Raw genomic sequence first — 72,089 nt, forward strand, 5'->3', positions numbered from 1 at the left:
AAGAACAATAGTTTAATATCATTCAACTTGCCATTCCTAGGATGTGGTGGCTAAATTAGTTTTCTTTTTTCCCCTTTATTTTCACCTTGTGATCCTGCTAGTAACACACTTCCTTTTCGAGGGTGACAATGCTTACTCCTTGTACTGTGTTAAGACTACATAACAGGTACTATGTTAGGCCAGTTAGGGGGAGACATTCTGTAGTCCACAGAAAGAAACCTATGCAGAGTTCTCATAGCTTTTAATTTTTCTTTTCAATAGTTTTTATTAAATTTTCAAAACATCAAACATAAGATACAGTACAGTTTAAACGTAATGGCTGTATAACAATGAACAGATACAGTAAATACACTAGAGTATACCATACAAAACCGTTACGGATACAGATTTAGAGCCCCCAGTACACAACATCTGGGCCCCCCCGGAGACCAGGCCCCAGTCCAATCCCCCCCCGCGCTGAGCCGAAGGGTCGGGCCGCCCGGACCACCCCCAAGGGGATCAATACTGTGGTCCCGCGCCCTCCCCCCCACCCCCGCAGGAGCTGAGACCCAGCCCCCGGCGTACACCCAGAGCTTCCTGAAGCTAACAAGAGGTGCATCTGCAAAGAACCATAATTCTAGCATGCTGTAGTACATTACATTTGCAATAACCACGCAATTAGACACAGGGACCATCAACCGGACGGTCTAAACATCAGCCTCAAATAGAAATATATGTCATTATTAATAATATGATCAAGTAAAGATCAAGCCCGAGCGAGAGGAAAACCCCTGAGCTCGGGTACTTTAGCAACCAAGGATTCCATTCGCGGTCAAACAGCAGGCTTCTATCGTTGGAGTTGGCAAAGAACTGTTCATAGGAGTAGTGGGTTTTAACCCTATTTATGACATCTGTCACCGTAGGTGCATCAGCAGATCTCCACGCCGTGGTGACAGACATCCTAGCAGCTGTAAGTATGTGTGAGGTTACACAACGGAACGGTCGTGGAACCTTGTCAATACCCAGGTTCAATAGAGCTAGGGCTGGGGACATGGACAGCGAAATTCCAGTTATGGAGATAATTAGTGCAAACACCGCTGCCCAATATCCTCTCAGCTTCCTACGCTGCCACAGTAGGTGGAATAGTGTGCCCCTACCCCCACACCCCCTCCAGCATGAGATGGACGCATCTTTGAACATTTTAGCCATCTTCACAGGTGTCAGATAACTACGGTGGAGAAATTTGAGAGCCACCTCCCAGTGGTTAGTACAATGCGTAAATGTGTAAAAGGAGCGAATAGCCAGCCGCCACTCCAGCTCCAAAAATGCCACTGAAAGGTCGCTCTCCCAGGCCACCATACTAGCCGACTTGACCCATCCACGCTGGAGGCGCAGACGATGGTAGAACCACGACAACTCCTTTGTTTTACGGTACTCTTTGTGCAAGTAGTCCCAGATCTCAAAGGGCACCTCAATAATCGGGTTGGGAAACTTAATGTGGTAATGGTGTAGCTGTGCATGAAAAAAGGAGGACGGAGTTCCAACCTGCCCACGGACATCGTGGTATGTGAAGGTATCCGGGAACAATGTCCGCAGAATTTTCAGGGAGGGGAGCAGGAACTGATAGGCTGCCAGTGTTAATTCTCTCTTAGCTATCGGGGTTCCCTCCATCCTCTGCACCTCCCCCCAAGCGCCCAGTGTGGCCCGCAGCGAGGACAGGCTGGGAATGTGCACCTCCCTTTTCGTCAAATCGGCCTGAAGCACAGATGGTAGATCTCGATGCGCCACCATTGCCCTTTCTAGAAGCACCCACAGCTTGTCCGAAGTTGGATCGAACCAAGCTTTCGCCTGGTCCAAAAGAGCAGCAGAGTGGTATGACCTAAGATGAGGGAAGCCCACCCCCTAAGATGAGGGAAGCCCACCCCCCCAGCCGACCTAGATTTAAGTAACGTGGAGTATGACAATTTAGGTACCTTACCCCCCCATAGAAATTTCCGGAAGAGCTTATCCATACCTCTAAAGAAGGATTCCGGCAACGATATAGGGAGCGTCCTAAAATAGTACAATATTTTGGGGAGCGCTATCATATTAAGGGCAGCTATGCGGCCCATCCAAGAAAGATCGTAGGACGCAATGTGCTGCAAGTCCCCCACAACAATTGACTGTAGTTTAGCAAAGTTGGTCTGATATGTTAAGGATGTCGGCGCCACTAAGGAGATACCCAGATACGTAAGGGACTTGTTAGTCCATTGAAAAGGATATTTCGATTTCAGGAACTTCAAGATCGGAGGGTTCAGGGAGAGTGGTAAGCACACGGACTTAGTGACATTAAGTTTGTAGTAAGAGACTGTCCCAACCCTGTCTAGCTGTTGCTGTACGTAGTGCAATGACTTTACAGGGGAAGTTAGGGTCAGGATCACATCATCCGCAAAAAGCCCGATTTTGTGATCCTTACCTCCCACGGAAATCCCAGAGATATTAGGGTCGCTCCTAATCGCCTCAGCCAGAGGTTCCATAACCAGAGAGAAAATCAAGGGGGAAAGGGGACACCCCTGACGGGTCCCATTTGTAATATTGAAATTAGATAATAGAGCACTTGATGTAAATACCCTAGCTGAGGGCTTGGTGTACAGTGCCGAGATAGCCGAGAAGATGTTCCCCCTCAACCCGAATTTAGTGAGTGTCGCTCTAAGGTACCCCCAGTGAACCCTATTGAACGCTTTTTCAGCATCCAATGTCAGGAACACCGAGGGCACCTTCCGAGTTTCAGCTATCTGCACCAGGTCCAACATCCTCCTAGTACCATCCGGCGCCTGCCTCCCTTTCACAAAACCAACTTGGTCAGCCTTGACCAGGTGAGGAGCTACCTCAGCTAGTCTGACCGCTAGTATTTTGGCATACAGCTTGAGGTCGGTGTTTAAAAGGGAAATGGGGCGAAAATTCTGAGGAGCATCTGGCGCCTTCCCAGGTTTTGGAAGTGCCACGATAACCGCCTGGAGCATCTCCTCGGGGAAGGAGGAGCGCTGAGCAGCAGCGTTGAACACCCTACTTAGATATGGAGACAGAACCTGACTGAAGGCCTTATAGTATTCTGAAGAAAAGCCGTCCGCTCCAGGTGATTTATTGGAGGGCAGAGAAGCTATGGCCAGTTGGATCTCCTCCTCGGTTATGGGGGCATTAAGGGATTGCAGCATATGGTCCGTAACCCCTGGGAGATGAAGGGAATCTAGGAAGTCAGCAATAAGGGAATCTGTAGGCTGTGGGGTGATCACATCATCCTGGAGATTATACAATGAGGTGTAGTAACTCGAGAAAGCATTAGCGATCTCATTAGGGCGTCGCACCCGATTACCAGAAACGGGATCGGTGATATAGGCCAGCTTAGTTTTTTGTTGTCTTTTCCTTAAGTAGTTAGCTAACATTTTCCCCGACTTGTTCCCTTGAGAGTAATGCCGCGCTTTAGTGCGGAAGAGGAGGTGTTGATGTTCCTCCATAAGTTTAGCTCTAACCTGCAGTCTACAGTTCGTGAGGTCTCGCAACAAGAGCTGAGATGGATTCAGTTTATGAGCTGATTCTAGTGCTTTAAGTTTCTCCATTAGGGCCCTAAACGCCCCTGTTCTTGCCCTTTTAGCCCTAGAAGCCTGCTGAATGAGCAACCCTCTCGAGAACGCCTTATGAGCGCACCACAATTGAAAAACATCAATCTCAGGAGTGTCGTTGTACCCAAAGTAGTCCCTTATCTGACCACCCAGTCGGTCCCTATGGGCGGGGTCCCGGAGCAAAGAGACATTATTGCGCCACAAATGCACCGGCGTTGTCACGTGAGACTCCGAGACCGCCACCGAAACCGGCGCATGGTCAGACCACGATATAGAATGAATCACAGAGTTTTCCACTGCCCTCAAAAATTGCAAATCGGCCACAAACAAATCCAGCCGTGAATAAGATTTGTGAGGGGCCGAGAAGTAGGTAAAATCCCTTTCCGTGGAGTTAAGGCAACGCCACACATCGTACAGGTCAGAGGCATGCAAGAACCGTTGCAGAGTAGCCCTTGCGCGTCCCTGAGCTGGAGAGCAATCCAGTTCCTGGTCCACCACACAGTTGAAATCCCCACAATACACCGTTAGGCCTTTCTTCACGCGATCCACCTTCTTGACTAATGCTTTAAAGAATTTGATCTGGCCCTTGTTCGGGGCATAAAGATTTACGATTGTATATGTAGTGTTGTTGATGTCGCAAATCAATATCACATATCGACCTGCCTCATCTGACACCACCTCATGCAGCTGAAAGGCCACGGAGTGTTTAACCGCGGTGAGCACCCCCTTTTTTTTGGATTCCCCAGAAGAGACAAATATATGAGGATAAGCCTTATCCGTGCATTTAGGTGGGTTTGATCGCGTGAAGTGGGTCTCCTGTACACATACAACATCACCCTTGAGGGTGTGAGCCTCTCTCCAGAGGGACCTGCGTTTGAACGGGCTGTTCAGTCCATGGGCGTTAATAGAGACAATTTGGATTACCATTTAAAAGGGTACAGTAATGATCATTGCAGTGGCCGCGTCCAACATATATGCAGAGATAGGGGCTCTGCAAGGTATAGTTGGGGACCATGGGTGGTTTCCATCCTCAGCGACCAAACCTAAAATGGAGGGCAACACTAGGCCGTGGCCTTTACAGTACCTGCAGTCCCTGTAGAGTAAGTTCAGAACTGAGCAACTTGTCCTCGCTGGTATAATTGAACCATGGGAATCCTTGGTTACAAAGTGAGTGGTTTCCAGGTGTAAGTAGCTTGCATAGAGGCTGAAGAAATGAAAAAAACAAAGTAGAACAAAACATGAAAGTAACAAAGGTAACAAACCAAAAACTTGGGGTAAACCCCATCATGCGATTCAATCACAGGTAGTGGTGAGGGGGGTAATAGCATCGTCCTCCCGGATACCCCTTGAACTCCAGCATGTCGGTTAGGGAGAAAAAAAGGAAACAGACAGACCCCCTAAGACCTCTCTGGACCTGCTGAAGAGACCTCCAGGGAAACGGGACAAGCTAGTAGAACCATCGGATCCAACTGGAAGGGACCCGAAGTTCATCTGATGACTCGGCGCCATTCAGGTTCAAGTCGAGCTGGCGGATCTGTACTCGGCGGTGGGCCCTGCTGATCCGGGATAATTCCCCACTGCTCGATCAGCGCAAAGCCCTCATGCACTGAGCGGATAACATGTGTGCGGCCCTCCTTGATAATGAGTAGCTTGGTAGGGAATCCCCAGGAGTAGGCAATGTTGTTGTTCCGGAGTAGCTTGGTTAAGGGAACTAGTTTCCTCCTCGCCGCCATGGTGAACTGAGACAGGTCTGTGTAGACAGATAGATCATGATACGGGTTCGGCAGCGGTGAATGCTTCCGCGCGAACCTCATGAGATCGTCTTTGACCTGAAAAAAATGAATACGGGCAATGACATCCCGCGGTACCTTGTCTGGAAGATGTTGCGGTTTTGGCAAGCGGTGAGCCCGATCCACCACTACTTCCGCCGCAGGTGTGTCAGGCATCAGAGCCAAAAGCATGGCTTGGACATACGGCCTCAGTTCTGACCTGTGTTAATTTCGTCGACTAAAACCGACTAAAACGTTTTCGTCGACTAACACAATTCAGATGACTAAAATACGACTAAAACTAAAATGGCATTTTAGTCAAAAGACTATAACTAAAACTAAATCGAAATTTGCTGCCAAAAATTAACACTGGTGCATGCTCAAAGCATAAATAATAACATATTAGATTTTTCACTCCAGGACCAGCAGTAGTATATAATGAGTTTGGAAATTGTAGAGAAATGCTTAAATAATGCATTACAAATTACAATTGAACTACACCCATTTGATTATAGATGACTAAAATGAGTTTTAGTCGACTAAAATGTAGGGCATTTTAGTCGACTAAAATATACTGGAGTTTTAGTCGACTAAATACGACTAAAACTAAAACACTTGCAGAAGACTAAAATAGGACTAAAACTAAAATGCCATTTTAGTCCTAAGACTAAGACTAAAACTAAATTGAAATTTGCTGCCAAAATTAACACTGGTTCTGACGGGGGAATAGACTCCGGGACCCCCCGAAGTTTAACATTGTTTCGGCAGGGCCCTGTCCTCCAGGTCCGCCATCTTGCTCTTTAGGGCCTCCAGGTCATCATCCTTCTCGTTATGAGCGTCAACTAGTTTGTTATGCGCTAGCGTGAACTCCTCCATTTTGGATTCCAAATGGTCCACCCTGCCCCCGAGTTCAACCACATCAGTTTTAATTCCATTGACACAGGCCACAATTTACCTGTGAAAGGCGCCGTTAATAGTGAGGAGCATTTCCTTCATAGTGGCATCTGTGAGCGGCTGCCCTGTAGTAGGAAAGTCCTTAAAGTTCTCATAGAACTCCAACGTGCTGTTCAGGGACCCCTCCCCCGCCCGCTCATCTCCTGCCCATCTGTGGCTTTCAGACCTCTTGGGCGCCGATTTGTGGGGGCTATGGGTAGGTGAGGTCCCCTGGGATGACTTGCTGCTTGCGGCGGGGGAGACAGAGCCGGAGGTCCGCTCGTGATCCCGCTGCGCTCCTCCGGAGGCTCCGGCGCCTCGGGCCTGCAAGGAGGACTCGGCGCCATCTTGCGAGAGTGGGGTGCTAGAGGTGGCGAAGAAGTCCGTCAGTTTACGGGGCGCCCGCGGTCTTTGCGCTTCCTCATAGTGGTCTAGAGGTTCCCGGGTGACTTATGAGGGGATTAGGAGCCGGAGGTGCTTACCCACGTCGCTTGGTTGTCGGTGGAGATACCGGGAGAGACGGAGCTCGGATCTTATGCGGCCATCTCCTTCGGCTGCCGGCCACGCCCCCCATAGCTTTTAATTTTTCACCAGCCAGTGATGTTGTCTGAGGACAGTTAGACTGTATGCATTCCTGAATGCCTTTTTAGTAGTAAATAATTCAGATATGCAATAAATAAGAGACCATTGGGTATAGTTAAAAATAGGCAAGGTTACAATGCCAATATTTCTAAAAACAGGCACCAAGAATGGCAAAAGTAAAAGGTAAAGTTAATAATTATGTTATTTTTACCATCCAGTGAATCAGGACAGCAAAAAGTTAGATCTTCTTGAATAAAACTTTCCTTTAGAATGTGTTTCCTAAGTTCATGTTGCTATTTGCTCTATTAAACCATCCCTGCACAGCTCTCTTAAAGTGTTCCTCACTGTTTAGTGTTTGCATTGATATACAATGTGATATGTTAAAATTATCATTATTAACAATAATAATATAATATGGCGTTCATTGGAGTAAACCAACTGATTCAACATATGTATTGATTATTATTATATTGCTTTTATACAGAACCCATCGTTTGTACAACACTATACATTTCCTAAAGTTTTTTTACAAAGGCAAAGTGAAAGAAAATGTAATGATTGCTCTAATTAGTGTTTTCTTCAAATCAGACTTTTAATTTCCATTACCAATCTGAAAACAAATGAGTTAAAGTGTGTTCTAATAGGAAATAATTTTGAAGATATGCAAGAAAACCTATTGTTTAGTGTAATCCCATACATTGGATTTCTCTGTGATTAAAGAAAAAATCATTTGTAAATCATTTAGCTCAGAGGGAACAGTGGTGATTGGTCCATGGGAAACAAAACCCCTAAATGCAGAAATTAAAGCAGTAGACTCTAATAGTAATTAACTTTGCTATTTAAACCAGACATCATTTGTTAGAGCTGGTAGCTTGTTAGCAATTCATTGCTGAGGAAGGGAAGTCTGGCCAATAATGTGCAGTATTTTTTCAGAGGGAGGAAGACAGATCTATGCAATCTCTTGGTACTTAAAGCAGGCTCGATTGTCAAATTCAGGATAACAGCCTATTTGTCCTCTGAAAGTAATGGTGTCTCTCCCCTCAGCATCATCTGGAAATCCCACATTTCACAAATTATTTCTTCTTGTTCCATTCCCAGAATCATCAGTCTTATTTTGTAGAATGTTTATGGTGCATTTCTCTTCCCTTAAGAGAGATTGCCGTCTGTGTTGTATCATGGCATTATCAACTTTTCTTTCTGCATCTGTGAGATTGCTTTCCTGCCTCTGAACAAATCTCTCAATTGCTAGGGAGTAAATTTACGTGTCCTCAACCGTCAGATTTTATCTGTTGTTTACCACTGTTCTCTGTAATTAAAGAAATGTTATTTCCACGGCCTTAAAACCCACAAAACATAAACAGCTAAACTGTAAAAAAAAATGAAAACATGAAAGAACTATAAATGTTTAAAAGCAAAACTTCATTATAGAACTAAGAATGAGGGCTTCTTCACACCAGGTGTGTTGAGCTGCATTTATCAACACAGGCTCAATGCAAGGACATTGAGAAAATAATTGTTTTCTGTGTCCTGTTTATTCCATACAAGTATGTTGGTGTGCATTGCATATAAATGCAGAATCTGCTGTTTTTTCCAATGCAAAGCACAACAATGCATTGGAAACTACTGTACAACATGCTGTTGTGTATAGAAGCTGCTCTTCCTCATAAAAGCCTGGTATAAAATATTATTAGTACTGTTTGGCATAAAGACTGTTCCAACTGTTCCTCTAATGTGTTTCTCTCCTCAAAGAGCGCAATTATTGAGTCACATTTTCATACCAGGCTTTTATGGAGGAGAGCGGCTTTTTGTTGTTGGTATGCTATGATTGTGGAGCTGGTCATGGACACCTATCGACCAGTGAAGCAGGGGGAAGAGTGCCCTGAGCATCTACCTCACCAATCTAGCTTGTCTGCAGCTGTTGAGTATAGAGTTGAATGAAGTGTTTTTGTTAACTTTCAATACAAAAAAGAAAAAATATGTAAAAACAGTGCAATATGTTGTTACAGTGCATCGCAGACCAGGTACACAATGCACACCAGCGTGTGCACATTATACACACCATAACGTGCGCCCGCTTGTGTGAACAGGCCCGAAGAGCAACCAAGCTGAAATATCAGTTGGGTGATTCGGCTTCTTTTATCTGATCTTGAATCTTATTTTCTAACAGTTCAATGTCAGCCTACTACTGGGTATGCCCCACTGATGCCCCAACCTGCAGGACCTAACTCAAAAATGTGACTCCCTCTCCCAGGCCAGCATTCTCTTCTTTTTCTTCTCACCCAGTAGGACCAAGCAGCTCCCCTTACCTGGCTGCATAAAACTTGTGGCTGTCCACCTGTTGCTCCCCAGGTGCAGACCCCATTTAAATAGGATTCTTGTGTGGGTGTTGTGACTGGCATTTGGGATTGATGCCCTTTTAAATGCATGGAGGTTCCCAAGGGTGACACCATGACTGTGCATCTGTTAGGTATGTAAATTCTGCCTGGTTTTAATGCCTTTTTATTTGTCTCTGTGATTCTGCTGCATCTTACTTTATTCAGTGATGTTTCTCTAGATTGAATGGATCCCGTATGGTAGCCGGGATGCTTTTTGAGTTCCACAGCAGCTTGGGGTGGAATGAAGGCATTTGCATGTGGGCTATTTTAAGTGAAACTCCAAATGGGCAATGATACTATTTAAAATTCCCTTGGGCGATTGTGTACAATGCAGAATATTATTATAATCTGTAATAGAGTCCTACCTTTTGTTTTTGACCTGACAATGCTAAATGCATCATCTATCAGGGAGCCCCTCTGCTGGTCTCTGGGGCAGATTATGAGGTGTAAATCATTCTCTGTAAATCATTCTCAATGGGGAAGCAGTGCAATATCATGTCTGGTGTGAACACTTCCCTTATTATTACTGAGATACTGAGCTTCCTTGTGGAGGGGGCACTGCACTGCTGCTTAATAGTCAGTGAACAAGCTCAATGTGTTTTGCCTGCCTTCTGTTTCTGCAGGAAAATAAAATGCCAACCCCTAAAAAAGACCAGCAGTGCAAGAGAAGGTAGGGGACAGTGCCCACCAGCTTCCTAGGCAAACAGCTCTCTTTAGACTCTTCCAAAGAGGAAAATGCAGATTAATTTGACTGTATATATCCTGCTTTGTTCAAGCGTTCAAAGATGAAGAGGATGAGGACCAAAAGGTTGTCTCCTTTCATTAAGCAAATAGTCAAAACATCCTAAAGGAGTTGTTTCCACTCCTGTGCAGGGATTATCTATTCTGGCAACAGCCAGTTTTCCTACTACAGTTTTCCTACAGTTTTCCTACTTCCTAACCAGTCAGCTAGTTTTAGAGTCTCCTTGGCTAATCAACCCTCTTCAGATTCTTAAAAAGAAGATGCAGATGAGCATGACTGTATGGGTCCAGCTTGAGATCACCTTGTGCAAGGGTCATCTATTCTGGCAAGGTCCAGTTTTCCTTCCAAAAGCAGTAACTGGTCTCAGAGCTTTCCCAGGCCAAGCAACCTTCTTCAGAGTCCATTTTTATTTTCTCCTTTGTAAGGCTGGTGAGATGCCTTAAGATAGAAGTAAAGCAGTGGATGTATTTCAAGTACCTCCAAAGATGGCTTTGCAATTTCCCTATGTTGACTGAAATAAATCTAATTCTATCAGAATAGAGCAAAAAGCATGTTTTCACAGCAGGATGTCAAAATTTTGCCCTTGTGAACAGGAAGGTGTTAAAGCTGTGACGTCACCCCTTTTGGTCAGTGTGTCCCTTATGGGATTGACCAGATACATGTTTTAACCATTAGAAGATGTGTCCTTCAAGGAAGTACTCAATAACTGCATTGCTCGTAGAAGATAAAGCTTACAATAACTTCAAAGTTCAGTTATTGTGGAAAGTTTGGCTTCCTGCCTCAAGATAAATGTCTGAGTCAGAGGAGACTGCAGTGGAAGAGTCAGTTTACACTGGAGGTTAGCCTCTACAGTCCTGGCTGGGAGTCAGACAAAACATCATCCAGAAGTCAGCAAAAAGCTCCATGCAAAGATGTCCCCTGGTATTTTGGGGTTGTATCACTAATACATGTTAGGGCATTTGATTTCTCCTCTTTCGGGAATGGGTACAGCCTTGGCCTTGGATTCTTGAGTCCTCAGGGCAAGAACTTAAAGCCATATTTGAATGGTCATTCATCCTTCCTATTTCAGATCATGCTACAAGAATTTCTTGCTTCAGCAACAGGGGGAGGAGAATTCTAATCACAGCAGATGAGGTTTTAGGACAGGTGTTCGCGCTGGTTGGCGAATAAAAAAACAGAATCATATGACTCCTACACAGTCCTACTGTAATTAGAAGTTTAACTAATCACGGTTCAAGTATACCTTTCCCTGCTGCTGGTGAAAATACCGGTTGTAAGGTGCTGAATTGTTTCTCTCTTCACCTGTCAGCGCCTGCATGCCTGATGATTATCGGGACCATTGTCTCTCCTGTCCTTGTTTTGTGTGGCTCAGTGGAGAAGGTACCCTTTCCGGGATTTACTTCAACAGTGAATATGCTATTCATATCTCACAGACACATAGTACAAAATCTTCTCAGTTGCCAGACAGTGATACAAGGTCGAGTTCTCCATGTGGCTCTGTGGAAGCTCTAGATAGGGGCCTGGATTTTGAGAGGTGTAGGTTCATGGATTTAGAGTGCTCTTAGAGAGAGGTAGATAACCTCATGACAGTAGGGAACAGCAGCATGAACAAATTCTACAACTAAGTCTGGCTAAAATTCCAAGAATATGCTACATCAGAAAAGTTTTCTCCAGGGAAGCCCAAGTTTGTCATGTGCTCGGTTATCTTCAAGGAAGTCTTGTCGTGGGTCTGAGTGGCTGGGACACAGTGGGCCTCTGATAGATTGTTACTTCAATTCTTTAAGTCTGTAGTAAAGCTAAGGCCTCCCACATCCCCCACTTTTCTGTATGGGACCTCACAATAGTACTCAACTACCTGTCTGCTCCAAAAGTTCATGATGGAGTTGTCACGAATTGTCGTTAAAGGTGGCTTTCCTGGTAGCAGTAGCCTCAGCCAGGATGGTTTCTGAGTAGGTGGTCTCAGGGTATGACGAACCCTATATGTCCCTCTTGGCACACAGAGTTGTTCTGCTCCCAATGCTGGATTCTATTCCAAAAGTGGCCTCAAGTTTCCATTCCAAGTCAAGAAATTGGGTTGCCTACTTTCCATCTGGTAGATGGACAAAAAGTCCTTTGGCTGTCAGAGAGAAGAAGACCTATATCGATGCTACCTCGAGCTTCAGGTAATTAGATTGCCCATTTGTGATTCCCAGAGGTTCGCTCAAGTGGGTCAGATCCTTGAGTATAGTAATTACTTCTTGGTTTGTGAAAATGATCTCCCTGGCAGATAAGGATATAGGGTTGGTCCTTCTGGAAGGATTAACAGTGCACTTCACAAGAAGTGTCTCAACCTCCTAGGCAGCTGCCTGTAGAGTCTCACTGGAGTCAATTCGCAAGGCAACAACGTAGTGATCCATACACACTTTTATTTGTCAATATTGCATAGATCCGTCATTTTTAAACAACTGTTCATTTTGTCAAAATGGTTATCCCTTTAGCCAGAGGCCATATTTAACACTATTTTGTTTCCCCATTATCCCTCCTTGGTTACCTAGTTAATTACCAATGGTAGGATGCTGTCAGGAAAATAGAAAATTGAATTTCAAATACTTACCACAATTTCCCTTTCCTGACGAGCTTCATGTCAACACACACTCCCACCCAGGTGCAGAAATCTAGTTACGTAATGCTGGCCTAGGAGAGGGTGTCGAATTTAGGTTTGGTCCTGCAGGTGGGAGTATGGGCAGGGCATACCCAGAGGTAGGCTGACATGGAGCTCGTCTGAAAAGGAAAATTGCTGTAAGTATTTGAAATTCAATTTTCTGTTTTCCTGCCCCCACCCCTCCTTGTCCATTATAAACTCAGACAAGGGATCTCAGTCTTCTTGGTAAAATCCCTGTAATGCAAAATAGTTTTAAGAAGCAGACAGTCCGGTGATTGCAGCAGGACCTGAGTTAAAGTAGATCAAAATCCTAACTGGATGACATTCAGTTTGCTAAAGCACTATGTACAATAAACAATTGCCATGTTTTTTTCCTTGTACTGGTTTCATCTTTTCCATCCCTTATTTGTGTTTTAGTGCTACTGATCTACTTCACCTTCTTTATAGCAACCATCGTTGCTGCAGTTGCATATTGTTATTCAGGGCCGCTTCCAGTTGGTAGCAACAGCAGAACATGCCTGCAGACTGATCATTGGCTCAACTCCCAGATTAGGAGAACAATTGGGAATGCGTCAAGCAAAAACAAGAAGTGTCTGAAGTGCCCATCATGGCAAGTTCATCTGGTATTATTCTAATAAAAGCTGTACATTTAAAAAGTTTGAAAATTAAATAAAAATGTTAAAATGAAAAAAATGTTTTTAGGAGTCTTATTCTAAAATGACTAAATTTCAACATCTATCATTTCAGGCATTCAGGCTCAATGGTATGTATTACCCTGACATGTGAAATGATATATGGTAGATACCTTTCAATTATATATAATCTTATGATGAAAAATCTTTACATGTGTATTTTGTTATATAAAATCTCGCTGTCAATCAATTTCCTGAAGAAGTGGGCTGTTGCCCCGAGAAAGGCACCTGCGTCTAAGTAATTCATAGCGAGATAATCCACCACCTGACTGCAGCAGGGTGGACGGATAAATCAAACCATTTAAGAATCACACAATGCCTTACATTCCTGAAATAGATTCAGATGTTGATGTCCAGTATCTTTTATCAACATGTTTTTATTGAAGTCCTTTATTTCGTTCATTAGGATTTTTTTTTTGTTTTGTACTGGCGCAATGGTATTTTGAGGGATAGGTTTATTAGAGCTGACTTTCAGAGGGAAAAGTTTCAACCAACTGAGAAGCACTTTTTAAGAACCCAAGAATTTCAGTTCTTCAGCTTTAGATGTATTCAGTGTTCTCTCCTTATAAAGGAAAGTACATTTGCAAATCCCCTTACAAATGAGGCATTACACATTAAAAATCATTTCACTTGTCACTCTTCATTTGTGATTTATGTAATTGTATACCCCTGCAATAGTATTTATGTGGATCAAACTACATAGATGATTAGACACACAATTGTTCATCATCACAATACTTGATCAGCTTGATACGGCAGAGGCAACCCAATCTCCCTGTTTCTAGACATTTCCCCAACAGGGACATCAAGATAGTGATCCTAAAGTGGAATTCAAAACAAACTCTCCCACCCATTAATGTCTCAATGCTTTATTTTGCTAAGAAATCACTTTGGAAAACACCCCCTAGCATTTCTGGCCATAGCCATTTTGAGTAAGGACAGATGATTCATATAGCATATGCTTACTGTAATCTATCTGTCCTTAGCTCATGCGTGCAGGCAGGAGGGTGTGCTTAGATGATAAAAACCCCTCCTCCCCTCCTCAAGACTCCTGGGATGTATGAAATAATTTTCTAAGGCCTGGAAACCAGGAGGTAATTGAATAAATTAAAAAAAAAGTTTAAAACAAGTAAATATAATATACTTTCCTATCTAGTTACTAAAGCTAACAGCATAAGGATTACAAATAGTCAGTGTTGATTGAGAGAGTGAACCCCATCAATCATCGTCACATGTCACCCCATCAGTGATTGTCATCTGTCACCCCATCAATCATCGTCACCTGTCACCCCATCAGTGATCGTCATCTGTCACCCCATCAATCATCGTCACCTGTCACCCCATCAGTCATCGTCCTCTGTCACCCCATCAGTTATCGTCACCTGTCACCCCATCAGTCATCGTCACCTGTCACCCCATCAGTCATCGTCACCTGTTACCCCATCAGTCATTGTCACCTATCACCCCAGCAGTCATCGTCATCTGTCAACCCATCAATCATCGTCACCTGACACCCCATCAATCATCGTCACCTGTCACCCCATCAGTCATCGTCACCTGTCACCCCATCAGTCATCGTCATCTGTCACCCCATCAGTTATCGTCACCTGTCACCCCATCAGTCATCGTCACCTGTCACCCCATCAGTCATCGTCACCTGTTACCCCATCAGTCATCGTCATCTGTCAACCCATCAGTCATCGTCATCTGTCACCCCATCAGTGACCGTCACCTGCCACCTATCAGTCACCGGCCACCCATCAGTGATCATCCGCAGTCAACCGTCACCCACCGCACAGCCCATCACAGCCAGCATGTCAAAAAGGATGTACAGCAGCGAGGAGGCCCTTCAGGTCCTCTCCATGACTGATGAGAGCACCGGGGAGCTCTCATCAGTATCCGAATCCAATTGTGAATCCGATTCGGAATTTGAAATCACTAATAGTAGCAGATCGGAGATGGACTATTCCTGTACACTTTCCTTTATAGAATGTATTTTGGGGTGCAATTTTTTGCTATATACATGCAACCACTTACCGACCGCCTAACGACTATATAAGCTAAATACTGGGGTTATGGCAGCAGATAGCTGCCATAACCCCGGTATTTTTTTAAACGGCGGTCGGCTTTCAGATAAGGGTGGTCCCAGTGGCGGATTTGCCGCAGAATTACCCTTATGGTGCAAGGGAAGAGGTGCCCCCTCCCGCCGTGTCCCAGACGTTTTCCCAGCTTACCGGACCCACCGGCAGCGGGGAAAACTATCCGGTCCCGGATCCTCAGAGACAGGAAGTCGAGTGAGGGCAAGATGGCCCTCACTCGACTCATGGTCTTGGAGGACCGGAGCTACGTCAAAAATAGTTGCCTAGCAACCGGTTTAAAGGGCCGCTTTTTTTTTTTTTTTTCAACAATTTTTTTTTCTTTTTTAGTGTAGTTGTGAGGTGTGAGGTCTTTTTGACCCCAGATCTCACAATAAAGAGGACCTGTCATGCCTATTTCTATTACAAGGGATGTTTACATTCCTTGTAATAGGAATAAAAATTATCAAAACATTTTTTTTTAAAACTGTGTAAAAATAAAAAAATAATAAATAAAATAAATAGGAAAAAATAAAATAAAAATTAAAGCGCCCTGTCCCCGTTCACTCGCGCACAGAAGCGAACGCATATGCAAGTCCCGCCCACATATGTAAACGGTGTTAAAACCATACATGTGAGGTATCGCCGCGATCATTAGAGCGGGATCAATAATTTGAGCCCTAGACCTCCTTTGTAACTCCAAGCTGGTAACCTGTAGACATTTTTAAAATGTTGCCTATGGGGATTTTTAAGTACCAAAATTTGGCGCCATTCTGTGAGCGTGCGCAATTTTGAAGCATGACATGTTGGGTATCTAATTACTCGGCGTAACATTATCTTTCACATTATGGAAAAAAATTGGGCTAAATTTACTGTTTTCTTATTTTTTAATTTAAAAAAGTGAATTTTTTTTAAAAAAATTGCATTTGGAAGACTGCTGCACAAATATGTAGTAAAAAAATTTTGCAACGATCTCCATTTTATTCTCTAGGGTCTCTGCTAAAAAAAATATATAATATTTGGGGGTTCTAAGTAGTTTTCTAGCAAAAAAAATGATTTTAGCTTGTAAACACCAAGTGTCAAAAATAGGCCCAGTCTTAAAGTGGATAAATGGACAACTTTGTGTAAAGTGCTACTTGGATGTTAGGCCTCTGTATGTGGCTAGGCTGTGTAAAAGTGTTACACATGTGGTATCGCCATACTCAGGAGGAATAGCAGAATGTATTTTGGGGTGCAATTTTTGCTATGTACATGCTATGTGTTAGAAATATTGCATAAATGGACAGCTTTGTGTAAAAAAAATGCGTTTTCATTTTCTTTCCACATTTTCCAAAAACTTGTGGGAAAAAAATGACATATTCAAAAGACTCATTATGCTTCAAAAATTATACGTTGGGCTGTTTTCTTTCCAAAATGGGGTCATTTTATGGGGGTTTCCATTGTCCTGGTGCTCCAGGGCCTTCAAAAGTGCGATAGGTTGTCAGGAAATGATATGTGTAATTTATGCTCCTAGAATGCCGGACGGTGCTACTTGGATGTTAGGCCTCTGTATGTGGCTAGGCTGTGAAAAAGTCTCACACATGTGGTATTGCCATACTCAGGAGGAGTAGTAGAATGTGTTTTGGGGTGTAGTTGCAAGTATATGCTGTGTGAGAGAAATAACCTGTTAATACATCAATTTGTAAAAAAATCTTCATTTTGCAAAGAATTGTGGGAAAATAAATTACAACTTCAAAAAACTCACCATGCCCCTTATTAAATACATTGGGATGTCTACTTTCCAAAAAGGGGTAATTTGGAGGGTATTTGTACATTCCTGACTTTTTAGTGTCTCAAGAAATGAGATAGGCCTTCAGTACATCAGATGTGATCAAGTGTGATACATTTTTAATGATTAGTGCCATAACTTGTGGACTCTATAACTTTCACAAAGACCAAATAATATACACTTATTTGGGTTATGTTTACCAAAGATAAGTAGCAGTATAAATTTTGGCCAAAATTTGTGAAGAAAAATGACTAATTTGCTAAATTTTATTACAGAAACAAAGAAAAATTTGTTTTTTCACAATATTTTCAGTTTTTTTTTAATTTATAGCACAAAAAATAAAAAACCCAGTAGTGATTAAATACCATCAAAAGAAAGCTCTATTTGTGTGAAACAAAGGACACAAATTTTTTATGGGTACAGTGTTGCATGACTGAGTAATTGTCATTCAATGTGAGAGCGCTGAAAGCTGAAAATCGGTCTGGGCAGGAAGGGGGTGAAAGTGCACTGTAGGCAAGTGGTTAAACAAAGATTTTGATCTGCATTTATTTCTGTAAGAAAAAATTATTGATGAGTTAATGTGAGAGAAGTAGTTACATTTTATAACTCCCTAGCAAGATGTCTTTATTTTGCAGATCTCTCTGTGGGGTTCCGAGCTGGATGACACACGATATGTGTGCTATGTGTCCAGGCTTTGATATGCTTTGCTATGTTTTGCTATGTGTCTAGGCTTTGAAAGCCTCAGTAATGTCTGTACATGTTTGTATATACAGTGTATGTGCATCGATGATATCATAAATGATATTCTCAAAGGGCTATTTGTGCACTCATAAAATGATCATTTTGTACCAGTTTGTATATAGAATTTATTGGTCAGTTTGAATTTGAAGCTAAAGCAATGATGTGTTTCCTGCTCCTTGTTATTTATATGTAACCATTTTGATCACCAATACACATTTGAAATTGATGAATGTCCGGAATGCCTTATCTTGCCTTGCCTTGCCTTGCTTTGTGCACTGGTCCAAATCATTTGGTGGAGGGGGGGATTATGGTGTGGGGTTGTTTTTCAAGGGTTGGGCTTGGCCCCTTAGTTCCAGTGAAGGGAACTTTTAAGCCGTCAGCCTACCAAGACATTTTGGACAATTTCATGCTCCAAACTTAAGGACTGGAAGGTTTTACCCCCTTAATGACCAGGCAATTTTTTGCAATTTAGCACTGCGTAAATTTAACTGGTAATTGCGCAGTCATGCAATACTGTACCCAAACTAAATTTATGCCCTTTTTCTTTCTCACAAATAGAGCTTTTGTTTTGGTAGTATTTGATCACCACTGAGATTTTTATTTTTTGCAATATAAATAAACATTTTGAGAAAAAATGAAATTTTCTACTTTTTCTTATAAAAAAATATCCAATAAACTCAATTGTTGTCATATATTTAGACCAAAATATATTTAGGTACATGTCTTTGATAAAAAAAATCTCAATAAGCATATATTTATTGGTTTGCGCAAAAGTTATAGCGTCTACAACTATGGTGTATATACTGGAATTTACGCAGCTTTTACTTTCTGACTGCCTATCTCATTTTCTGAAGTGCTAAAATGGCAGGGCAATAAAAACTCTTTCCAAATTACCCCTTTTTGGAAAGTAGACTTTTAGCAGTCTAGCCGCATACAGGACCCCGAAAACCAATCACACCACCTTATTGGTTTTGTTGATTTCACTCCTCACTACCTATCACAGTTTTAGAGGCCATGAAATGCCAAAATAGCACAACCCTCCCCCCTCAAATGACCCCTTTTCAGAAAGTAGACACCCTAAGCTATTTTCTGAGAGTCATGTTGAGTCCTTGCAATATTTTATATTTTTTGCCACTAGTTTCGGAAAAATGACAAAATTATTTATATATATATATATATATATATATACAGTGCATTGCGAAAGTATTCGGCCCCCTTGAACTTTTCAACCTTTTGCCACATTTCAGGCTTCAAACATAAAGATATAAAACTGTAATTTTTTTTGAGGAATCAACAACAAGTGGGACACAATCATGAAGTGGAACAAAATTTATTGGATATTTAAAACTTTGTTAACAAATAAAAAACTGAAAAATTGGGCGTGCAAAATTATTCAGCCCCTTTACTTTCAGTGCAGCAAACTCTCTCCAGAAGTTCAGTGAGGATCTCTTAATGATCCAATGTTGACCCAAATGACTAATGATGATAAATAGAATCCACCTGTGTGTAATCAAGTCTCCGTATAAATGCCCCTGCACTATGATAGTCTCAGATGTCCGTTTAAAGCGCAGAGAGCATCATGAAGAACAAGGAACACACCAGGCAGGTCCGAGATACTGTTGTGGAGAAGTTTAAAGCCGGATTTGGATAGAAAAAGATTTCCCAAGCTTTAAACATCCCATGGAGCACTGTGCAAGCGATAACATTGAAATGGAAAGAGTATCAGACCACTGAAAATCTACGAAGACCCGGTCGTCCCTCTAAACTTTCAGCTCATACAAGGAGAAGACTGATCAGAGATGCAGCCAAGAGACCCATGATCACTCTGGATGAACTGCAGAGATCTACAGCTGAGATGGGAGACTCTGTCCATAGGACAACCATTAGTCGTATACTGCACAAATCTGGCCTTTATGGAAGAGTGGCAAGAAGAAAGCCATTTCTTAAAGATATCCATAAAAAGTGTAATTTATAGTTTGCCACAAGCCACCTGGGAGACACACCAAACATGTGGAAGAAGGTGTTCTGGTCAGATGAAACCAAAATCAAACTTTTTGGCAACAATGCAAATCATTATGTTTGGCATAAAAGCAAAACAGCTCATCACCCTGAACACACCATCCCCACTATCAAACATGGTGGTGGCAGCATCATGGTTTGGGCCTGCTTTTCTTCAGCAGGGACAGGGAAGATGGTTAAAATTGATGGGAAGATGGATGGAGCCAAATACAGGACCATTCTGGAAGAAAACCTGATGGAGTCTGCAAAAGACTTGAGACGGAGATTTATCTTCCAACAAGACAATGATCCAAAACATAAAGCAAAATCTACAATGGAATGGTTCACAAATAAACATATCCAGGTGTTAGAATGGCCAAGTCAAAGTCCAGACCTGAATCCAATCGAGAATCTGTGGAAAGAACTGAAAACTGCTGTTCACAAACGCTCTCCATCCAACCTCACTGAGCTCGAGCTGTTTTGCAAGGAGGAATGGGCAAAAATTTCAGTCTCTCGATGTGCAAAACTGATAGAGACATACCCCAAGTGACTTACAGCTGTAATCGCAGCAAAAGGTGGCGCTACAAAGTAGTAACTTAAGAGGGCTAATTAAGTTTGCACGCCCAATTTTTCAGTTTTTTATTTGTTAAAAAAGTTTGAAATATCCAATAAATTTCGTTCCACTTCATGATTGTGTCCCACTTGTTGTTGATTCTTCAAAAAAAAAAAATTACAGTTTCATATCTTTATGTTTGAAGCCTGAAATGTGGCAAAAGGTCGAAAAGTTCAAGGGGGCCGAATACTTTCGCAATGCACTATATATATATATATATATATATTTATTTATTTATTTTTTTACACAAAGTTGTCACTTAAATGATATATTGCTTAAACATTTCATGGGTATATGTGAAATGACACCCCAAAATACATTCTTTCGCTTCTCCTGAGTATGGGGATACCACGTATTCAGGTACAGCATTCATAATGTTGTGTTTGTTCACAGAGACCATTTAGGGCAGCAGTTAGGGATTCTATGGCCATTTGTTGCTCAAGGGTAACCTGTTTGATTTGTTTTTGCTCTTCTGCTAACAAGCGTATATCTGCCTGAGTTAGGTTTAATACTTTGTCTATGATGGTGGAGTAATTGTTTAACCTGGTCATGAGTTCTATTCCCCAACCTGTCCAGGTTGAGAACCAAGACCAAGCCTTGTCATTAGTGGAAAAAAAGCTCTCTTTTTTCCCTATATGAAAGGAGGGGTCCGAGCGCTTATGGATATAATATAAACAATAATGTGGGTGAATCAAAAAAAATGCGAAGAAATGAAGAAAGGGCTGCTGACTAATAAGGTGTAGTGCCTTTAAAGTAAAAAGATATGTGAGTCAGTGCTCCCTCTTATTTATAACAATATGTGTGATAAGGATTTACTCAATGTGATAAAGTGCTAGGTGCAAATCTAATCACCATCTAAATCAATCAATACATATACAATGGTAAACTACAATGTGTAATAAATGTGTAAAAATTCTTAAACTAAATAAATTAATTACAAAAAACAGGTACTTGCTGTGCTTTCCAATAAATACATATCAAGATAAATAAATCAATAAATCAGTCCTTCAATAGTGCAAAAAAGTGCTCCAGTGCGGTAATTCATATACAAGGTGCTCCAGTGCGATAATTCACATCAAAGTGCTGGTGCTCCCCTTGGGTGACCCCACTCAAAATACCACCTCACAACAACAGATCCACCCTGGGAACAATAGACCCCATGGGCAACAATAGACCCCTCCTATAACAGTGAATCGCTCCCAGTAACAATTGACCCACTAGCAACATAATACTCTCCCCCAGCAGCAATAGATCTCCTAGCAGCTGACATCACTGGACCCTTCAGCACACCCCATTACCCCCTTTCCACTGCATAACTGCATACATTCAGTGCTGGAGGTGGAAAAAAGCCCTGTATACACTATATTACTAAAAGTATTGTAAAGCCTCCCTTTTACATGCACATGAACTTTAATGGCATCCCAATCTTAGTACGTAGGGTTCAATATTGAGTTGGCCCACCCTTTGCAGCTATACCAGCTTTAACACTTATGGAAAGGCTGTCCACAAGGTTTAGTAGTGTGTATGAGAATGTTTGATCATTCTTCCAGAAGCACATTTGTGAGACATTGCACTGATGTGGATAAGAAGCCCTGGCTCCCAGTCTTCACTCTTATTCATCCCAAAGGTGTTCTGTCAGGCTGAGGTGCAGGACAGTCAAGTTCCTCCACCCCAAACTTGCTTATCCTTGTCTTTGTGAACCTTGCTCTGTGCACTGGTCCAAATTATTTGGTGGAGGGTAGATTATGGTGTGTGTTTTTTTTTTCAGGGGTTGGGCTTGGCCCCTTAGTTCCAGTGAAGGGAAATCTTCAGGCATCAGCATACCAAGACATTTTGGACAATTTCATGCTCCCAACTTTGTGTGAACAGTTTGGGGATGGCCCCTTCCTGTTCCCCTTCCAACATGACTGCGCACAGTGCACAAACAAGATCCATAAAGACCTGGATGAGCAAGTTTGGGGTGGAGGAACTTGACTGGCCTGCACAGAGTCCTGACCTCAACCCGATAGAATACCTTTGGGACGAATTAGAGCACAATATATATATATATATATATATATCGTGATTTTAGGGGATTTTTAGCTCAGTGATAGTAGCTATTTTAGTGAGATCCTGCTGGTCCAAACTTTATTTTAGGGCTTGTGTTATTAAACGTGAAAGCAAAAGTTCAAAAGATATCCCCCACGCATGGGTTTCCACTATCAAAACAAGCAACACCAAAATAATGACAAACTACCTGGCTCCCTCTTCAGCAGTGCCGCTACTCTTTTCACTGGTCCCTCAGACCTTCTCACCCAGCTCCCCTGGCTTCTAGGTTCTCCTTGCTCACTCAGCCTGTAGTTACAGCATCCTGCAGGATGGGCCCGCTCCCAGGTCACTCAATAGAGGATCCCCTTGCACTCCTTGCACTCCAGGCTGTCTCATTCTTCCGAGGTTTCTAGATGCCTGTACTCCCTGGAGTTGTCAATGCTTTCCCAGTCTCCTGGATTCACTTAGCTGCCTGGCATGCACAATTATAAGGTTTGATATATATATATATATTTATTCTGCACAACCTCATCTGTGTGCCCTAAAGTTAACATTAGTATATTTTTAGTGTATTTTTTACAAAGAATTTGTGCTTGATAAACATTGCACAAATATTATGTAACATAAAAAAATTGAAGCTTCGAATATTTTATTCTCCAGGGTTGTTTCTTTTAGAAAATATATATTGTTTGGAGTTTTAACTAATCCTCTAGCCTAAAATGATTTTTTAAACTTAAACTTTAAACAGAAAAAAACACTCAAAAACAGCTATGGCAGCAACCGGGTTAAACTGCAAAAATAGATCTATTAAAAAAAAAAGTGCAAAATGGCTTTTAAAATAACCGCAGCACAATGTTCAGTGCATGGAGGTAACTTAGAAGTTATTCCTGCCTATTGTGCAATGCTTACCCAATAACCTATGTGACCATGAATCAGCCCAGTAGAGGTAAATGTAAATACATTTTAAATCACAAGCTTATTTTCTTTTCCCTTGATATTTCTTTTTCTCTCTAAAGGTATTTTTATTTTTTTGTTTTTTTGTTTTTTTAGAAGCTAAAGTATGCAAAAAATTAAAAAGGGAGTTACCAGCTTAGCTATTTTTTTCTAAACTCCTTAAGGAAAATATAATACTATTTTATTATCCAAGCCCTCCCACCGTCAGAACTATGAATAATCCTCTGAAAGCTTTCTCTTGCTGAGAGAACTAAAAGACTAAGATATTTAAAAAAAAAATGCTGACAGAATGCACAACGGAACAAGCGTACCTTATTTGTAGAATTAAAATAAACCGATAATAAATATAAATCACAAAAAAGAAACATAAAAGAATATATTAGAGGAGTAAGAAGCAGAGATGGGCAAATCAATCTAGAATAATCCAGCTGGAACTCAGATTGAAATGAGTTTGGGATTTAAGAATCCCTTCACATCTTGTACCCATACTGCTTGCCTTTAGTCGTTTTCTTTACTGTAGCTAGGGAATTATTTAGGTTACTTACTAAATTCTTATATAGTGTGGACATCCAGCTCATAACTGTATGTAAATGGGCCCCTTAACCACTTTCGGACTGCCACCGTGTATTTACGGCGCTACTTTCTCGTTAAATACTGGGGTTATGGCAGCAGATAGCTGCCATAGCCCCCGGTATTTTTTTACACGGTGGGCGGTCTGCTTTTACATAAAAGTGGTCCGAACGGCGGATTCGCCATGGGATCACTTTTAAGGGTGGCGGGAGGGTGGCGGGAGAGCCCTCCCCCGCTTCCCGGTCATTTTTCCTGCTTACCGGAGCCGTCGGTAGTGGGAAAAACGATCCGATCCCCTGCGCAGATAGGCAGGAAGTCCAGTGAGGGCAAGATGCCCCCCCCCAATCGACTCTATGCCCTTGGAGGCCCGGAGCGATGTCAAACGTCACTTCCACCCATTGGCCTTAAAGGGCCAAATTTTTTGGGGGGAAAAATAAATAAATAAAAGATTTTTATTGCTTTTAAGTGTAAATGTGAGATCTGAGGTATTTTTTGACCCCAGATCTCGCATTAAAGAGGACCTGTCCGGCTTATTTCTATTAAAAGAGATGTCACATTCCTTATAATAGGAAATAAAAGTGATAAAAACATTTTTTTCATAGGGGCAGTGTAAAAATAGTGAGTAAAATGAGTAAAATAAATAGGAAAACAAAAAAGTAAAGCGCCCCATCCCTCCGAGCTCACGCGCAGAAGTGAATGCATACGCAAGTTGCACCCACATATGTATACGGTGTTCAAACCACACAAGTGAGGTATTGCCACTATCGCTAGAGCGAGAGCAATAATTCTAGCACTAGACCACCTCTGTAACTGGTAGCCTGTAGAAAATTTTAAACGTTGCCTATGGAAATTTTATTTACCAAAGTTTGTCGCCATTCCACAAGCGTGCGACATGTTAGGTATTATTATCTTTCACATTATAGAAAAAAATTGGGTTCAATTTACTGAATTCTTATTTTTAAATTTAAAAAAGTGTATTTTTTAAAAAAAATTGCATTTGTAAGACCGTTGCGCAATTACAGTGTGACATAGAGTATTGAAAAACAGAACTTTTGCTCCTGCACATGAGAAGAGCTGTGTGGCTTGATCGTTAACAAGATGACTCCAACGGTTTAGCCGCCTTAATGACTGTGCTGCCACTCACAACAAGTCAGGGAAAACACAGGTAAAGCTCTAAAAAGAAAAGAATATAGAGGGCGCACCAACCTAATGCATTATCTTTTGCAACAATTTATTGTATAAAAAAATATGCACATCATACTCACAAACGTGAAGAAATTACAGGCAAGGTAAAAAGTATATGTCCATCAAATACTCCATTCAGCCTAGTCTGATAATTGGAGACAGTCTTGGAATGAAGACCTCAAAAAATTACTGACGCGTTTCAGGGGAGTTCCGTCTTCATCAGAGCTGAATTTGGACTGCAGGTAGATGGTCCTTAACCACTTACCGCCCGCCCGCCGTCATATGACGGCGGGACGGTGCGGCTATTATCCTGGGCGGACGTCATATGACGTCCGCCCATTCCTCCTCTGTAACTCTAAGCTAGTAACCTGCAGAAATTTTTAAAATGTTGCCTATGGGGATTTTTAAGTACCAATGTTTGGCGCCATTCTGTGAGCATGCGCAATTTTGAAGCATGACATGTTGGGTATCTAATTACTCGGCGTAACATTATCTTTCACATTATGGAAAAAAATTGTGCTAAATTTACTGTTTTCTTATTTTTTAGTTAAAAAAAGTGAATTTTTTTCAAAAAAATCGCATTTGGAAGACTGCTGCGCAAATATGGTGTGATAAAAAAATATTGCAACGATCTCCATTTTATTCTCTAGGGTCTCTGCTAAAAAAAAATATATAATGTTTGGGGGTTCCAAGTAGTTTTCTAGCAAAAAAAATTATTTTAGCTTGTAAACACCAAGTGTCAAAAATAGGCCCAGTCTTAAAGTGGATAAATGGACAACTTTGTGTAAAGCGCTACTTGGATGTTAGGCCTATGTATGTGGCCAGGCTGTGAAAAAGTGTTACACATGTGGTATCGCCATACTCAGGAGGAATAGCAGAATGTATTTTGGGGTGCAATTTTTGCTATGTACATGCTATGTGTTAGAAATATTGCATAAATGGACAGCTTTGTGTAAAAAAAATGTGTTTTCATTTTCTTTCCACATTTTCCAAACACTTGTGGAAAAAAATGACATATTCAAAAGACTCATTATGCCTTAAAAATTATACGTTGGGCTGTTTGCTTTCCAAAATGGGGTCATTTTATGGGGGTTTCCATTGTCCTGGTGCTCCAGGGCCTTCAAAAGTGCGATAGGTTGTCAGGAAATTATATGTGTAATTTGTGCTCCTAGAATGCCGGACGCTGCTACTTGGATGTTAGGCCTCTGTATGTGGCCAGGCTGTGAAAAAGTCTCACACATGTGGTATCGCCATACTCAGGAGGAGTAGTAGAATGTGTTTTGGGGTGTAGTTGCAAGTATACATGTGCTGTGTGAGAGAAATAACCTGTTAATACGGCAATTTGTAAAAAAAAAATCTTCATTTTGCAAAGCATTGTGGGAAAAAATTACAACTTCAAAAAACTCACCATGCCCCTTATTAAATACCTTGGAATGTCTACTTTCCAAAAAGGGGTCATTTGGGGGGTATTTGTACTTTCCTGACTTTTTAGTGTCTCAAGAAATGAGATAGGCCTTCAGTACATCAGGTGTGATCAAGTGTGATCAATTTTCAATGATTAGCACCATAACTTGTGGACTCTATAACTTTCACAAAGACCAAATAATATACACTTACTTGGGTTATTTTTACCAAAGATAAGTAGCAGTATAAATTTTGGCCAAAATTTGTGAAGAAAAATTACTAATTTGCAAAATTTTATGACAGAAACAAAGAAAAATGCGTTTTTTTACGATATTTTCAGTCTTTTTTAATTTATAGCACAAAAAATAAAAAACCCAGTATTGATCAAATACCATCAAAAGAAAGCTCTATTTGTGTGAAAAAAAGGACACAATTTTTGTATGGGTACAGTGTTGCATGACTGAGTAATTCTCAGTCAAAGTGTGAGAGCGCTGAAAGCTGAAAATCGGTCTGGGCAGGAAGGGGGTGAAAGTGCACTGTAGGCAAGTGGTTAAATAATCAAAATGTCACATGACCTCTGGCAATGACCCCTCCCATCATGGGCGGACTAATCAGGTTGGGTCATAAAGTTGGGTACATCTCGATAGAAGTGTGTAAATAGTGAAAGAGTTGGAATTCTATTTTCAAATAAACGATACAAAAGATGCACCAAAAGACATAGTATGGGAAGCTCATAAGGCTTATTTGAGGGGCATATTTATCTCAAAGGAGACCCAAAGGAAAAAAGAAAGAATAAAAGATAAGATTAGGCTAATGACAGAAGTACATCAATTAGAGCAAAAACATAAAAATACACAAGATATATTAATAAATAATTTACTTGAGGTGAAGAGAGAAGAATTGAAAGATCTGCTAGAACAGGAAATAAAGCAGGAAATGAAAAGATGTATAAAAGAAAAATACATTGAAAGTAATAAGGTTGGGAAAAACCTAGCAAAAATCCTGAAAAAGAAGAAAGGAAAAAATTTTGTAGATAAAATTAAAAATAAAAATGGGGAAATAATTCAAACAACGACAGGAATAGCCAAAGAATTCCAAAACTACTATGCTAATCTTTATGCAGTAAAGAAAGGTGAGATACAGGGGAATGAAACAGAAAGGAGGGAGAAAATCAAAAAATACCTTGTAGACGCAGGACTGACAAAGATAGATGAGGAAAAGTTAACATTCTTAGAAAGACCAATCTCAGAACAAGAAATAGAGAGAGCCATTAAAGAAACGAGCCTGGGTAAAAGCCCAGGACCGGATGGGTTTACCATAGGTTATTATAAAAAATTTAAGGACATTTTAATCCCAAGATTTAAAGAATATATAAACGGAATAGGGACTCAGTACGAGATGAGTAGAGAGGCCCTGTCAGCATCAATCACAGTTATACGGAAAGAGGGAAAAGACCCGTTACTATGTTCTAGTTTCAGACCCATCTCCCTACTTAATTTTTTTTTTTTTTTTTTTAAAGCCCGTAGCGTGTGCAACACACTCAAAAGACTCCACCCGGTGCATAAAAAAGTGCACACACACAAAGTGAGAACACAAAAAAGCACAGGGTGTGCGACAACGTATGGTCTTCCCTCCGAAGAGGTAGGACCCGAAACCTCAATCCCCCGGGGCGCAAGACTCCTGACAGGGACAAAAGGTACTCATGGTCTGTCTGGCCGAAACCAGGCAGACCCCGTTCTTCAGGGGGACTGCCGAAACAGCCCCCACCGAGTACTAAGTAGGGCTCCCCCGAAGGGAGACCCCATGGGAGAGGGCAAACTAAGCCAAAAGGCCATATCCACCCCCTCCCAAGACTTAAGGCAGGGCCCGAGGACCCACACACTCTAGTCTGTGCAAATAAAGAAAACAAAGGTGACAGTGCAGGTGACGGACTCCAAAGAAAAAGACAAACAAAACATAAAAGTGGGGGAAGGGAAGTGGGGAAAGTGCAATGGTGCCATGTGAGGAACCAAGGCAGGCCTTCCAGCCGGAATAAAAAATTCCTCTGGTGCAAGCCAAAAGGCCTGTCCCAAGAGGCAGGTGTGAAAAAGGTGTGCATAGTGCAGTGACCAAGGTGCCAAAAGAACTCACAGCGAGCTGCCCCTCACCAGTGAGAAATTAAGGCACCCCTGGGCTGCCACCCCAGGGGCACTTACACTACGGGCTTTTTCAATCTCAGCCCCCGGCCAGACCAAATGTAGCCTATCCCCACCAGCAGACATCAGAACCTGGACAGCTTGGGGAGAGCTTACCTACAACTGGGGACAGGCCCCCTACAGGCCAGATCAACCCAGGAGAGAAAGCCCCCCCCTCGCCATCCTGTTCCTCAGTCCATTACATCCAGGAGCAGTTCCGCCGGCCCCCCCGAACCGGCTTCCCGCTCCCTTCAAACTGGTTAGGACAGTTCAACCCATTCAAATCAGAAGGTGGCGGGCCCCACATGCTTTCCCAGATGACCTACTTCCCATACCTCAAAACTCAGAGCGCTCCGGGTTTCGGTCATACTGGTACTAGCTAAGGCCCATACCAACTGATAAGAACAGATACTACACTTGATCTTAGCCAAAAGGCATGTTGATACTAAATTATTTACAAAAATTTTGGCCACTATAATGAAGAACCTAATGGGGGAGTGGATACACAATGATCAAGTAGGATTCATCCCGGGGAGACAGGGACGGGACAATGGGATAAAAACTATACTGTTGATAGACCATATGGTAAAAAGCAGAGCTCCCAGTCTACTCCTGTCAATAGATGCGGAAAAAGCATTTGACAGGGTAGACTGGGAGTTCATGATAAACACCCTAGTGGAGTTGGGAATAAAACGTAGAATGTTGGCCTGGATCAAAACTTTGTATAATCAACCAACTGCAAAGGTAAAGGTCAATGGAACTTTGTCAGACTCGTTTAAAATGCTCAATGGAACAAGACAAGGATGTCCCTTGTCTCCGATGTTATTTGTCTTATCTTTGGAATCACTACTGGCAACTATTAGAAATAGTGTGGACATCGGGGGCATAAAGGTGGGACAAGTGGAGCATAAGGTATCTGCCTTTGCAGATGATATCCTGCTTTACATAAGCAATCCAAGGATCACTTTGCCCAACATAATTAAAATAATGAAACAATATGGAGAACTATCCAATTTAAAAATTAATCAAAAAAAATCAGAAATATTAAATATTAATATCCCTAAACAAGAAGAGGAGATGTTAAAAAAAGAATTTCAGTTCAACTGGAGAAAAGATGAGATTAAATATTTAGGGATAAAATTAACCCCAACTCCAGAAAAACTCTACAAAACAAATTTTCTAAAACTTCTGAATGAAGTAAGATCAGAATTAAATAGATTATCCCCGAGAATCTTTTCCTGGATAGGGAGAATAAATACGATAAAAATGATAATCCTGCCCAAAATTATATATAAATTCCAGATGATTCCGATTTCATTACCTCAAGTATTTTTTAAAACACTTAAAAGATTAATATCCCGCTTTATTTGGAAATACAAAAAGCCAAGGGTAAAGTACACTACACTATGTAAAGGTAAGGGACAAGGGGGATTAGCCCTACCCGACTTTAAAAATTATTATTTTGCAGCAATACTCACAAGGGTGATAGAATGGACAAAAAAAAATAATGATAGAAATTGGGTGGTAATAGAAAGCACGATGAGTGGTACACACCTAGCAAAAGTTATATGGATACCTGAGAGATTCAGAAATCTGGACACTAACACGCATATAATCACAAGACATGCTATTAAGGTTTGGGATAATATACATAAAAAAGAAAATTGGAAACACAATTCACCACTGATCCCGTTACAGGGCACAAAATTTTTTGCACCAGGGGAAGAGAAGGAATTAGGTAAATGGATAGAAGAAGGAGAAGCACAATTAGGGGATATAGTAGAGAAGGGGAAAATTATAACCTTGGCGGAGCTGAAACAAAGGAAAGAAAACTGGAAGATAAATGAGTGGAGGTATATCCAACTAAAGCACTTCACATTGTCACTACCGCAGCCGTTGAGAGATATAAACGACCTCCGCCCTTTTGAGCAATTATGTCTTAAGGATAAGATGATAAATAATATTTCGAATGTGTATAAAATACTGTTAACAATAACAAAAGAGAGAGGAATATCATTAAAAGAAAAATGGGAAAGAGACCTCGGCCCGTGTAGTAACAACAAACAGTGGGATAAGAGCCTTCAATTAGTACATAAATCCGCGATAGACACCAACACGGAGGAGATGAACTATAAACTGATCACAAGGTGGTACAACACTCCTGATAAGATGGGAAGAATTCAGGTGGAGAGTTCATGACTTTGCTGGAGGGGATGTCAGATGGTAGGGACTATAGCCCATATATGGTGGGAGGGCCCAAAAATTAAAGTATTCTGGAGTGAAGTTATAGAATTAATAAGTAAAATTACTAAAATAGATATTCCCTTGGATCCTTGGAAATGCATGTTTCATGGAACCCATATGTCAGTGAAGCAATATAAAAAAACATTACTCCCTCACTTATTAAACTCAGCCAAGAGCTTGATTCCATTTAATTGGCAAAAAGAAGAGGCCCCCTCCAGGAAAGATTGGCTGTTAAAAGTAGAGAAAATAAGAAAGTTAGAGCAGCTGAGGACCTGGGAGGAGGAGGAACAGGGGAATGAAGAGGAGATTTGGGATGAGTGGCAAGAGTTTAAGGACACAAGGGAATACAGAGAAATAATAGGAGTCGAATGATAAGAAGAGACGGGGGGGGGGGGAGGGATAAGGAAGGGAGGGGAAAAAAAAAAAAAGGGATAAAAGGTAATATGTGTAAAATGTATATGAAAAAATTCTCCAGTGATTGGAGTGTTGTAGATAATTTTTTACCTGGAAAATTTAATAAAGAAATATAAAAAAAAAAAAAAAGAAGTGTGTATATACATAAGTGTGTATGTGTATATGTATATACACACACCCAAAGCAAACACACATGCAAATGTGAACATACTACATTAAGCTTTTCCTCATAATACAGAATAAAATAACCTTAAAACAGAAGGATAAAATTATTATATATATATATATATATATATATATATATATATATACATACATACATACATACATACAGTATCTCACAAAAGTGAGTACACCCCTCACATTTTTGTAAATATTTCACTATATCTTTTTTCATGTGACAACACTGAAGAAATGACACTTTGTTACAATGTAAAGTAGTGAGTGTACAGCTTGTATAACAGTGTAAATTTGCTGTCCCCTCAAAATAACACACAGCCATTAATGTCTAAACCGCTGGCAACAAAATTGAGTACACCCCTAAGTTAAAACATCCAAATTGGGCCCAATTAGCCATTTATCCCTGCCTGGTGTCATGTGACTAGTTAGTGTTACAAGGCTTCAGGTGTGAATGGGGATCAGGTGTGTAAAATTTGGTTTTATTGCTGTCACTCTCTCATACTGGTCACTGGAAGTTCAACATGGCACCTCATGGAAAAGAACTCTCTGAGGATCTGAAAAAAATAACTGTTGCTCTACATAAAGATGGGCTAGGCTATAAGAAGATTGCCAAGACCTTGAAACTGAGCTGCAGCACGGTGGCCAAGACCATACAGCGGTTTAACAGGACAGGTTACACTCAGAACAGGCCTCACCATGGTCAACTAAAGAAGTTGAGTGCATGTGCTCAGCGTCATACCCAGAGGTTGTCTTTGGGACGTATGAGTGCTGCCAGCATTGCTGCAGAGGTTAAAGGGGTGGGGGGGTCAGCCTGTCAGTGGTCAGACCAAACACCGCACACTGCATCAAATTGGTCTGCATGACTGTCCCAGAAAGAAGCCTCTTCTAAAGATGATGCACAAGAAAGCCCACAAACAGTTTGCTAAAGACAAGCAGACTAAGGACATGGATTACTGGAGCCATGTCCTGTGGTCTGATGAGACCAAGATAAACTTATTTGGTTCAGATGGTGTCAAGCGTGTGTCACAGCAACTAGGTGAGGAGTGCAAAGACAAAATTGTCCTGCCTACAATCAAGCATAGTGGTTGGAGTGTCATGGTCTGGGGCTGCACTTTTGTTGTCAGTGGTTTAGACATTAATGGCTGTGTGTTGAGTTATTTTGAGGGGACAGCAAATTTACACTATATTTAGAATAGTATATCTAAAATTTATGCTTAGTCTTGTCATATCCTGCACTAGGAAGTGCGATTGGAACCAAGGCTAACCACCTATAAATTCTGGCACAAATAGGCACACTAAGTACAATTCAAACCAGACATCAAAAAAGTTGAATAAAAAAGAATAAAGGAAATCAGAAAATGAATAGATCAAAAAATGAAATGATTGCATATTACCCTATATGCTGTCCACAGTCTCAGGATACATGGTGCTTATTGGCCAATAACTCCATAATGATGATGCTGGTGTTTTAGTACTACAGTTTTTAGTGCTTTGGGGTGGCTGGCGGAGAGGTAGGCCTGGCTTGTTGTTCCTGGTACGCACACCGGCCTAAAGCATGAGTTAAGGCTGTGTTGTGCGTTCCAGGCGAGGACCTGATGACACGCCAAAGACGTCACTTCCGGTGGTGCTCATCCGTGTCATCAGGCTTAATAGCGGAACAGGAAGCTGCGTGGAAGCTGGCCGCAGTGGACCTCAAATGTCACTTCCTGTCCTAAATACCTGAACCCTGCTACATTCTTGCCTGAAAGAAAGCTGGACACAATTATATATATTGAAAAATAAAAAATAAATGAAAACATTTTTTAAAATAGTAGACTAAATTCACAATAGGAGCTTGTGATGTATGCTAATACATTGCTAAAAGGGGCCAACTACCTCTTAAGGCATCAGTACATAGGTTTGATTAAAAAAAAAAAATTGTATTTAAAAGGATTACATTTATACATATAATATATATTAAATCTCTGTTTTTGTACACTGCAACATGTATCAGTGGTCCGTTGAATGAATCAATATAAACACTAATGTAAAAAAGTACTTAGTGTTAGAGCTCAATTTACTCGGCGTAACATTATCTGGGCTAACTTTACTGTTTTCTTATTTTTTAATTCAAAAAAGTCTATTTTTTCCCAAAAAATTGCATTTGTAAGACCCTTGCGCAAATACAGTGTGACAAGGTATTACAATGATCTCCATTTTATTCTCTATGGTCTCTACCAAAAAAAGAAACCACCAGCTTTTCTAGTTTCGTTTCCACTCATTTTATTGGAGTTGAAACAGTACGAAAATACAAAGCTGTATCAACTATACACAAATTCTTTGGTACAGAGAGAATTGCAACAGTGATAATGTTCTCTGAGTTCTTAATAACATTACATACATGAGAATCATCAAGGCAATGGGTGTCCCTGAAATAGGGTCCAAGGAAGACATGGTCTCTTTAATCGGCAATTGAACAAAATTCTCTAAACTGTTATTCTTTCCCCTGGATAGAGAAGTGAAACCCAAGGTGACCAGCCAGCGACCGTGTGGCTCTACCAGATAAACTGGAAAGCCATGTAAAAAGAAAGAGAGAGTACAAAAGGATAGAAGAGGAAAGAAAAGAAAAAAAGCAGCAACCACCCCCATCTGCCCCAACAGGCTTTCAAATGTATTTAAGAGATAACACCCGTCAAATATTTAATCCAAGAATCCCATGTTTTTTCATATATAGGCATCTTATCCTTCACAATAGCAGAGAGGCATTTATTGATAATAATCCATGACATTTTGGCCTTTAATAGGTGAAATGGTATTGAAGGCGATTTCCATGATCTAGCTGCAGTAATTTTTGCTGCTATAAAGTAGAATAGACGTTGCATTGGCCTCGAGGCTCCCTTCACTGGGTGGCCAAGTATGGCTTGTTAGGGAGATTTGATCAGGTTTGTCCTAGTAATGCCCCATACACACGTGCAGATTATCTGCAGACTTTTGTCTGCAGACTTACCAAAACCATATAATATGAGGTCAAACCTAAACACTTTCAATTTGTATGCAATCCGGCAGGCCCTTGCACTACATAGAAAAGGTAAGTCTGCAGACAAAAGTCCGCAGATAATCTGCACGTGTGTATGGGGCATAAGAGTAGATGAATTTATAGGTACAAATCCAAAACCTTCAGACTTTTAGACATGTCCACCAAATGTGGTAAGCTGTACCCTCCTAACCACAACCTCTGAAACAGTGGGGGGAGGAAGCCCCCGTTAACCATTGGACCACCTCAACAGTACCTTGAAGTTGGCTTTGATTATGGATGTGTTGATAATCGATTTCGCAGTATCCTGATCTAACCTATGCCATTCTGCTACATCATAGGTTTCCCCCAAGTCCCAATTCTATCTTTCCATGTAAGGAAATTTAGTATCCGTAGAGGATAAACACCATAGAGCTTGGAAATATAGCCTGAGTGCTTATCAATGCCCCTATAATAGCTTTTCTGGTTTAATTCTCAATCCTTTTAGTGGTACAGAATAGAATAGTACCATAGAGTGAGAAAACGTACTAAGTATTAGGCAGTTTAGTTCACAAAAATAGGGATGGTGATACTAAAAATATTTAGTGCAGTAGATGTAGTGCATTGGAACAAGACACATGTGCTCATCCTCCATCAGCGACGTCTTGCCTAGCAGAAATGTTATGTCAATTAGATATTTATGCATGTGCTTTAAAAGCTGCTCTGCAGAAGCATAAACAAACTGGCAAAATAGATGTTGGTGATTGAAACTCACTTCAGTAAATGAAAATGATGTAAAGTTTATTTCAAAATCAGAAATTGTCCAGCACTACTATTTGTACACAACTGGCAAAAACCACCAGGATCAGAATGCACCCATCCACAGTCTGGAGTAGAAGTGGTCTTCAAGGAAGAGTTGTGACAAAAAAATAATGAAGTGACAATAAAGCCAAACAATGTATGCAGGAAAATACAACTGAGGTGCAGAAAATGGCAGCAGGACATGCTCTGGACTAATGGGTAGGAATGTTCAATTAATGGCTGAAGAGCTGTAGAACAATACATAGTTCAACATAAACAACATGGAAACACATTGGCTGTTTCCTGCTGCTTTGGTTCTACATTTCTGCAAATGGAGCTGTTTATTTGATTAAAATCAATGTCTCTCTTAGTGCTGAGAAGTACAGGGATATTTTTATCCATCATGCAAAACGAGACCTCTAATGGTGCACAGATTCCTGATACAAGACAAGGTGAGAATGCAGCAACCCCAAGGTTAACTCATTTTAGGGGTTTAGAAGTTAGCCTAGTGTTAATACCTAGTGTTTTGTGGGTGATTTCCTAAAAAGGGAGGTTGATGAATTATTAAAATTTTATATATTACAGCTTTCAGTCCTTACATGTGGTTGCTACATTTTTTTTTTGTCACTTTTTTCCTTTATTTTCATCTGGTGACCCTGCTAGTTTTTCACCTGCTGTCCAAGAGTGGCAATGCTCACTCTCCATGCTGTTATTGTAGGACAGGATGTGTTTTAGGATTACAGAGCAACTCTTCTTCTTCTCTTCTCCATAAGAGTTAGGTGTTCTGCAGCCCATAGATGCACCTTGGAAGACTGTTAACTGATATGAGTGCAGCACAGGCAGAGATCACAGAAAGTCATCAATTCAAAAGATTTATTACTGGAACAGGTATTTTGTTGAACTTATTGAACAGATATTACTAAAACTGTATACCCTTACACACTTCATATATATGCTTAGGGTGTACATTGTATGTCCTGCTCATTTTTCTCCCTAGCTCACTTTGTGTGTGTCCAGCCTAGCTGTGCACAAACACAAATCGCTCTGGCCACCAACAGCCTTTCATTGAATTGTATGGCCTCAGCGTCTGCAGCTATTAGCACACATCGGTCTATTCCAGTCACAGAAATCCAAAAATTCTTGCCATTGGAATTTGCTGTGTGCAAACACCTATGAGAATGGACTCTAAGAACTAAGTACGCTAAGTGTGTTTATGGCGTTTAAATAAATGTAGGCCTATGAACAAGGCTTGTTCAGTCTGCATCCCTGTGACCCATTTCCTCAGACAATGGGCTAGATTGTGACAATGAACTTGAGATCCATCCACATGCCCACCTGCCTGGACCAGCACCTGGCTCAGCCTCTCAGCGAGCCACTGAGATCCTGAGCCTGCCGCTCCCACAACCTCAACAGCCCAGTGCTCCAGTGAGTGTGTGTGTGTAGGGGGGGGTGTTGGGGCAGAGCAGAGAGCTGCTGACTGACAGTCTTTAGTTGGAAACAAGGTATAAAAAAACAGAAACATACATTTTTAAATGATGAGGGATGAGTGAGTCCTACCTCAAAAACTATGGAGGTGGGTGAACCATGTGGACCTGAAGTATGATGACTTGTTAATGGTGTGGCAGGCCTGGACAGAATGCCCAAATAAACCTTGATAGTGTCTGCAGTGATGAGTTAGAGGTTTCTAGTTACAGGTTAAGATCATCCCAGTGAGCACACCATACGCTAACTTATCAGGTTGATAGGATGCACAGAAAAATAGTGGAAAGTATGGTTGTACCCAATATCTATTGAAGGGGTGGGGTGAAGAGGAGCTAGTTTATACATACGTGTAGTAAATTTAAAACAGCGCTAGCATTTCATATAAACAAATTTCATATAAACGAATAAATATTTCATATAAACAAATAAATAATTAAAGTGCAATAATATTATTATAAAACAGACATATATTGTGAAACAAAAAAAACAGTCCTTATTAATGATGTATCCAATAAAGTGCTCAGGTGCATCAAACGATAATTCAAACGGTGCTCAAGTGAGCATCCAGACCCTCTAGGTTCCCTACTCACCACAGATATAAGTCTCATACGCTTGATAGAATCCTTATGGCTTTGGCAACCAGGCCCTTTAATTAAGATCAATCCAATAATGGGGATATCCTGTAAAGGATCGCTCCGAAAAAGGTCTCCGTTTTTTCCCAGTGAAAAAAAAAGAGAGAAAGGACCAATAGTGTAGTATGTGCAGGTTATTTAATTCCCCAAAGCAAAAGAAACATACTCACAGTGTACAAGAATAAAACCCGCAGTGCAATGAAGCATCAATGGTGGTGGACGCCACTAACCGCGTGCGTCCCACCGTCAATCCAGGAAGCAAACCGGAAATGACGATGCATACCAGCCGTACCGGAAGTTGCGTCAAAGACATGTCTTTTGAAAACGCCCAGTAGGCGGTCGAAACGCGTTGGCTGGTTTCCGGTATGGCTGGTACGCATCGTCATTTCCGGTTTGCTTCCTGGATTGACGGTGGAATGCACGCAGTTAGCGGCGTCCACCACCATTGATGCTTCATTGCACTGTGGGTTTTATTCTTGTACACTGTGAGTATGTTTCTTTTTCTTTGGGGAATTAAATAACCTGCACATACTACACTATTGGTCCTTTCTCTCGGAGACCTTTTTCGGAGCGATCCTTTACAGGGTATCCCCATTCCTGGATTGATCTTAATTAAAGGGCCTGGTTGCCAAAGCCATAAGGATTCTATCAAGCATATGAGACTTATATCTGTGGTGAGTAGGAAACCTAGAGGGTCTGGATACTCACTTGAGCACCGTTTGAATTATCGTTTAATGCACCTGAGCACTTTAATGGATACATCATTAATAAGGACTGTTTTTTTTGTTTCACAATATATGTCTGTTTTATAATAATATTATTGCACTTTAATTATTTATTTGTTTATATGAAATATTTATTCATTTATATGAAATTTGTTTATATGAAATGCTAGCGCTGTTTTAAATTTACTACACCTATTTCATTCTAAGATTTACTTAGATGCACAGCAGCTGCACCTCAACCAATTTTTAAACACAGATATTGTCACATTTTATTAGTAGCGCGGGTTTTAATTTAATTTATCACACATAGTTTATACATACACCAAAGAATGCATCCTCTAGAGCAGCCTTTTTCAACCAAGGTGCCCAGGCACCCTGGGGTGCCTTGAGGTTTCTTCAGGGGTGCCTTGGCAAATTGCCTAAAATTGATCAAAAATTGTATACAAGCCAGCAAGTGGATCAAGCCTGCCCTCTGATTACACAAAGGCATGGGTTTTTATTATGCACTATTACGACTTTCTAGACACTGGCATCCTAACAACCAATGATATCATCAGTTAATAGGGAGAATGTCTGTTGCCTCCACATCATCCTTGTTTGACCTTCCTGTGCCCCTCACCCTCAGCACTGGGGTGACTTTAGCTGACTGATAGAGAGAAATTGAGGTGGAAGAGAAACATTGAAATACTCGTCAGTGCCAGTGTGCAAAAGTGTATTTGCTTGGGAAGAATAAATTACCTCTAACGTTGGGTGTCTTACGTGTGTGGATGTTTCTGCATTATGTAAAGCTATTAGAATAGTTTTTTACATTTTAGAATAGGGTCTTGAGACTGTCCATAACTTTAAAGGGTGCCTTGAGATTGTCTATCATTTTAACTTGTTGCCGCCCGCGTTATAGCCGAAAGACGGCTACAGCGCGGGCTCTAATTTCCGGGAGGCCGTCTTTATACGGCCTCCCAGTGACAGGCTCCCCGCGTGATCCCGCGAGCACGCATCGGGGAAAATCTGTGTCGGCCGTGTCCCTTGGACACAGCCAATCACAGATCGTGGTAAATGGCCAATCACAGCAGCCATTTACCACGTGATCGGACCATGCAATGAGAGATGATCTCATATGTAAACATATGAGATCATCTCTCATCGCCAGCTCTTTTCCTCACACAGAGACTGCGTGTGAGGAAGAGGTGAGCTGCTCAGCGACACAGAGAAATGTAATCAGGGCACTGATCACCAGTGCCCTGATTACACAAGAGGAAATAAATGCCATAACTGCCCACCATCAGTGCCCACAGTGCCCGCCATCAGTGCCCCCATAAGTGCCCACACTCAGTGCCCATAGTGCCCATAGTGCTGCCAGTCAGGGCCCATCAGTGCCTGCTCATCTAGGCACTGATGGGAACTGACTAGCAGCACTATGGGCACTGAGTGTGGGCACTGATGGTGCTGCCCATCAGTGCTCATCAGTGCCGCCCATCAGTGCTCATATGTGCCACCCATCAGTGTCTAGCAGTGCTGCCTCTCAGTGCCCATCAGTGCCGCCCATCAGTGCCGCCTCTCAGTGCCCAGCAGTGCCACCTCTCAGTGCCCAGCAGTGCCACCTATCAGTGCTCATCAGTGCGGCATATTAGTACCTCCTCATCAGTGCCACCTCATCAGTGGCCATAAGTGCCACCTCATCAGTGGCCATAAGTGCCACCTCATCAGTGCCCATCAGTGCCGCCTCATCAGCGCACATCAGTGAAGGAGAAAAATGTATTTATTTTCAAAATTTACTCGCAGAAAATAAGAAAAACTTTTTTTTTTTCAAAATTTTCTGTCTTTTTTCTTTTTTTTTTTTGTAAGAAATAAAAAACCCAGAGATGATTAAATACCACCAAAAGAAATCTCTATTTGTGTGAAAAAAATGATAAAAGTTTCATATGGGTATAGTGTAACATGACCACGCAATTGTTATTCAAAGCGTGAGAGCACTGAAAGCTGAAAATTGGCCTGGGCAGGAAGGGGGTGAAAGTGCCCGGTAGGCAAGTGGTTAAAGGGTGCCTCGACTGAAAAAAGGTTGAGAAACACTGCTCTAGAGGCATGTACTCATGTAAAGATTTATTATCGGTATAGACAGAGAAACTTGTGAGTATCTGTGGTAGCACTCACTGAATTTTTAGTATCCTGAGTATTGAAAATGACCACCCAAAGTAGGGATGGGTGAACGGTTTGGCCCAAACATGAGTTCGGGCCAAACATTGGGGTGTTCGACCGGTAGTTTGGGCCACCGAATGTTTATAATGCACTGAACCGCCGCACAGTGCATTGAAAGCCCTGATTGGCTGAAGCAATGAAAGCTTTGCCCAATCAGGGCCCAGAGCACTGTCAGAGCCATAATTGGAGAAAGTAATGATGACTCTATCCAATCATAGCTCTCTGCTCTTAGTCCCACCCCACACTATATAAGTATTCTTTCAATAGCGGCCATTTGTAGTGTGATATCGGCGTGGAGAGAGATAGGGGTCTGTTCAGTACTACTAGAGATTTAGTGTGCTATTCTGATTCTATTGTCATTGTGGAATATCAGTTTAGTGTGAATCTAGTGATAGTTCAGTCAGTGTGAGTGTAGTGCGACCATTCATTTTTACTTTAATGTCACTTTAGTGTAAATCTAGTGAGAGTTCAGTCAGTGTGAGTGTAGTAAATGTTCATTTTTATTTTAGTGTTAATCTAGTGATAGTTCAGTCAGTGTGAGTATAGTGACCATTCATTTTTACTTTAGTGTCAGTTTATTTTGTCCGGGCAGTTTTACTGCATTATATTTCTGTGCATTAGTACACGTTTAACTCAGTACATTTCTACACGTTTAACACAGAATATTTCAGTGCACTATTGCACAGTTAATGCAGTATATTTCAGTGTGTTAATGCACATTTAACGCGGCATTAATCACCCGCTGGTCAAGGTTTCGAACCCACAGCCTCTCACTTGCTAGCCTGTTATTCTACCAGCTATGCCACCGAGGCAGATGAGTAACCTAAGACTCTCTCTGCCTAACAATTCTCTATCTGAGTTTGACAGCTATTTTATAGGGCTCTGACATGACCAGTGCCCCATAATCCAATGCTCAGGTGCAGTGAATAAATTACTGACATCACTTCAGTAGGCATTAAAGACCGGGTACACAAGGCAGAGCAGCGGGAAAAAGAGGAGGACCTCCTTTCCTCTCAAGGCCTGCCCTATGCACCATTCTTCCTATGCCACAGAATCACAAGAGGAAAGGGAGGAGGAGTAGGAGGATTCTGGCAGTTTTGGAGGCATTGAAGCATAAAAAAACATACGTAAAACCTTAAGAGATGGTTTTCCATCCCCAGAACCCTTTTGGAGTAGTACGTGGTTGAGAGGAGGAAGTTCCAGATACTGTAATCCCCCAAGGAGTCTGCTTCTCACGCCTCCTGAAACTTGTGGTGCATGGGCTCCCTCATGTTTCAAAGCCTGCGAAAGAACCCAAGAATATGTGGCATCAAGGAGAAGGATCACTAATGGTTGGCAACCCTCCTTGACCACCGTTACAAGGAGAAAGTCTCAGAACTCATCCTGTCCCCACAGAGGGTGTAGAAGATAAAATCTCTTGAGGACACTTTAAAGAGGAGTTTATCTAATGTTTTTTCAGACTCTGGCAGGTTACAGTGTCATGGAAAAGGTAGTTTTGAGGCTTCTGTTGGTCAAGAGAGGAGTGGTGGAGTAGGGGGCCGCCTAAGTGATGCAGGGATTTCAGCTTCCACATTTCATTGGCAGCGTCTGTATCATGTGATGGACGAGCTTTCCAGTTGATGATCCACTGGGGTACTGAGTCATGAGAATAAACTATTGGCCAGAACGTTCTCAGTATGCAACTCAGCTGCTGGGCTGCCCCCCACAAAGTGTGCTTTCTAAATGGGCATTTAGTGTTGCTGGAGGTTTTGTTACTGATAATAGAACGTGTTTGTCCACAGACTCTATGGAATGTCTGACATTAATCAAAATGAATTAGTCCTCGATTACCAGCAGCTATGAAGCCCCTGATGCTGATGTCACTGATTAAGTGTTTTTGGGATGTGGAATCTCTGCAAGACTTTTAGGCTGCCTAGTGGTGTGTATGTTGATTTTATCTGGAAGAATTTTTTTGGTGTAGGTTTCATGGGCACAATTAACACCCAAAGACCAATTTTTCCGCACCTGTTTTACAGGTGCATATCTTTTCTTTTTTTTGACAGCAAGGCAAATTCTTGCTTACATCAAGAGTACCTCCATAGTGTTATGGTGTAAAGGTGCCACAGACACCCAAACACCAATTTTCTGCAACTGTTTGACAGGTGCATATCATTTAAATTTTTGACAGCAAGGCCAATTCTTGCTTTCATCAAGAGTACCTCTTTAGGTTAACAGTGTGAAGGCACCTTCGACACCCAAAGACCAATTTTTCAGCACCTGTTACTTGTATCCAAAGTCTACAGAAGAGACACCAGAATTTATTTAAAAAATCTCTAATCTTGTTCCCAGTGCACTACAATGTGGCCTCATCATACAGACTGGCTCCCCAAGCCGTTGTTTACAAAACAAAGAAAGCTTTCAGGAAAATTGTCCTTTTTTTGGCTTTGAAAATGCAATTATTTCTGCAGCAGCTTCTAGACACAGTACAGATGAGCTACTTTAAAGGTAGACTAAGGGGAACCCCAGCCACTATATTAAAAAGGAATTTTTCATTTTTATCGCTATTTTTCATTTTTATGCTTTCACTTTCAGTAAATCACTGCACATTTAAAAATGACGTTTTTTACAAACTTTTTTTTCTTTTTTTTTTTTATTGATACATGTCCCCCAGGGCAGTACCTGGACTCCTATATCCATTGTATGCCCAATTACTTGCAAATAAGACTTCAAAATGGGCACTTTTGATTTTTACACTTTGAATCCCGTAGACTTCAATGGGGTTCGTTATTCGGTTCCGAACTTTTGCAATGTGCGCAAGTTCTGGTGCGAACAAAACAGGGGGGTGTTCGGCCCATCCCTAACTCAAAGCAATTTTAATTTCTTAAGTGTTTAGGTTGCATAAACCATTTACATGTTTGCCCCTAACCTCTTCAGATGTAAGTTACTACATTTTTAAAGATCAGCATTCTATATTTTCTCTTTCCTCTAAAGATAAGGGCTCTTCCACCTTCCCTCTCTTCTGTTATCCTGTGTGCCTCTAACCCTCCTTTTTTTTCTGAAAGCTAGAAGCAAAGGTTCTTATGTTCGAAGATCAGATCCCACCTAACTTCTCCTTTTGCCTTCATGTACCCTTTTATGAGGCTTGTATTTTAGCATACACTCTCTGTTCAAAACTGGCCATAAATGTTTTTTTTGTTTTACTAAAACAATGGCGTGCAGCGCCAATGATAATAATATTAATTAAACAATCATTAAATGAATAATAAATGCAATTCAGAAAAGTCCTCTCTGAAGAGATGATGAGAAGAAGTGAGAAAGAGATCCCACGCCCAGGGAAAAGATGTCAAATCCAGGGGTCACTCCACCACTGTGCTCAGGATAAGCTAACTGCTTACCAGAACGATTTGACCTTCAAAATCAGCACGCAGTAGGATGTTCCCAGGGATCCTTCCTGAGTATAGCAATTATCCAGCCCCTCATGGATGGCCAAAAGGCGTGCTTGTATCAATGATGATATGACAGGATGGTCAGCCTCACTAATCTCCTTATGGCATACAGGTAATCATCAAGCAGTGTGGACCTCCAAATAAGAAGAACTCCAATAGTGCAGTATGTAGACTTTTATTGAAAATAAATAAATATAGCAACTCACATGTAAGCAGATGACTCCAAACATAGACAAGCAAGATGGCCGCGGCGTGTGAGTACTTGCGACTTGACGTGGATGACTGATGCATTTCGTCATCAATAGGACGTTGTCAAAGGCGTGATCAATGTCCGCAAGTAAGCAATAAATATAGTAGAACAGCCAGAAGCAATCCGGTGAAGGGGCAAAACCGGAAGACCTCCAGAAATAGAAACCAGCAACCGCAAGCTTGCACTCCACGCTACATGTCACCAATAATAATATATCGCACTGATAACAAATTGCTCAATATGGAGGAAAAAACAGAAAAAAAACCTCAGATACGAGCAAATAAGTACAGAGGTTGGTCATATATGTAAATAAACACATCAATATAACAAACAATACCAATCTATGCATATATATACAGGCAACAGTGTTAAATAACACATGAATATTAGTAGAAATTTACAAAGCGTTAAAAATGTGAATAAATAACAAATAGCACAATAAAAATATTTTTTTCCCATGTTTTGTTTTATTCAGTGAACACACAAACAAGGGGGATGGAGTCAGGAGTGTCCCACGAGGACACTATTCTGACAGTGGGACAACGCTGTCAGAATACAATGATCAGTGTCTGCAGCTGCTTTTCAGCACAAACTTGTCCACTTGTCCATTCAACAGGAGTTGATCTAGCGGTCGATTTCTGTCTAGTGGGGGTGGCCACACAATGGATGAAATTAATTTGTTCCCTGCTGAACCTAAATATTTCAATCCATCTAGAGCCAGTTTGAGTCTTATAAAAAGTTTGTCTGCTTCCTGCCTGAATCCTTATTCTTTGAAACAATTACAATGGAATTTTTAAATACAAACAATAAGGGGTCAATTTAATGAGAGACATAGTTTGTGCACTTGCAGTGTAAAGTATACTGTTAGTGGATGTTTTTTTATGAGATAAAGATGTGTCTATTATCTGCCTATACAGGATAATGTTTAAAATAAATCCAAAAAAGATATACTGTCACTGCTACATTCCATTGTAAATTAAAGGCTATTATTTTTTACATTAGGTTTTTCGAACTCAATAAATCATTTGTGGCTGTGCCATCAATATACTGTACCTGTGCCATGTCAAAATATGCCACAAGTATATAGAGTACTAAAGATTGTACCTTACCACCCATACAGGTACAGATTGGTGTAAGACAGGGCACATGGCGCCCATCACAAGACCCTGCACAGTTTGATTCATTTAAAAACGACTCCGCAACTGCTATTCCCTTGTTGTGGGAAATGCATAAATTTGGAATCCCCACAGCAATAGCTACTAGAATTCTTTCTTCTGGAAAGTGAAGGCCCTTTTAATGACCTACAAAATGAAGTGAGTGTACCTCATGTGTAGGAAAATAAAAACTAACATGAGGATGAAGTTGTTTATCAATACATTTTCTAAATTATTCTAAATATGAGCAAATACCTGAAAAAACTGGCCTCCAAGGTGGTGTAGTCATATTTTTACATACATGTGAGAGTGCATATAATGTAGGCTCAATAGAATGTTCAACAATTGTATAATAAATTCTATGCATTTTGGGATAACATTATCATATACTGCTATTTTAAAAGTAGATGGAATCTCCTAAGTAGATGCATAGGGATCTTTCTGTACCATATATTATTCTACAAACATCAGAATGTAAATGGATTTATAATCTGAAAGCTACAACACATCCTGATTTAAATTATCCTTTTCCCAAAATATTTCCATTGCTAATATTTTTTATATTAGTGCATTGTTTATTATATTATATATTATTCAATTATATGTATATATAACTTTATGTATGTAAATTGTCCAGTGGATGTGGGGTGTATACAGGCACCAAAGGTTCTTGTTTATTTAGACAGGTAGATTTTTCACACTCCTCCTCTTTTGCCCCTGTATTCCAACTTAATTCATACATGGTGGTTGGAAGACTTCTTTTATAATCACCTATTGATTTTTTTTTTTTTTTAATGACAGCAGAGACATGGATGGCACCCACAAGGAAGTGCTTTGCTCTCCAGCTTGGAATGCCCCAGAAAGTGCCCAAATGGACTTCCAGCCCACACTGATAACATCATCATGTCAAACAAAACCAGAGAAAATTCCCTGCTCAACTCACCAACCAGTCTGCTTACCAACTGAATTACCCTGTCCAACAGTATGTGTTAAAAACTGGGGTTTAGTTAGCAAACATTTGCAAATGCATGCGTAAGCTGCAAGGCCCCTTCATGGCACCCTGTATTACTTGCAGTCCTAAACCTTCTAAATTTATGAGAGTCTCCACAGTGGAAGCACATGCATTCTAATGGATAGATAAGGGGCAGCTGGGCCTGGAGGTAGCCCAGTACTCCTTAAAGATGCAGGGGGACCCTGGACACCAATCACATAGAACATTGGCAGCAAAGGTTATCCAGAGGGGAGAGGAAGAGACTCTCAGGACACTGCAAATGACGGAGGCACGCAGGCTGACCACGGTGGTCAAGGCTCAAAAGCCATAATTACTGTGGTCAGCACACAGAGGGGGAAACAGGAACTGGCAGGATCAATCAGGTATTTTAGATAAAACAAAGAGACAAATGACAATGCAACAGCACTATGCTACTGAAAATACTTTAAAGTAACAGGAGCATTTTTTTTTCTTTAGGCTAACAACCACTTTAAGTAAAGATGGTATCCAGCCAAACTGCAATCTATTACAGTGTGTTGTAATTTGTAAAAGTGACATTTAATGCTGCTTAGCATGTGGACACCTAAAATTAAATTAAACATATTTAATAAGAAAAACGATGCCAGGTCTAGACAGAAAATGTCATCATTATTGCGAACAAGAACAACTAATAAAAATAGACAAAGAACTCATTTAATTTACTGCATATTACTAATACATTAAATTACGCTTTTCAATTGCTTGAGTTTAAAGTTAACTTGTACTGAGTAATACAGTATGTAAGCTACAGAAAAAACTCACAAAGTATAGGGACAGAGACATTGACCACAACCCCTGTTTTTTTTACCAATGCCAATCTTTTTTCCTCCAGCTGACCACTAATATCAAGTATTTTTACTTCAACACTGGGTATTTCTTCCTCCCCCATGAGCACAGATAGCAGGCATTTTTCCTCCCTGTGACTATTAATAGCGTACTTTTTTTATTCTGCTGCCCACCAATGCTAGTCACTATTTCCATCCATGACCACAGATGGTGGCCATCTTTTCTTCCTTCAGACCAGCAATATAATGGGCATTATGACACTGATACTGTATACATTGTGTTGTAGATAAGTGCTTACCACTGTACATTACATGCTCCTGACCAAAGTGTTTATTGTCTCAACAGTTGCTAAGTAGTTTCTGACTACTTTAATTAAGTTCTTCCTTAAGGTAGGCTCAGACAAAGTGTCAGCTTTTTGTACAATAGTCTTTTTTTTTTTTCTTATTAAAGCTGATGCTTTGGGTTTATATGTATCTGTGGAATTCTGTTTTGTGGTATAGTAAGTAATAAACAGTTTCTGGTACAAACACTGCGGCATATGTGTGAAGTGTGTACTGCAAGTAAGCCTATATTTAACTATGTTCTGTTAGGCCATGCTCAATATCCAGTGCAATTTACCCAAATCCTCTCTTTTTCATATTGAGGTTAGGGTTATATCTGTTAGATTCGTCTTGTGGAATATTAAAGTATATTGTTTGGGTTCTGAAGGACTGTGGTATTTGTGTGTCACGTATACAGTTAGTAGGCTTAATCATACCCCCTTTAAGCCCCCCCCCCCCCCTGCTGTGCCATGAGCCCCCCCCAAAAAAAAAATTACGAAAACTTGACTTCTGCTTTAAGTGTAAAAAAAAATAAAACAAAGGGCAGTAACCCCTAACAATGTCTGCTAAAATGCAAACAAATACTAATACAATGTTTTAGTCTGCAGCTGTCAGAGGAACTTAGGAGTTGTTGAAACATACAGCTATAGTGACACCTCTTTTCAAAAGTGATTTACAGTGTATTGCTTTTCTGAGGGCAATTGTCAGGTGGTAAGGAGGTAATATGGCACCTTATCATCTTCTTTCACCCTAAAAATGCTATTTCATCAAACAGCTACCACATGCATAGCAGTAGCAGTGCGACCCTATTTACTTGACCACCTCCATCTGCCAAAAACAATGCGCCATTTCATTTTTGCCACTGCTGCAGCTGAATGCCCCTGCCTGCTTTTAATGCCTCGCGCTCATGAGAATAAGCCCTAATTGCAACTGTTTTTTTTTTATATACAGGACTTGCTGAAGAAGCCCTGAAAGCAGATAAAAAAAAGTTTAGTCTGAAATATAAGTGTATGTTTAACCTTTTTTTTAACCAATTATTAGACTTACTTAGCCCTAAATAAATACACTATATTACCAAAAGTATTGGGATGTCTGCCTTTACACACACATGACAGTCAAATTCCTCCACCCCAAACTCGCTCATCCATGTCTTTATGGACCTTGCTTTGTGCACTGGTCCAAATCATTTGGTGGAGGGGGGATTATGATGTGGAGTTGTTTCCAGTGAAGGGAACTCTTAAAGAGATTGTAAGGGCAGAAGGTTTTTTTTATCTTAATGCATTCTATGCATTAAGATAAAAAAACATCTGTGTGCAGCAGCCCCCCTCAGCCCCTCTAATACTTACCTGAGCCCATCTCTAGCCGGCGTTGTTGCTGGAGTGTCTCAGCTGCCTTGGACTCCCCTCCACATTGGCTGGGACAGCAGTGCGGTGCAATTGGACAAATTCATGCTCCAACTTTGTGGGAACAGTTTGGGGATGGCCCCTTCCTGTTCCAACATGACTGCGCACCACTGCACAAACAAGGTCCATAAAGACATGGATGAGTGAGTTAGGGATGGAGGAATTTGACTGGCGTGCACAGAGCCCTGACCTCAACCTGATAGAACACCTTTGGGAGGAAGTAGAGCAGGGACTGCAAGCAACTCCTTCTCGTCCAAGATCAGTGCCTGACCTCACAAATGTGCTTCTGGAAGAATGGTCAAACATTCCCATAGACACACTCCTAAACCTTGTTGACAGCCGTCTCAGAAGAGTTGAAGCTGTTATAGCTGGAAAGGGTGGGCCAACTCAATACTGAACCCTACAGACTAAGACTGGGATGCCATTAAAGTTCATGTGCGTGTAAACACAGGTGTCCCAATACTTTTGGTAATATAGAGTATTTAATCTCCCTGCTCTTCTCTGATTTTTTGGGGGAAATTAAAAAAAAATACTGTCCATACAATTGTTTTTTCATTCTGTAGTTTTATTGGTAGTGTAAACAGCTGGGAAGGGAGAAAGTTAAGAGAATCTGTTTCCACCACCTGACTTTAAGTCACTACTTTCTCCTAAAGCGAAGTTGGCTTAGAGCAGGGGTGGGGAACCTTTTTTCTGCCAAGGGCCATTTGGGTATTTATAAAATTATTCGGGGGCCGTACAAAAATTATCAACTAATGTGATGGCTGCAACTGCTTCTCTTTGGTGAGGTGTGTGATGTTAGCTGGTATTGATGATGTTGCTACTCTCAACTGGTTTTCCAGGTTTGAGTCGGTTAGTCTGGAGCGCAGTCGACTCTTTGTGGTGGTAAGTTTTGAAAAGAACTGCTGGCGGGTACTGCTGGTGGGTATAGCTGCCTGGTACTGCTGGTGTGTACAGCTGGCTGATACTGCTGTGAGTACTGCTGGCTCTGGCAGGTACTGCTGTGTGTGCTGCTGGCGGGAAATGCTGGCTAGCAGCGGCGCCACGCTGGAGGAAGAGTCGATGTTTCCTGTATTGGTCACTCAGACTGTCAGAACGGAGCCTAAACTATACAGGAAGCATCGGCTCCATTCTGACAGATCAGCTGAGAGACACAGACTCAGCTGCACGGGGGGGCCGGACCAAATGACTTTGACGGCCGCATACGGCCCCCCGGCCATAGGTTCCCCACCTGTGGCTTAGAGGGAGGAATCAGTGAGAGATGAAGAGGACCACGAGATTGATATTTTCAGAAGTGAAGATTTCACAGTGGGCTTTGGGGACCAGTTCTAAATGTCCCAATGTCCAGAGCGTAAGTTGGCAATGCATGCACTGGGAAAAATGTGTATTTACTCTTACAAGTAAGCAGGTATTAAACATTTTTCAGGACAGAATTTTAAGCAAAAAAAAAAAACAATGTTACACTAGTTTAGGGCACAGAACTATATAATAAAAAGTTGAACCGAAGTCAGCTGTGATTTTTGCTTGGTCATTTTTAATAGTTTGCTGCACCCTCCAGTTTTTGTAGAGGACAGCAGCTATGGTAATAAAGCTATCGTGTATCATATGTCATCATTATTTTGGAACAAAAGGCTAGTAGGAAATATATTGAGTGAACATAAAAAGCAATTCATATTGGAAATAAGCTCATGTTCATTCAATGACAAGCAAGGGCTGAGTGTAGGAAAGGTCAGTCCAGGAACAGATTGCAGATCAATGCCAGGCAGAAGGAGAAATAATCATTCAAACTAATCATTTTATTACACTTTCCAACTGAGCATAATATCTGCAGAATGCAAAAGCAGGAAAAAATTGTGCTATGATTGGAAGTGGAAATGTCTATAAAAAAAAAATAAAAATTAGGATAATTGCATTGTGCTTGAATGCAGTTGTCATAAGCTGAGACACAGATATCATAATGCACTTTAAAGTCATACCATCCAATGTGCAGCAATAGTTTAATATTATATTCATTTAAATGGCTGTTAAAAAGCTGTTAAACCTAAATCGCATGTTGACATAATAAACCAATAAAAAGTTTATTTTCTATACGTATCCTCTGGTTTGCTTTGCTCCTTCTGCTTGTGCAAAATGCTGGTAGAAAGGGGTCCAAAGAAAAAAACTTAAAGCACCAACATAGCAAAACTCTATTGGTCCAGTAGGAGGTGGAGGCATGTTAGAAGGAATGCCACATGTCTAGACATCTAAGTATCAAGAGTGGCATTTGAAATTACAGTGTGCTTTTTGACTAGGAGCATTTGTTAAGAAAGGACAGACATAAACAGATGCCACCTATTTTGGATAAAAACACCTTATGGTCTATTATCTGTTATTAATATTAGCATCAAGTCTTCTGCCAGGCTGATAAAATACTGAGTAAGTGGCAGACCAAGCCTAATAGGCTTCTCTGAATGCCACCTTCCTTTTAAATTTCCTAGTGCTTTTAAAATGTAGGCTAACTAAATCTAGGTAAATAGATAGAGATGTGAATGACGAAAAATTTGCTTTGTTTCGCATTCGTTCTTTAAGTTAATAATTTTTAAAATGATTCATTATAGAAACTCCTTTCATATATTCGGATTCATTTCGTATATTCATTATTTTAAAATATTAATATTTGAATTAATTTTAAAAATGATTTTGAATTTGAAAATTAATTTAAAATCAAAATTGAAACATAATGCAATAAATACAGTAAGGTATAAAAGTGAAAAAGGTGATGTGATGATTCATACTTAGGCTGCTTTATAGAATAGAACAGAATAAAACAGAATAGAAATGAAAGGAACAGAAATAGAATAGAATAGATTTGATTAGAATAGAGCAAAAGTGAATAAAATAGAAAATAAAGGAAGAGAAAATAATAGAATAAAATGAAACAGAATAAAATAAAATATAAAGATTAGAATGGAATAAAACAAAATATTCTATTCTTTTCCTTTTTTTTTCTTATCTATTCTGTTTTTTTCTATTATATTTTATTCTTTTATGTTCCTTTATATTATATTATATTATTTTATATTATATTATATTATATTATACTCTGTTCTATTCCTTTATTTTCTATTGTGATGTATTCTATTCTTTTATTTTCAATTCTATTCTATTATGATTTATTCTATTCTATTATTTTTTAGTCTATTTCTTTAAATTTCTATTGTATTTTGTTTTATTCTACTTTTTTTTATATAAAGTAGAAATGATCTTATTTCATTTTTTTTACCTTACTGTATTTATTGTAATATGTTTCCAATTTGAATTTGTATTTATTTTCAAACTCAAACTCAAGTTGTTGAAACTCCTTACTACTGTGATTCCTGAAATTCAGGTACATCCGAATCTCTGAATAACCAAAATTTTGTCTGAATTTCAGTCAGTAACAAAACGCACATGTCTATAAATACATTATTTCCTGGGTCACAACCTGGCACAACCTGGCACATGTATGCAGATCATAAGTTATAATTTCACTCTGACTTTTTAATCTGTAATCCCATTCAGAGCGCAATAGCTCCATGTGGTATCTAGTTGCTCACTGGATCTCACACCCTGATAGCTCCAAACACATTTCTTCTGCACGGGGGGGGGGGGAGTATTGTGGGGTCCTCCTCTCCAGAGTCAGTGTGGGATGCGTTCAAGAGGTCATTATATAGCAGCTATTAAAGCGGTTAAGTTCAACCAGCGAAACTCGTCCACCCACCTCCAGTCGGAGGTTCATAACAAATTGATTCAATATGCTCTAAACTCCTCATCCAATAACTTTGAGATTCTGCAGGCCTCCAAGAGAGAGCTGAACTTGCACTTAGAAGAGGTAACACAAATAGATTTATATAATTCTAGGCAGCGGTTTGAGCAAGAAGACAAAAATGGGAGACTATTAGCAATGATGTCACAGCATGACACCCCCTTGACAGTATTCTATGAGGTCCACTCTCCCACGGGTGAGGTCATCTCCTCCACCACAGGTATCCTACAGGAATTCCAGTCCTATTACCAAAGACTATATGACTCTACATTGCCCTCTAATCTTGAACTAAACATTATCACTACTTTGCTTGACATGATAGTGTTAGGATGGCTTACAGATGAAGAACGATCATACCTGGTGCACCCTATCACCTCAGAAGAGGTCCTTTCGGTAATCCGCACTCTGCCTAGGGGTAAATCTATAGGTCCTGATGACCTCCCCACAGAATTTTACAAGGCCCATGGAGAATTCTTGGCCCCCCTACTCGCCTATTCATTTACACATTGTTTGGCTGAGGGTGCTCTCCCCCCCCCCCCCATTTATGAGGCGCATGTCACTCTTATTTATAAACCCCCCCAAAGACCCAAAATAATGTGCCTCTTATAGACCTATTGCTCTTCTTATTAATGATTTTAAGATCCTAACCAAGCTCCTTATGACTAGGCTACAGCCTATCTTACGCTCCATCATCGATTCCAGATCAAACCAGGTTTATGGCCCATAAATCTACAGACATCAACTTGCACAGATTGTTTACCAATATTCAGGCCAATCGTAATAACCAGGGCTCCAGAGTCATTGCCTCTCTAAATATTGAAAAGGCATTTGATACTGTGGAGTGGCCTTTCCTGTGGGAGACGCTTCGGAGAATGGGATTTCCCCTGATTTTTATTGCATGGCTGCAGATAATATATCACACACCTAAGGCGGCTATTCGCCTGGGGGGTCTCCTGTCATCCCTTTTTGTTTATATAGGAGTACCCGGCCTGGCTGACCTCTCTCCCCAGCACTTTTTTGCCATCGCAATGGAGCCCATGGCTGAAGCACTACGGACATAACCTCGTAGTAGAGGCCTCAAATTGGCGTGGCTGGAGGAGAGGGTAGCCCTATATGCGGATGACCTCCTACTTTTTCATAATAATGCTGGTCCTTCTTTGCAGGGTGCGCTGCAGGTTTTAAACTCCTTTTCAGAGGTAACTGGACTCAGAGTTGATTGGTCCAAGTCTACACTGTTTGCCATTGACCAAACGGCCAGAAATAGTGCCACACCTGATTTAGTACTGCAATGGGTAGACCAGTTCACTTACCTTGGTGGGAAGATTGCTCAAGACATAGACAGCTATATTCCACTGAATCTAACCCCTGTAGTTCAAGAAGTCAAGATTAAATTGAAGGCGTGGGAGAACCTCCCAATGTCCCTCCTGGAGAGAGTGAGCCTTTTAAAAATGAAAATTCTACACAAATTGAATTACTTATTCCGAAACTCCCCCCAATGGATTCCCAAATCCTTTTTTACGCAGTTCCATAGTCTGATTTCCTCCTTTTTTTTTGGATCCACGTTCTCCTCATTTCAAACTGGCCATCTTAATGTGACCCACCTCACAGGGAGGTCTAGCACTACCAGATTGCCACAAATATTACCTAGCCACCCAGTTAGTCACCGCAACCTGGTGGCTTAATCCAGACCTTTCCAACCCAGCCACGGTCCTGGAAGCGGCAGTGGTACATTCTGTGGAGGCCCTTAGATGCCTGCTTTTCCGTGGGCCGAGAGCTCCATATGATCTAACGACCTCAATGTACACCACTCTTAAGGCCTGGAAGGCGAGACATGCCTGTGAGAAACACCGTAACACCTCAATCTCACCGAATCCTCCCCTATGGAATAATCCCAACCTACCCAATTTTTTTAAACTTCCAGAACCCATGGCTTGGACCAAATTTAACATTTAATGTATAAAGGATATCAATACAGACCTATCCATACACCCATTCCAGTTTTTTTATTTTTAATCACAATGTCCCCCCCCCATTACCTTTTTTGCTTCCTACAATTTTCGCATGCTTTCAAGAGTCGATTCCCCTCTGAGAATTTCAGCTGGTGTCCTCGGACCTAGAAAGAATACTCTGCTATGATTGCTCAGAGAAACTCACCTCTATTTTATATTCCCAACTCCTCAGAGTATCCTCCCCTGACCTTTTATCACTCCGTCAGTGGTGGTCCGTTGATGTACTTGAGCTGGATTCTGCAGACTGGGAAGACATATGGAACTACCCATTCAAGATTCTACTCTGATTAAGAGACAGATTTATCCAGTTTAACATAGTGAATAGGGCTTATGTCACCCCTCATTGATTACATAAAATGGGGCCTACTCACTCCTCATTGTGTTGGAGATGTCTCAGGGAGACTTTATATACATATTTTGGTCCTGCCAGCAATTACTGTATACGGGACACAAATGCTATCTGTTATACAATCTGTGACTAATATTTTAGTCCCTCCCTTGCCCCGAGATGTGTCTGCTAGGCCTGATAGAAGATTTATCTCCTGGAGTGGCGGACAGGACCTTGTTTGGCCTCCTATTATTCTATGCCAGAAAAGCCATTACTCTTCACTGGAAAAAGCGGAACCCACCTAGTTTATCTTCTTGGAAGTGATTGGTTAATAATTTCTTTCCCTATTATAAAGATACATATACTCATAGAGGCTGCCTCAAGAAGCACGATAAGGTCTGGGCCAAGTGGCTGGCAGAGCCAACCATGGCAGTGAATAATTGACATTAAGATGTACTCCCTATAACTCCGCCTTGAAAGAATGATGAAAGCACTAACACTACCTACAATCCAGCACTTGCTATGAACAAGATGGGTGAACACGGGTTCTTTACTTGTTTAGTTGTTACTTTTTTGACTATACAGTCTCCAGAATATTTTATAACATATCTATTGCCCCTCCTGCCTTACGCCCCTGCGTGGTTCAATGTCTGTGACTTGAAGTCTGATGTTGTATTGTCTGTATTGGTATGGAAAACTAATAAAAAAATTAAAATAAATTATATATATATATATATATATATTTAATATGTTTTTTTAAAAAGGTCTGCAGGGCAAAAAAACACCTGGTCACCTGGCTGTTTCTTTTCCTGTTCTTGGACATCCATTTTAGAGGGGGGGATTTATGTGAGCAACTTAAAGTGTCACCTCAACAGGTAACACCTGAGTGCCTATTTGATAGCCAAGTCTTCTTTTTCTAAAAATGGCATATGTTGGAGATGTGGATTATAATTTCTAGTTAAAGGGGGGGAGGGGGGAAAATTTGCGCTTAGGATGTACAAGGCTGCAGCCTACCTCCTAAATATAACCCAAAGGAGGGTATATGTATGTATGAAGGGAAGGGGGAAGGTGTCTGCGCTGCCTGGATAAAGAAGTGGTCTAAACCAATATGCACGAAGTGTAATGAAATAAAAGTATGAATAAAAAGAGAAGCGTACAGTGTAATCGCTACCTAGGTCTTAAGGTCTGAAAACATATACGCAATGTGAGATAGAATGTCAAACATGCAAATAGGTAGCACAGTGATGGATACAAAAAATCTAATATAAAACAATATGAGAATTTCTGAATTAAATATTATGTGCAAATATGCATGCAAATATATAACACAATGATGGATAAAAATTAGCCAATATAAATTAATGTAAAAATCTCTTAATTATATATTGAATAAATGTGCAAAATGTGCAAATGGGTATCAAAAATAAAGTGGTATGTGCTCTCATGCAATATGTGTAGTCTTGATATTATCAAATGGACGTGGTATAATGACTAAAGTGCAATATGCTAAATAAATATTATTGCACAAGTGCTATTGTGAGAAACTCCACGAGATAAATGAGTGAATGGATTATTGACAGTGAATCTATAAAGATATACTAATATAAGTGATTGAATAAATATACAATGTATATAAAGTGACCGGAAAGACTGTATATAGGTTGCTAATCCAAAAACTGGATGCAAAATAACCGTGGTGTGGGGGAGTGACCTCCACACTGTAACTAGAACCAAATTACTGGTGATAGTGTTACAAATTAATCAAGTGACTTGGTGCATAAATAACCAGGTGCATAAAATGATAATAGTCCATCTGGTGGATGATCCTTAAATGATCTGAGAAGTGGAGATCCTAGGGTGAACTTTAGGGTGGTCGTGCTGGTGCAATCGCCGTGGTGCTCCCTTGCCAACAATATCCTCACTCACCGGAAATCAGTACCCCTACAGGGGTAAGGAGCGTGGTACTCTGGGGGTAATCACATCCAGGCACACCAATCCTCTCACGGGTTAACCAGTAAGATCCACCTCGGAGTGATGGGGCAATATCCTCCAATACAGTTCTTCCCTCAGAGTGGCCTCAGTGGGTGTAGTATATGGGGGGGGGGGCAGAGTGTGTGTTGGGTGTTGGGAGATAAACTAGTGGAGAAGAAATAACTACTGGATTGTCCTCTCCTCTGCGCTCTTTGGGAACGTGATGCGTTCCATTCGCCGGAAATGCATGTCAGCTTCCAGCTAACAATTGCTGTTCAAATCTTGTAGACTTCACCACTGTACCATCCCCAAAATACACCCCTTTAAATTGTTGAAACCACTAAGCAACTTATTTACTCCCTTGTTATCTCTCACCTTGACTATTGTAACTCCCTCCTCACAGGCCTCCCTCTTTTTAGGCTATCCCTTCTTCAGTCTATTATGAATGCTGCTGCTAGACTTAATTACCTTACCAACCGTTCAGTGTTCACCACCCCTCTTTGCCAATCCCTCCCCTGGCTTCCCATTGCCCAACAAATAAGATTCAAAACATTAACAATACCATACAAAGCCATTTGCAAATCTGCCCTGAGCTACATCACCAATCTTGTCTCCAAATGTCACCCAAACAAGTCCTCCTGATCTCTAGCTCCCTTTGTCTGCTCCTCCCATGCTTATCTCCAGAGCCTCTTCCATCCTCTGGAACTCACTACCCCAATCTGTCTGGCTATCTCCTACTCTGTCCACTTTTAGGCGGTCTCCCAAAACTCATCACTTCAGGGAAGCTTATCTTGCCTTTAGCTAATAACCACATCTTTTATTTCTCCCATTAGTTCATCCCTGACAGTTATTACCTTTTGTTCCACCTGCCCCTTGCTTTTAGATTGTAACCTCCTAAGAGCAGGGCCCTCTTAACCCTCTTGTATTGAATTGTATGGTTGCTGTATTGTCTCCCTTTATATTGTAAAGTGCTGCACAAGCCGTTGGTGCTCTATAAATCCTGTATAAGAATAATAAAAAGATCACTATAAATCAGTTACTCCCACTGCTGTGATATCGGCACTATAATTGGTGGTGTGAGAATTTGGTGAAGTTACAGTGTGATAATAGCCATAGAATGGCTAAACAGTGTGGATGGAGGAATCTCCTCTGCTGGTTATTGTATACAGACAGCCACAGCACCACAGCTGTGTGAATACCCAAACAGTGGCTCTTTTTAATAGAAAGCTGTCACTGTTCAGTGACACTTTTATACACAGCTCAGTTGATTTTCAAATCGGTTTTTGTTGAGCTGGGTGGTGCATACAAGACCACCTACGGCTCAAGTTTCCACCGATTCAGCAAGTCATAGTGATGCACAAGTGATCAATTATGACACCAACCATTTGATGCCTGACAGCTTGGATGACAGTACTAGAAACTGTTATATTTAATTATCATTCACTGCAAGCCTTGAACAAAAATAGATTTGGAAAACAGGTAAATCGAATGGTTTTGTTCTGATTTAGGTGTTCAGAAAGGAGATGTTCCATTTGTAAGAAACATTTTACAAGTAAGTCAGTTATGACTGCTTTAGGCTTGTCAGTCACTTTCTTAGTTCCAACAACTACACAAAATCTAAAAACTTCTGAAACAAAAAGATAAAAACAAAACTTAGTTCAGATTCTGGTGGCAAGAATCAACATACTGGATGTGCTATAACACAGGTGTCAAACACAAGGCCCGCGGGCCGAATGCGGCCCCCCAGGCCATTTCATGTGGCCCTCCCACCTCTCCTGCAGCTGCGGCACCCCCCTTGTCTCTGCCCCCACCTTGTCTCTGTGGTCAGCAGAAGAGAGGACAGAACTCCTGATCCTGCACTCCTCTGTGCATCTGCAGAAAGGCTCATATTTGCCCACCCCCCCCCTTCTCAGCAGTCCACAGCAGAGAGGAGGGCAGAACTCCTTCGACAGATCCTGCACCTCTCTGTTCAGCCACAACACCACCTTTACTCTGCCTCCCCTGGTCTCAGCATTCAGCAGACTCTGGAAGCTGACTCCAGCCCTCCTCTGGTTCTCCTCCAGACCCTGCACTTCTTCCCAGATCCACCCACATCTTTTTCCTGGCAGCAGCACAAGGTAAGGGGGTGCATTGTGATGTAAGGAAGAGTGGGTGACTCTTGACTTCTGATGGTGGGGGGGCTCTTGAAATCTCATGTAAGGGGGCATGGGGTGCTCTGGACATCTAAGTCTACAGATATAACCGGCCCTTTGAGGGCAACCATAATGCTGATTCGGCCCGCAATGAAATTGAGTTTGACACCCCTGTGCTATAACATTATGTGTGGACATTCCCATAATTATTTATTGCTAATCAATATAATAAGTGTACACAAAAATTCACAAGATTACAAAACACAGAATAATGCACAAACTCCATGTAATACATTTGAAAATTATTATAGTTATATACAGTTAAGTTGACTTAAATCATTCCAGTATTTTGTATTTGCTGGATGGCATTACCTTAGAGATTCGGCCTTATCTTCTAGTATCAGGCACTTGCACTCCCGTTCTTTATGTAGAAATAAGACACTCTAGGGACTGCATTGAAATGCAGGACTCCTCCTGGAGTATAATGCTGGAGGCTAAAACAGAGATCATCTGAAAGGATATTACAATACAGGGATCATAAGTATCCATTATTTGTCAGTGTTAGTAGAATATAAATGATTATCTGCACTATAAACTGGATAAATATAGAAATAGAGTACGTACAATACTGTATAATTTTCTTTATTTTCTTAAATTTAGAGAAAAGTAATACAATTACAATTTTATTTAAATAATATATCCTCTGCCACCATTTCTCATTATTTTATATACAGTGAATGCCTTTAAAAGAGAGACTAAAATGTTTATTCTTTAACAAATAGTTTATTAATGCAGCACTATAAAAATGACCACATATTTTTAAAGCTTATATGGTAAAATTTACATAAAAAAAATAAAAAATCAGCTTCAAGGGATAAAGATATTAAATATATTAGTTACAAATAAAGTGGTTGTAAAGGCACAAGGTTTTTTACCTTCATGCATGTTATGCATTAAAGTAAAAAAACCTTCTGTATGCAGCAGCCCCCTCAGCCCCCCAAATACTTACCTGAGCCCCCTCTCAATCCAGTGATGACAGGAGAGCCTTGCCTCTCCGGAGACTCACACTCCTGATTGTCAATGACAGCCACTGTGCCAATCAGGAGCTGGAGGGGGCGGGGTAAAGACGCGGCTCTGTGTGTGAATGAACACACACGCGACTCGGCTTGGCTTCCATAGCGAGCTGCTTGCTGTTGGGGCACCAGGCAGGAGGAAGGAGCCAGGAGCGCTAGAAGAGGAGGATACGGGCTGCTCTGTGCAAAACCACTGCACAGAGCAGGTAAGTATAACATGTTTTTTGTTTTTTAAATAAAAAACAAAACTTTAATATGGCTTTAACTAAAGGTTAATAAGGATTTAAAGCTGAAATCTAGGACTGGGGGACCCCCACACTGCTAGAGTTAAATGTTTGTTATTTCTTGGGGTTTTAGAAAAGGTTTTATTACTTTTTGTAACACAGAAATGGTCGCGCATAGTGCAGGTGATGGACAGGATGATGAAGGTGCAAGAGTGATTATTGCCACAGCTGCATTTACTCCCCCACAGCTCCTGAGGTGGGAACATATCTTGCCTCTACTCTTGCTCTATCTCTGAAAAGCTACATAGTAAATCCATCATCTGCATTGTATAGACCACAGACTTTTAGGGGACACGCACGCACGCACACACACACACTTTGGGAGAACGCCAGGCACGGTAGTTACACCACTGGTGTCAGTATTTTCTTTTTTTGTTTTCTATTTTATTTATTTATTTTACAATTTAAATTTTTAATATTTAAAATAAAAATTTAGGAGCCCTGTTGGGAAACTTTGGTGAAGTATCAGGGGTCTAAACAGACCTCTGATGTTTCATCTTTGAGACAAAGAAAGGAGATTGAGGGTACCTCTGTCTCCATCTCTGCAGCTTCATCAGCACAAAATGAATGAACAGGAATAATATTCATTAAGACAAGAAAGGGGCTGGTAAATGACACATTTACCTTCTCCTTCCCCGCTCTCTATCCTGACAGTATCCCCCGCTGCAGGGCTATGGGGGGGCAAGGGGGGCAGGGGAGCACACAGGGGCCCAGAGCAGCAGGATAGGGATAGGGAGATGGAGAGGCGGAGGCGGCATGTAGAGCAACTGATGCCTTCCGTTTCCTTCCTGCAGTCGCTGAATGTCTGCAGGAGGGGGAGGAGAGAGGAGGAGGGGAAATAGTCATTCAGTGGCTGAATGAAGGATTGATTTCTCTACATGCCACTGCCCCTTCTATCCAGTTGTACAAGGGGGTTGCACAGGCCCCCTGGACCATGGGGTCGGTTGCAGTAGGGACCCCTGTATATAGGCCCCCGACTACACCCAATCCAGGTGCTTGCCTGCTTCCTCTCGTCTCAATTTAAAAAAAATGCAAGAAATATTTGTAAACTGCACTCCAGTTCACACATCCAAAAAAACTGTATAGAGCCAATGCACCCTCCACTTAGGCTACTCACTTTTTAAGGTTTGGCATTTAAGTGATACCCTTTATTGGCTAATTTAAAGTGGAACTTTACCATAACAATTTGATAACAAATACGGTTCTGTAATAAAAGAACATACATTCCACAAGAATAATTATGCTACTAAAATTAGCGTGTGCTGTAAATTGCCTCCAGCATTGCCCCTGTTTCTTCTTGGCGAGGCTACATTTTGCTGAAAATTCCCCCCCCCCCCTCTCCTAAGGCCGGCCATGCACGGAATACATTTCTTTCCTGCAACAACCAATTTCTTTCCAGCCGTCCCTGACGGGAGAAGACAGTGATTATTTCTAGTGTCTAGCGACAATTGCAGGTAAAACCAAGCAGGCTGGTTGTCCCCAAACTGATCGATCAACTTGGTACATTCAGCCTGCCCATACACAAATTCTAACCATGTATGACCTAACTACCTTCGTTTAAAAAACAATACAGTATGTTACTTTCTGCAGTTACAGTATCTCACAAAAGTGAGTACACCCCTCACATTTTTGTAAATATTTTATTATAGCTTTTCATGTGACAATACTGAAGAAATTACATTTTGCAACAATGTAAAGTAGTGAGTGCACAGCTTGTATAACAGTGTAAATCTTATGTTCCCTCAAACTAACTCAACACACAGCTATTAATGTCTAAACCGCTGGCAACAAAATTGAGTGCACCCCTAAATGAAAATGTCCAAATTGGGCCCAAAGTGTCATCATTTTGTGTGGCCACTATTTTTTCCAGCACTGCCTTAACCCTCTTAGGCATGGAGTTCACCAGAGCTTCACAGGTTGCCACTAGAGTCCTCTTCCAATCCTCCATGACGACCTCACAGAGCTGGTCGATGTTAGAGACCTTGCACTCCTCCACATTCTGTTTGAGGATGCCCCACAGATCTTCAATAGGGTTTAGGTCTGGAGACATACTTGGCCAGTCCATCACCTTTACCCTCAGCTTCTTTAGCAAGGCAGTGGTCGTCTTGGAGATGTGTTTGGGGTCGTTATCATATTGAAATACTGCCCTGCGGCCTAGCCTCTGAAGGGAGGGGATCATGCTCTGCTTCAGTATGTCACAGTACATGTTGGCATTCATGGTTCCCTCAATGAACTGTAAGCTTCCCAGTGCCGGCAGCACTCATGAACCCCCAGACCATGACACTCCCACCATCATGCTTCACTGTAGGCAAATCTTTGTACTCCTCACCTTGTTGCCAGCACATACGCCTGACACCATATGAACCAAATAAGTTTATCTTGGTCTCATCAGACCTAAGGACATGGTTCCAGTACTCCATGTCCTTAGTCTTCTTGTCTTCAGCAAACTGTTTGTGGGCTTTCTTGTGCATCATCTTTAGAAGAGGCTTCCTTCTGGGAGGACAACCATGAAGACCAATTGAATTCAGTATGTGGCGTATGGTCTGAGCACTGACAGGCTGATCCCCCCCCCCCACCCCTTCAACCTCTGCAGCAATGCTGGCAGCACTCATACGTCTATTTCCCAAAGAAAACCTATGGATATGATGCTGAGCATGTGCAGTCAACTTATTTGGTCGACCATGGCAAGGCCTGTTCTAAATGGAACCTGTCCTGTTTATCTTGCTGTATGGTCTTGGCCACCATGCTGAAGCTCAGTTTCAGGGTCTTGGCAATCTTCTCATAGCCTAAGCCATCTTTATGTAGAGAAACAATTCTTTTTTCAGATCCTCAGAGAGTTCTTTGCCATGAGGTGCCATGTTGAACTTCCAGTGACTAGTATGAGAGCGATATTACCAAATTTAACACACCTGCTCCCCATTCACACCTGAGGCCTTGTAACACTAAGGAGTCACATGACACTGGGGAGGAAAAATGACTAATTGGGCCCAACTTTAACATTTTCCCTTAGAGGTGTACGCAGTTTTGTTGCCAGCAGTTTAGACATTTATGGCTGTGTGTCAAGTTATTTTGAGGGGACAGCAAATATACACTGTTGTACAAGCTGTACACTTACTACTTTACATTGTAGCAAAGTGCCATTTCTTCAGTGTTTTCACATGAAAAGATATAATAAAATATTTACAAAAATGTGAGGGGTGTACTCACGTTTGTGAGATACTGTAAAATTGTGTGCATTTCCAGTCTTGATTTTATGTCTTGACTCAGCGAGGGGGGAAGGCTGACAGTTGCAGCTGCTGCCTCCAAAGTAGTGAGAATCAGGGAGATAGGATAAGACACTATCCCTGTAAATGTAACTCTTCTGTGTCTCCCTAGTAGCAGAGTTTGTCCTGTAACCTCTCCTGCTATTCTCATCTCCCTCCCTATTCTGTTTTCCCCCTAGCACAGTTTGTGTAATTCCTGTTGCTTCCTCCCCCTTTCAGCAGCAGTACATTTTGAGGCAGTAAGTTTCTGTCAGCCTCGAGTGAGACTCACTCACTGCTCTGATTCTTGCCACAGTGCCAAGAAAAGAGTGCACCTGAGGCTGCCCAGAGTATCAGGGGTCTGGTAGATCCCAAATCTGTCCATAAATAGGATTTCTCACTGTCCCAGCTAGGCGTGTTGTTCAATAACATCCCTTGTGCTCATGCACAAATGCAAACGTGCACATAGGTCCCATACGCATATGTAAACAGTGTTTGTACCAAATATGTGAGGTATCACTGAGTGTGAGCAATATTTCTAATTCCAGAGCTCACATTTAAATATAAACTGTTAACCTGTAAATGGTTTTAAAGTTTCACCTTTGGAGAGTCTTAAAGTGTTTGTTACCCCAACATTTTATATTCCTGATATGGACCTGCTGTACCATGTAAATCTATGGAAAAGTATCCTGTTCTCTTTGTATTGCTTCCTTTGAGAGAAAATCCCTGGTGATCCTGCCACTCCCTCTGCTTTCCTTTAAAAACTCACCACCTTAACTACTTGCCTTCTGTGCACTTAAACACCCTTCCCATCCAGACCAATTTTTAGCTTTCAGTGCTCGCACACTTTGAATGACAATTGCGCGGTCATACTACACTGTACCCATATGAAATTTTTATAATTTTTTTCACACAAATAGAGCTTTCTTTTGGTGGCATTTAATCATCTCTGGGTTTTTTATTTTTTTATAAAAAAAAGAATAAAGACAGAAAATTTTGAAAAAAAAAAGTTTTTCTTATTTTTTGCGAGTAAATTTTGAAAATAAATAAATTTTTCTCCTTCACTGATGTGCGCTGATGAGGCGGCACTGATGGGCACTGATAGGCTGCACTGATGGGCACTGATGAGGTGGCACTTATGGGCACTGCTGAGGTGGCACTTATGGGCACTGATGAGGTGGCACTGATGAGGAGGTACTAATATGCTGCACTGATGAGCACTGATAGGCGGCACTGATGAGCACTGATAGGCGGCACTGCTGGGCACTGAGAGGTGGCACTGACGGGCACTGAGAGGTGGCACTGACGGGCAGCACTGATGGGCACTGGCGGACGGCACTGATGGGCACTGGCGGGTGGCACTGATGGGCACTGGCGGTTGGCACTGATGGGCACTGGCGGGTGGCACTGATGGGCACTGGCGGGCGGCACTGATGAGCACTGATGGGCAGCACCATCAGTGCCCACAATGAGCAGGCACTGATGGGCACTGACTGGCAGCACTATGGGCACTGATTGTGTGCACTGATGGGGGGCACTGATGGTGGGCACTGTGGGCATTGAAGGTGTGTTTGGTGTACCTCTAGTAATCAGGGCACTGGTGATCGGTGCCCTGATTACTTTTTTCTGTGTCCCCGGCGCTGTGCAGCTCTCCCTCCTTCCTCACACGCAGGCTCTGTGTGAGGAAGGAGCGCCGGCGATGAGAGATGATCTCATATGTTTATATATGAGATCATCTCTCATTGGACGGCTTGATCACGTGGTGAATGGCCGCTGTGATTGGCCATTCACCACGATCTGTGATCGGCTGTGTCCAAGGGACACGGCCGACACAGATTCCCCCCGATGCGCGCTCGTGGGAGCGCGCGGGGGGCGTGTCACTGGGAGGCCGTTTCAAAACGGCCTCCCGAAAATTCGAGTCCGCGCTGCAGCCGTATATAGGCTGTAGCGCGGATGGCAGGAGGTTAAGCAAGAGAACACAACGTGGTCAGTTCTCTAGCTGTACTGGGAACTCAGCCTGCTCTCCTCCAATGATCCGACTTATCCTGACACGCCTCCCCTGCACAGTCTTTCACTGGGAAGATCAGTGTATTGTTGTACTGTTGTTCCTCCTCCCTCTCATACAGCTGAGAAGAGAGGGAACGGATGGAATGTGATCAATTCTTAAAAAGGGGAAAAAAGGAACCGATAAAGTTTTTTTAATATCGATACACAAATGATTTACCTTTCATTTATATTTTAAATTGAATAGATTTTTTTACAAGGTGATTGTTTACAATCACTTTAAGTATTATAGTTTGCTGCCACTTTACAGGCATGCAAAATTTTAAAAAATTTGACTTGTTTATTTACTTGGCACAACATCATCTTTTATATGTTACTAAAAATACCCCACCCCTTCCAGAGTGGTTCCTGATCATTACTAAATAAAAGAACTAATCAGCGCAAAAAGCCCAAAATTAACATCATGCAACTGAACACTGAAAGGTCAAATCACAACACCTTTTAAATTATGCAGCCAGAGAAATAGTGCAGTGCAAAATAAAACACAAATAATATTAAATATATATAAAAGTCCATGTCTCCAATATATATATATATATATATATATATACTGTATATATATGTGAATGAATGAAAGAAGCGGAAAAGTTCAGCCACTGTGCAGAAGTGCATCCAGATCTATCATGTAAGTGCCCCAAACTTAGTGCAACACCTCCACTACAGATAGAATTGGCCGTTCACCTCATTTTTATGACCCCCTGATAACCAGTGGCGGCCCGTGCATAGCGGGCGCCAGGGCGCCGCCCCCCTACCCCTAAAAAAAAAGAAAAAAAAATGACAGCGAACAAATAAAGTTTAAAAAAAAAAAAAAATTGGGTTCGCCGGCCTTTGTAGGGGAAGTGGTGGCTGGGGGGGGGGGTTACGTCCCAGAAGAGGCGCCGATCGGCAGCCTTCTGGGGGCGTAACCCGATCGCAAGTCCTTGCGATTGGACACCCCCACTTTCGGCTATCCTGGCTGTGATTGGTCCAGTCTCCAGCCTGGACCAATCATCATCCAGGACATCCGATCCCTGACGTCACAATGGGGGCGGTGCCAGTGCGTGAGTCATTCACTCACCGTCACCGCCGCTCGGAGGACGAGGGAGAAGCCGCTCTCCTTCCCGCCGCCGCCGCCGCAGAGAGGATCGAGGAGGGAAGAACCCGCCGCTGCCGCCAGGTAAGTTCTTTAAATTGAAGGAAGCACGCACGCTGCACTCTGCATTGATTGGGGTACATTGCTGTGGGCACTCTGCATTTATTGGGGTACATTGCTGTGGCACTCTGCATTTATTGGGGTACATTGCTGTGGCACTCTGCATTGATTGGGGGACAATGCTGTGGGCACTCTGCATTGATTGGGGGACAATGCTGTGGGCACTCTGCATTGATTGGGGTACAATGCTGTGGGCACTCTGCATTTATTGGGGTACAATGCTGTGGCGCTCTGCATTTATTGGGATACAATGCTGTGGCACTCTGCAATCATTGGGGTACAATGCTGTGGGCACTCTGCATTTATTGGGGTACAATGCTGTGATGCTCTGCAATCATTGGGATACAATTCTGTGGCACTCTGCATTTATTGGGGTACAATGCTGAGGCGCTCTGTATTTATTGGGGTACAATGCTGTGGCGCTCTGCATTTATTGGGGTACAATGCTGTAACGCTCTGCAATCATTGGGGTACAATTCTGTGGCGCTCTGCATTTATTGGGGTACAATGCTGAGGCGCTCTGTATTTATTGGGGTACAATGCTGTGGCGCTCTGCATTTATTGGGGTACAATGCTGTGGGCACTCTGCAATCATTGGGGTACAATGCTGTGGCACTCTGCAATCATTGGGGTACAATTCTGTGGCACTCTGTAATCATTGGGGTACAATTCTGTGGCACTCTGCAATCATTGGGGTACAATGCTGAGGGCACTCTGCAATCATTGGGGTACAATGCTGTGGGCACTCTGCAATCATTGGGGTACAATGCTGTGGGCACTCTGCATTTATTGGGGTACAATGCTGTGGCGCTCTGCATTTATTGGGATACAATGCTGTGGCACTCTGCAATCATTGGGGTACAATGCTGTGGGCACTCTGCATTTATTGGGGTACAATGCTGTGGCGCTCTGCAATCATTGGGGTACAATGCTGTGGCACTCTGCAATCATTGGGGTACAATGCTGTGGCACTCTGCAATCATTGGGGTACAATTCTGTGGCACTCTGCAATCATTGCGGTACAATTCTGTGGCGCTCTGCATTTATTGGGGTACAATGCTGAGGCGCTCTGTATTTATTGGGGTACAATGCTGTGGCACTCTGCATTTATTGGGGTACAATGCTGTGGGCACTCTGCAATCATTGGGGTACAATGCTGTGGCACTCTGCAATCATTGGGGTACAATTCTGTGGCACTCTGCAATCATTGGGGTACAATGCTGTGGCACTCTGCAATCATTGGGGTACAATTCTGTGGCACTCTGCAATCATTGGGGTACAATGCTGTGGCACTCTGCAATCATTGGGGTACAATTCTGTGGCACTCTGTAATCATTGGGGTACAATTCTGTGGCACTCTGCAATCATTGGGGTACAATGCTGAGGGCACTCTGCAATCATTGGGGTACAATGCTGTGGGCACTCTGCATTTATTGGGGTACAATGCTGTGGGCACTCTGCAATCATTGGGGTACAATTCTGTGGCACTCTGCAATCATTGGGGTACAATGCTGAGGGCACTCTGCAATCATTGGGGTACAATGCTGTGGGCACTCTGCATTTATTGGGGTACAATGCTATGGGCACTCTGCAATCATTGGGGTACAATTCTGTGGCACTCTGCAATCATTGGGGTACAATGCTGTGGCACTCTGCAATCATTGGGGGACAATGCTGTGGCGCTCTGCAGTGATTGGGGACAATGCTGTGGCACTCTGAATTGAAAGGGGCATGCACGCTGAACTCTGCATTGTGGGGGCACAGCACAGTGTTTATTGCATTGAAGGGGGCACAGCACAGTGTTTATTGCATTGAAGGGGGCACAGCACAGTGTTCATTGCATTGAAGGGGGCACAGCACAGTGTTCATTGCATTGAAGGGGGCACAGCACAGTGTTCATTGCATTGAAGGGGGCACAGCTTCAAAGTCACGCAAGCGCATATTGTACATGAATTAAATCAGAAAGATGGACACAGGTGATGTCATACATAGCTCCTCTCCCATACACGTTACGTCCTGGGTGGGACTTCATTAGCGGGGATCAAGCACTTAAATAAGCAGACTCCAGCAATATGGCAACTGGACTCCGCCTATGTGGTGGGACAATCATGTTTTAAAAGGGAACTCTAAATCACCATTTCCTATGTTTACAAGCTCACGGCTCCCAAACCACTGAAAAGATATATGCAAATCAGTGTGGCATAAAGGGGAGCTTTAACCATACATCTAAAATACTGCAAATAATATGCATGTCAGGACCCCTAAAAAAAATATATGCATATCAGTGTGGTGTAAAGGGGAGCTCTTACCATACAAGCAAAATACTGCAAATATGGTAATATGATCAAATATGATCATGTAATCACATGTAATGTCAGGTATATCATAGTGATCACATACAGGTTGGAGGTTATTACAAAAAACAGAAGTCGTCAAACTCGATTTAGAAGGGTGCTCGCCCCATTTATATATGATAAATAGAATGTGATAAGTGACAAACTCTCGCGTGTGTAAAAGCACAACCTCATGCGCAAATTTGGAATCATGTGAGATAAAGTGGAAAATGATCCTTATGCAAGATGATTAATTGCTGATAAATGTATTACGTATTCGTAACTGTTTATAAACGATGTGAAGGCGCTCAGTCCTAAATGAAGTGAAAAGGCTGAAAGATATTATATCTGCTGCCCCAGAGTTTTTAAAAGTGTAAAACTGATAAAATAGTGTATAAGTGACAGGTGTAAGGGCGCTGATATAAATAGTAAAATAGCTGGTATATAAATTGCTGAAAACCCTTAACATAGCTAATCATATAAAAATGCAATTATATATAAAGGTGATAAAGTGCATGTGCTGAACAGTGCTACATATATGCATGAATCGGATAAATATATACCACCAAATCAATTCATGTGCAATTGTGCAATCTGTGCAAATGACGCAGCAAATTATAAAAATAATGATAATAAATAAAATTAATAATATAAAAATATAACTAACGGTGCAATTGTGTGACACTAGTAGTCAAAAAATTATGACTCAATAGTGGCAAAACGTGAATCACTCAAAAGTGATATTTAAAGTGCAAAATGTGCTCTTATGAACAATAGTAGAGTCCATATAGTGTTTGAAGAGGTGGACAAGAAGTATCTTGTAGGTGAACTAAGATCATCCAGTGTGCTCAATACGTAATCCGGTGTTTCCAGTGATCCAGTGAGCAGAAAGGGGATAATATATATACGCTCACCAGAAAGAAGTGGGTCTCACAGACCCTGCAGGCATTAGATAATAGGTAAATCACTCTTGATCCTCCTCCATCAATCACTTTCAATGGGTAGTACGATATGGAATTCACAAACAGAAGTCTCAATGGAGGGATACAGGGGACAGGAAGCCAGGGATAGTGTAATACCGTTTTAATGAATTAAAAGCAAATAATAAAATGGATGCCTACATTATAAGGTGCTTTCCTAGCACCAAAAAGAAGGCTCTTGGTAGATCTGAAACGCCGCTGGTCCTGTCTTCCGGCAGGTTAAACTTCAGGGCTATACAGGAGTAGATGGCAGTGATGGCGTGCGTTCCGCTGTGCACTCCACCGCCAGGAAATTACGTATACGGGTCAATAGTTCAGGCTTAGAATGCATTTCGCAATATGTGCGTTTTCAGGAAGTCTCAGGAAGTATTCGTAACTGTATTTTGTACGGAAGTCTTTAGCCTGCAGATTAAAACTGTCACAGTGAGGGTGCAGTATCATTTGTTTTAATTTCAACTGTAATTGTATAATATTAAAAAATAATTGAAAAGTTGTGCATCCATGATGCCAATCTCCCGTTCCACCACATCTACAAAGGTGCTCTATTGGATTGAGATCTGGTGACTGTGGAGGCCATTGAAATACAGTGAACTTATGTTCAAGAAACCAGTTTGAGATGATTTGAGCTTTGTGACATGATGCATTATCCTACTGGAAGAAGTCGTAAGATGGGTACACTGTAGTCATAAAGGGATGGACATGGTCAGCAACAATACTCTGGTAGGCCGTGACGTTTAACCACTTTGCCACTGCTCACTAGAGCTCTACTGCGGCAAAGTGGTTAGTTATCGTCTGGCGACGTAGACCTACATCGCCAGACACTCCCCTTTCTCGGCGGTACGCGCGCGCCACCGAAGGCTCACTCCTGCTGTATTCAGTCATAGCGGGAGTCGGGCCAGGGGAGGAGCAGCGGCGCTTGCAGCTGCTCTTCCCCGATCGTCGGGGAATCGATTCTGGAGATCCGCCTGCTTGTGTAAACAGAGCGGGCGGATCTCCTAAGTGACAGGCAGGGTCAGATTGCAGGGTTCAGCATAGCTGAACATGCGATCTGTCCTTGTGTCACTCAGTCACCTCCCCCCCACACATGTCAGTAAGCACCAGGCATACATTAACCCCTCCCTCTCCAAAAAAATTAACCCCTTCCCTGCCAGTGTCATTTTTACAGTAACAGTGCATATGTATAGCACTGATTACTGTAGTAATGTCACTGGTACCCCCAAAAGTGTCAAAAATTTCAGTCAAGGGTCTGATCTGTCCGCCGCAATGTCGCAGTTCCGCAAAAAAAAAAATCGCAGATCGCCGCCATTACTCGTTAACAAAAAAAACACCAAAAATGACAGAAATCTTTCCCTAAGTTGGTAAACGCAATAACTTTTGCGCAAACCAATCAAAATATGCTTATTGTGACTTTTTTTTTACCAAACATAGGTAGCAGAAAACAAATTGGCCAAAAATTTCAAAAAATTTTGATTTTTACATTTTGGGGGGGGGGGGGGAATTTCATATAAAAAAATGTGAAATATATTGTTATTTTTTCAAAATTGTGGCTCTTTTTTTGTTTTTTAGCGCAAAAAGTAAAAAACGCACAGGTGATCAAATACCACCAAAAGAAAGCTCTGTTTGTGGGAAAAAAAGGACATAAATTTCGTTTGGGTACGGCGTTGCCTGACCGCGCAAGTCGCACAGTGCCGAATCGCAAAAAGTGGCCCAGACGTAAGACAGCAAAATCCTCCGGTGGTAAAGTGGTTAAAAATGCTCAATTGATACTTTTGCCCAAAGTGTGCTAAGAAATTATCTCCCACACCATTACACCATCTGCCTGAACCCTTGATACAAGGCAAGATGGA

This window comes from Pelophylax lessonae, assembly GCF_965119305.1.
Source record: "Pelophylax lessonae genome assembly, chromosome: 1".
NCBI classification, from domain to species: domain Eukaryota; kingdom Metazoa; phylum Chordata; class Amphibia; order Anura; family Ranidae; genus Pelophylax; species Pelophylax lessonae.